The following is a 72,089-nucleotide window of genomic DNA, read 5'->3' on the forward strand; positions in this document are numbered from 1 at the left end:
AAAATGAGACTAGAGCTGCCATGGCAACAAATAGCAAAGAAAACACCCAAACACCAATTTTTACTCAAGAGCAATATCAAAAACTCCTAGCTATGTTGTCCTCTTCAGGTAGTTTACATACTATGAATCTTGCAAGTATAGCACTTAATTCCTCTTTATCACATACTTGGATCATAGATACAGGTGCTATTAATCATATGTGTAGTTCGCTAGATTTTTTTCACACCTATGAACCATGTCATGTTCCTCTTCACGTTCAATTACCAGATGGTACAGTAGCACAAGTTACCCACATAGGGAAAGTCTCTTTTTCGCCAGATTTTTTATTAGACAAAGTGTTTTACATTCCTAGTTTTAAGTTTAATTTACTGTCTGTTAGTCAGTTAACCAAATCAAATAGATATCGGGTAATTTTTTCTTCTAATTTTTGTGAGTTTTAAGACCTGTACACGAAGAAGCAAATTGGCAAGGGTAGACTTCATGAAGGCCTTTTCTACATTCAACTTCTAGCTGCATTTTCTTTCACCTCCCAAATCACCTCTACACATGAGATTGATCTTTGGCATTGGAGACTTGGTCATCCTTCTCTTGGATGTTTAGAGCATTTTTCAAAAACTTGTCCTATGGTTAGTTTTAATAAAGAATATGTTTGTGATGTTTGTCCTAAAGCAAAAAAAACTAGAATGTCGTTTTCCATTAGTAGCATTAAAAGTAAAGTACCTTTTGAATTAATCCATTGTGATGTTTGGGGTCCTTTTTTAACTTCAAGTTTTTCAGGGGCTTATTATTTTTTTAACCATTGTTGATGATTATACTCGATGAACTTGGTTATATTTAATGAAAACCAAATCTGAAACCCAATTGCATTTGTACTCTTTTCATGCATTGGTAAAAACTCAATTTAATGCTAACATTAAAATTGTGCGTTCTGACAATGGGACTGAATTTCTTGTTAAAGATTTACATAATTTTTTTTTAGACAAAGGGATTATCCATCAAAGAAGTTGCATTGGAACACTACAACAGAATGGTATGGTTGAGCGTAAACATCGCCATCTTCTCGAAGTTGCGCGAGGTTTACGTTTTCAAGCCAATTTGCCAATTAAATTCTGGGGGGAGTGTGTTCTTACTGCAGCATATTTGCTTAACAAATTGCCTGGTGATGCTCTTAATGGAAAAACCCCACATGAAATGCTTTTTGGTATAGCACCAGATTTATCACGACTAAAAGTTTTTGGTTGCTTGTGTTTTGCCAAAAATTTACAAATTAAAAATAAATTTGATTAGCGGGCAAAAATGGAAATTTTTATTGGTTATCCCTTTAGTAAAAAAGGATATCGAATTTATGATGTTGAATTTAAGACAATACATGTGTCACGTGATGTTCTCTTTTATGAACATATTTTTCCTTTTAAGGATGCTAAATCACCGGTCTTTTCTACACCTTTTACACATGTCACTGATGAGTTTTTATTAGATGAAATTTTTTTTAAGTCAAATACTCTTTTATCACCTTCTCCTAATGAAAACATAAGTTCATCACATGCTCTCCAGGAACGTGACCCACTTTTGAAAGACACGGATTAATCCATGAACAATTTTCACTCTCCTGACACCACTCATGTTCAAATTGAACACACCATAACTGAAAAATCACCTACCCAACAGCCTATTTCACCATCAGATGCAACCTTAGATTCATCACTTCCTTTAGAAAGCCCAAATATACAACCTCCTGTACGACCTCAACGTGATAGACGCCCACCAACCTACCTTCAAGATTATTGTACCTTGGCTTCTCACAATTCTACACCTGCTGATCTTGTCTCTTCGTTGCCAGGTAAGAGATATCCTCTTCAAAATTTTATTTCTTACTATCGTTTTTCTCCAGCACATAAGTCTTTTTTGTCTGCCATTACCTCTACAATCAAACCAAATTCTTTTCATGAGGCAGTCAAGTTACTTGAGTGGTGCAATGCCATGGAGGATGAGATAAAAGCTCTTGAGAAAAATAATACGTGGACTTTGACTTATTTGCCGAATGGTAAAAAGGCTATTGGTAGCAGATGGGTTTACAAAATTAAATATCAATCTGATGGCACCATTGACCGTTACAAGGTTCGTTTAGTTGCTAAGGGATATACTCAAACAGAAGGCATTGATTATCATGCTACTTTTTCACCTGTTGCTAAACTTGTGACTGTAAGAGCACTACTCATATGGATGCTGCCATTCGAGTGCTTCGGTATTTAAAGGGCTCACCAGGAAAGGGTATCTTATTATCTTCAACAAGTGACTTGCATATCCGCGGTTATTGTGATGCGGATTGGGGTAGTTGTCCTACTACACATCGGTCTGTTACTGGTTATTGTACTTTCCTTGGTACCAACCCTATATCTTGGAAGACAAAGAAGCAAAATGTGGTCTCTCGATCTACAGCAAAAGCTGAGTATCGCTGCTCGGTTGATCTTTCATGTGAATTACAGTGGCTTAAAGCACTTTTTGCTGATTTGGGGCACCTTCAACATGCTCCTATGACTGTTTATTGTGATAATCAATCAGCTTTGTACATCGCCGAGAATCCTGTCTATCATGAGCAAACTAAGCACATTGAGTTGGATTGTCATTTTGTGCAAGAGTGTGTGCAATCTAATTTGTTATTACTGCTGCATATTCCTACTTCTATGCAAGTAGCTGATGTGTTTACTAAGCCTCTCGGACATGCTCTCTTTCATCATCATATACGCAAGTTGGGCGTTGTTGATCTCTACGCTCCACATTGAGGGGGAGTATTAACGTATAGAAGTCGGTTTTATATTTTAGGAAATTAGATTTGTATATATATTGTGAATATGTAATTTTAGACAACTTAGGATTCTATCCTTATTAAGGCTTTAGGATTGTACATCTATATATATGCAGCAACGTTAATGCAAAGTAGAATAGCAGTTCTATTCATCAACTCGGTTCTTTATTTTACACAAACGTAAATATTTAAAAATCATATATAAATTATAAAATTAATAAAATTTTAGATTGTACACGTTTAACAATTAAGTGTTAAGTGAGAGATTATGTCCCTGCCGTAAAAACATGAGAATAACCTAATCAGATGAAAATTAAAACCTTTTGCTGGAGCTCTATTGGTGGGCCAATGAATTTAAAGATATATGCATGTGTCGTAAACATGCATCAAAATAAGTCACCGTCTGCCTCAAATGAAATTGATGATGCATGCATCATGATGACCTGCGGGAGTGTTCTACCAAATGGATATTCCAATTAATTTGGTAACGACGTTGATGTTTTTAGAAAATGAGTGGAATCTGACTAGTGGAAGCAGACTTCTGATTGATAAAGATTATATTTGAGAACAGAAAACAACTGGAGACAAGTCTGAAGATGATAAGCAATCGTTTTTACATAAAAGTGAATGTGACTTTTGAGCGGTGAAAATGGTGGACTTAATTAGTGCATGAATGTGCCACAAAATCCATTTAGATAGAATTCATATCACTGTTGATAAGCAAGTGCATGGACACACTTAATACGAGCATTTGCGTTTCAATCATCTTCACTAATCACATCTAATCACTTTGTCAGACAGAAGTAGTAAGACTTGCTCCCAAATTAGACAAAAAAAAATCTAAATAAAATATAAATACGATTAATGCATGTATAAGAGAACTAAAAAATAAAAAATAAAAAATTCTAAAAATCAAAAAAGAAAGAAAGAAGATATAATGCGCAAGTTCGGATGTTCAGATTTTATAAAATCTGGATTCAAACTATAATTGAAGATGCACAGTGCTGCGAAAAACTTTATAGCATTGTACAACTCTTATCGTAGTTCAAATCTTAATAAACGTCGTTTACGACCTTGTAAAATACATTTTGCACGAATTTAAAAGACTATTTGTAACATTGTACATATGATCCCAGACTTTATAGGGTTAAATTTTTCATGCATATCAGTGTATAATAATAATAATAATAATAATAAATTTGTAGTGAGGACATCCTCATTTTAGCAAAGTGACCACGTCACTACAAACAAATAAATATAGATTTCCATACAATAATAAATAAATAAATAATGGTTTCAAATGTATTAAAATTTGTGTTTTTTTTTTTTACATTTTAATAAAATCACCACTTTAACAAAATGAGAATGTCCTCGTTAGAAAAGAATTAAATATATTTTTGAAAATTATTTAATCAAAGATTACTGATTATATTAAAATTAAGAATGAGATCAAAGACAAAAAAATACTGACTTTAATATAATGTATTTTGTCTTTAGAAACTTACTATATATATATATAGAGAGAGAGAGAGAGAGTTATTCTCTCATGTGAATAATCTATCAATTCGTGTAGTTTAAGGATCAGACTACGGTGCCACTGTTACGCCTAAGGGGAATCCGTAGTTTAATAGAATTATTGTGAACTGGCAAATAAAAAAAATAAAATTTATTATATTAAAATTTATATTTTTTATATATTCTATAAAAAATTTTATTTTAATAAAATAAAGATGTATACACACAAAAAATATATATAAAGATTTTACATCGAACAAGCCTCATTTGAAGAGGTCTTATATTATTTAACCTTTGCCATAAAGACAGCCTAACAACCAAGACCAGAAGCTGCCAGAAGAAGTGACATGATGGGAAGCCATATTGAAATTTTGAGGAGAGGCGGATGGAGAATTCAATGGAGAAATAGAATGGTGAAAAGGAAAACTTGAGACACCAACTTTGAAAAGATTTTGATGGGTTCAAAGCGGTGCTAGCTGTGTCCCACATTTGAATAAAATTTGTCTTTAGCTCTTTATTTTTATCCTTTGCAAATATTATTATTATTTTTTTTTTTGGAAAAAATTGTGGGGTGATGTGTTAGGTGATGCTTAACAGTTGTATTCCTTGTAATAACAAGATAAATTAACTTTAATATCTATTTTTATATATCAATACAACCTTGCACATGAAAGGTATCTGAAAATGGGGGGAAATTCTTGGAATTTAATGCACTGAGGGAAAACATGATAAAAATGGAATATGAATAAATAAACAACAGATAAAACTGTGGTGCAACTGTGGTACCGTGCCACAGTTGCACCCAACCGTTGGATTTTCACTTATTCAAGTGGACCCCATTCATTTGAGTGGATCCAATGACTGGTGTAACTGTGGCACGGCACCACAGTTACACTGTAGCCTGACCCATAAACAACTCAATCAATATTCTCTAATTATGAGTCGTGTAGATTTCACAACAATTAACATTGATCGATTACAGATGTAATTTATCATCAAAATGACTAAGACAAAAAGAGCATCATGTATATGCGTGGTTCAAATCCAGTTGATGTAGACAAAATCAAAATCAACATCAATGGTGCATATTTGATATATGCTTTATGTTTTGTAAGTTAACTGGGGCACTATATTGGGTGTGTTAGTTAGGAAGTTTTGCAATAAATTAAATGAAAGATATGCACCTGTAACCCACATGAAAGGATTCCATACCTAAGAATTATTACTGTAATGTTAGGATCTCAACTTGAGTAATTTGAATCCCAACTGATGTGTTAGGGTAATGAATGATATACATGCGTAACCCTCGTGAAATCACTTCATAATCTGAGTATTAACTATCACATTAATTATTACAATTTATCATGGAGGGATGGAATTATGGGAGATTGTCAGTTTTCCTTTACTAAAATCAATATATAACCCTTAGCCTCTATTGTTTTTATAATAACAATAATCTCCTAGCACCATATTAATAATTTTATTACAATATTCTTATTTTTAAATACATTTTTATTCATATTTGTTACAAATTAAATTAATCATATATTGAAACTAAAATTAAAAAAAATAAAAAATAAGAAATATAAGTTTTGGTGTGAATAAAAAAATAATAATAAGATATTTTCTAATACTTCTTGTTATTTTCAAACAAAATTAATAAAAATTAATGACAAATATGATATGATACTTAAAAATAAATTGTCATATCAGTTTTGGGCTCAATCATTTGAATAATAGTTAGGATCGCTAGCATTATTAAAGAAATTAATAAGCCCTTAGTTTAACCATCATTTTATTCACTGTAACTTTCTGATGAGCAATTTAGGAATTCAAGTAATGTTTCTCTTACAACAAAGTCATTAGTAAAAACAATAATAACCTCTCTGAATTCTGAGTATAATTTGGCAAGTAACGTGTTTCATGTGGAAGTAGTTGGTAACTTTTTCTTTCTAGCTAGAAAATGACAAAGACAATAATTAAAAGAACAAATTTCTGGAATCAGCATAACTCATAAAGGAATTTATGCAAGAATACACATTGAGGCTAATGGAAATTGATCTATGCATGGCAGAGATAACTAGAGTTTTATATTATTTTCGTTTAATTATTTCGGAAAAGAAAAAAAAATCGAGTCTAGAAGGAGTTTGATGTTGGATAAAGAATTAATCAAAATTAAATGTTATTTTACGGTCACTTGCTTTGATCTTTTGAACAGTCAATATACTTATATATATGCCTTATATATTCTGATGGAAAGAAAAAAGGTTTATGAAAAAATAAATAAATTAATTAAAAATCAAAAGAAGATTATAATTAATTAAAATTACATAGGAAAAAAACAAAAAATTAGTATAACGGTGGCCAGAAAAGTAAATGATCAAACACCTGAAATGGTATAGAAACTTCTTCAGTAATGCTCATGTTTTTTTTTTTTTTTTTTTGATGAGATGCTCATGCTTTGTTTAGTTGTATTGATGTGTGACTGAAATTAAATTAAATTTCTATAATGGCATTATTTAGAGGAAGGATGTGATACTTTTATCTGGGTTCGAGTTTTTCCTTACCACTTATTGGATTCTTGCTAAATTTTTAATATTTCGTTTCTTCAAGTTAAAATAATAATATAGAAAACACATTGGTCAAGGATAAATGTGACATTTTTTTATTACAAAATTATTATACAAGACCTCAATAAATTAAAATTAGTTAAAATTTATTCATTAAAATGTGAAATTTAGCCCCAAAAAAATGTAAATTTAATATCACAATGAAATAGGTGGGGATATCTTCACCTCATTAATTATGTAAATCACCTCACTATTAGAAAATAATTAGAATAAATTCACATTGTTTTAAAAATATATAAATCAACCAAAAGTTTAGATAACTAATCAACTAAATCATTCTTATTCTCTTTTATACTTAGGTATCTTTGACTATTGATGTTAAGTTAAGATCAATTTTATTTGACTATTTTTTCTTTTTAATATAAAATAACTAAATTACCTCAAAAAACATAAGTTTTTGCACTTAATAGTTTAGGTATTTAATTTTATTTGATTAAATTTTCAAACTTCTTGTTTATTTATTTTTTTAAAAATAATGTCAACGTATTGTAATTATATCTTGGAAGTGGGATGAATTTACAAAAATTCTTTGGAAAAAAATATTACAATCCCAGTGAAATAGATATTATAAATTGACTAATAAAAATAATTTCTAAAAAGGATTAAAGTGTTATTCTTCATGTGATGATCATTCTCCTATTCGTAAGAAAAAATTATAGCACATTTCCCTTTTTTAATAAGTTTATTTATACATATGTTTGTGTGTAACTGAAATAATGTAGCCAAGGCAGATGGATTTTTAAATTCGTCATAAATAGTATGCATGTTTTAAAAAAATTAAAAAAAATTAGGTTCACGTCATCAAAATGACTATTCACAACTGTTGCATACTGTAAAAGAAATATAGACGTTTTTCCTGTAAAAGAAATATGACGTTTCAGTCATGCACTCCTGGGTGTGATACATCAAATCGTAGGGAAGAAAGCAAAAGTAATTATCAATAGCCAACCCTAGCTATTGGGGATCCTTATTCTTTATAAGCCAATTGTCTTTATCCACCAATAATAATTGCAATATATTCTACTAATTATTAGATTCCATCCCAGTTGTAGGAGAAAATCTTTCCTTCTATTAAAGGATTGCTCGTTATATATTCACTACTTATTATCTGTTCCAACCCAAGTATTATTTTCTCTCATGAAAATTTCCGAAGTAATTTGAAATTAATGATTACCAACGAATGGAAACAAATTAGTTAAGCTCTTTCCTTAATTTGTAACTTGATTAATTAATAACCAAAAGCCAGTTCCCACCTTGAAATTTTTGAGATGGTCACAATTAATAAGCTCACTTAAGTATGTATCTATTATGGTTCAGATTAATGAATTGCTGCCAGCATTCATGGAAAATAATCTCAAAGTGAAAAAGTAAAAAAATAAATTTAAGACATTTATGGTTTCTATAAGAGCTTGCCTGTACTATTTGTACTCTCTGTATAAGAGTTTTTTTTTTTTCTTTTAAGTTGGCTATTTGTTTGTTTTTTTTCTTTCAAAAAAATTGTGAAAATAATTAAATGGACATTGGACGTACCAAATCTATGGTGGGGTTTTTTTTTAATTTGTAATGGAATAATCACAGAGAAAATGCTTTGGTGATGCGTAGTGGGAAAAGAAAAAAGGAGGTTATAATAGAGCAAATAATTAAGATGTTGCAAGAATGTCTTAGCAACTTGAGTAATAAGACGTTAAAGAAGTATATTATTTGCTCATAATTCAACATGCGGTATCGCTTTAATAGCTAGAGATAACATCAATCAGTATGCCATTGTTGCCAAAAGGGGAGAAAGTAGATATTATATTATGTAAATTAATCCTTGTTTCATCACCACAACAAAATCAATCGACATTCTTAATTATGGAATCGTGTCCTTGTGTAATAATGGAGGAGCAAAGCAAAGATGTTAGATGCAAAAAAAAAAAAAAAAAAAAAACATGTGACTAATCATTCATATCTTTATTCCAAATGTAAGAGAAAGACCAGTTGTTACTAGAATCATCCTTTTATTCATTTGTGATGCTATATGTGTATAACTTCGGAATTTTTTCCACGTAGACTAGTCGAATAGTATCAGATGAGGTATCTCACATTATTTGATAATAACTCCTGGACTAAGAATACACTTTAGATAATTTTCAACCCTTGAGTTAACTATTGAGTATTCGTTATGCCAGCAGAATTTTATAGCATTTTGATGTGCCTTTAATACTAATAAACATATTACAATTGTCAATGGTCGGCATCTATTTATTTTCAGTTGCAGATTTCACTCATTAATTTGCATTTCATCTATGTAGAACAATATATTTTTCTCATTCACGTTTTAAATCGTATAGAACAACGAACTTTCTAACTCACAACACAAACAAAATATATAAAAAGGTGTAGAAAAAACGAAATTGTTTAACTTTTTTGAGTTATAGATTTTATATATTCGCATTATAAAAGGTGTAGAAAAAACGAAATTGTTTAACTTGCAAGACGAAAAAATAATAATAAAAAGTTTTGTGACGGCTGAATGAAATCGAACAAATGTTATGCTGTTGCAAATGTAGCAACTGTTCATTTTTACACAAAGAGCAGTGCTGGCTACAGTTGCTCGAAAACAGTTTAAGATAAGAGAGAGACCCCTAAGCACTAAAGTAAGTTTTAAGCCTGGCACAAAGCCAGATTAATTAATTACTTAATTAAAACAAAAATATTGAGCATAAATATGTTTATTTAATTTGGAAGATTTGGCAAATTAAGGTGGGGCCTCCCCATTTCTATCATGCATGTAATCAATCTCCACCGTCCGTATCACCCTGCCATCCTCTATATATTCACCCTGTGCCCCTTCTGTTTCTTGTCATCACCAGCTTCTTGAAACCTTCTTGCTCTTTACCTGTTTAATAATCACCACCTTCCTCTTCTGCATATCACTCCAAAAAATTTCTCCCAAATGGACTGTCTAGAGATTTGTAAGGAGGTTAGTTTCTTTGTTCTCTCATATGCCCTTTTGTCTCCCCAATTTAATTTTCTTTTACATATGTAAAGCTAAAAAGAAGAGTAACAAAATGAGTGTTAAACAGATGATATTTTTTCTCTTTTGTCTCCTGCTTCATGCAAAGAGTACATGATAGATTGTGCAGTGCTATAATCTTTTAGTATTTGATCATCGTGCTAGAATCAATTCACTTGTTTCATTTATTTTTCTCTCTTTCTTTTGGCCAAAAAATGTGTATATTTAGGAAAAGTTCAAGGACGATGGAGAAGAACATACTCTAGATGGATCTGTTGATTACTATGGCCGCCCAGCAATCAGAGCAAAATCTGGAGGATGGGTTGCTGGAATTATCATACTTTGTAAGCTCCATGTCACAACTAAATATTCATATATAACAAAAATTCAAAATCGACAAGTTCTATTAATTAAACTTTAGCTTGTTTCTCTTTAAGGTTATTTCTCTTTCAATTTTTAGAAAAATTAACTGCGAGAATATATATATATATATATATAGAGTAACGATTTAGTTGGCAATGGTACTTACCTTATAGCGGTGACATTATCATATACCTGCTTCAATATTATTTATAAAAAACTATAAAATTATATAACGTTTCTAAATATTCTTCATTTGATGAATATTGGTGATAATTAGATCATTTTATTTATATATGCTTTATCTTGTAAATTCTTACTGCTTGGTCCCAACGCATTACCGAATATACGTGTTTGTATATACATATACACACACACACACATACACGTGTGTTTAAGTTTTTACATAAAATAGCAAGAAAATTTGTGTACCTACTTTTTTCATTTTTGTCTGGTGTTTTGAGATAAGCTATCAGTTTGATGTTGAGTTTGAGTTGCACATATAGAGGAAAAGGACAATTCTTTTTTTTAATACATATAGAAACGTGTAACACTTGCAACTCAAAACAAAACCAAGTGTTAAGCTCGAGTTGCATGCATGTTCATGTTGGTTCTTTAACCAGCTAACAGAAGGCCACCCACCAGTCACTTACTAACGTTTAATTAATAATTTTAGTGAGAGATTTATTGAAACACAAGTCATACTAACCGACATAACAACAAAAAGAAAAGAGGGTTACTTCATTTTCATTGTATAAGACGAGTCTAATACGTAATTACTGTCTTGGCAAAGTTGAAAAATGTTAAATACCCAGAATGTTGATTGATTTGAAGATTTGTTTACTGCACATAATTTTTTTCTATTTAATTAAAACCTTTTTGACCTAACCCATGTTTCTTTGTCAATAACATTGTGTTTTGTATGTGATAAGTTAGTTGGCTTGCGTGCGTTGTGTCATGGTGGACACAAATGCATGCGTGCAAACACTAACTTCTTCTTTAATTGGGTTAGTTTCTTCTTCGTAAGATAAATTGTGTGGTTATCATTTCATAAAAAAGTCAATTTGTATACCCCACCAAGTTTATTAAAGTAAAAGGCAAATGAGTGATAAGTGACACCTTTTTATTTTCAATTTTTGTTAATTACAAGTTTTTTGGCCAATGAAAAGAAAGGTTAATTAAAGTTAATTGCTCTCACAGGAAGAAGCAACAAAAAACAGCTTGGTAGGATCATAATAATATCAAATGCACGGCTAAGTTAAGAGTGAGAATATATAGGTTAAATTTCTGCTACCTATGGCTTTGGTGTCTTTCCTAATTATAAACTTTTTGAGTAGACATCTTGTGTGTATATACTCTAGTTGAAGAATGGGCACATGCAAAGAAGGTTTGATCTTGATATTTAGATAGATTCTTACCGTGGAATCTGCTGATTTTATGCTTGATTTTACAGAGAAAATGACATATTTCTAATTTTCAAAAATTTTCATAACAGTTTAGAACATTGAATGTTTACAGCCTGATTTGAAAGCAACTTTGAAATATAATCTCTACCATTGCCAATTATATGACTTCTTATCCTAAAGTTGGCTAATGTGAAGCTATCTTTCCAATTTCTTGATCTTTTGAAGATGTCATATTATTTTTTCCCCTGATTGATTGTCCTCGTGCCCTTGTTATTAATTTTGGACTCTACTTGTTGATTGAATTGACCAGTGAACCAAGGTCTTGCCACCTTAGCATTCTTTGGAGTTGGAGTGAACTTGGTGCTTTTCTTGACAAGGGTTTTGCAACAAAACAATGCTGAAGCTGCTAATAATGTAAGCAAATGGACTGGTACTGTCTACATCTTTTCGCTTGTTGGTGCTTTTCTCAGTGACTCCTACTGGGGACGATTCAAAACTTGTGCCATCTTTCAGGGAATATTTGTCATCGTAAGTCACCTTGCTACTACTATGTAGAATATAAAATGCTAATTATTTATATATATAAAATCTTGGCACTTGATGCCAATTGTTTGTTTGTATTTGTGTGCATCAAAATAACAGGGGCTGGTTTTGCTATCTCTATCATCATACCTTTTCTTGATCAGACCAAGAGGTTGCGGCAATGAACTAACTCCATGTGGAACACATTCAAGCTTGGAGATTTGTCTATTTTACCTCTCTATCTACTTTGTTGCTCTGGGAAATGGAGGATATCAGCCTAACATAGCTACATTTGGAGCTGATCAGTACGATGAAGAGGACGCAAAAGAAGGACACTCCAAAGTGGCCTTCTTTAGCTACTTTTACTTGGCTTTGAACCTCGGTTCTCTCTTCTCCAACACCATTTTGGGATACTTCGAAGATGAAGGCATGTGGGCACTGGGATTCTGGGTGTCTACAGGCTCCGCCTTTGCGGCACTGGTCCTGTTTCTTGCAGGAACCACAAGGTACAGGCACTTCAAACCAAGCGGCAACCCACTCGCCAGGTTTTGTCAAGTAATTGTTGCTGCAACTAAGAAATGGAGGGTTCACTTATCCGCAGAAGGAGAGGACTTGTATGTTATAGATGCAAATGATAGCTCCACAAATGGTAATAGAAACATGCTCCACACCCACGGATTCAAGTAAGTAATCAAGCATGATTGTTGACTCCTAGCTTATAATCTATCTGTTGTCTATATTGCTCATAAAAAATTGAGCCGTTTGTCAGGTTTTTGGATAGAGCAGCTTATATATCATCAAGAGATTTAGATGAGCAGAAGCAGGGTTGTTCCAATCCCTGGCGCCTCTGCCCTGTCACGCAAGTGGAAGAAGTTAAATGCATACTGAGATTGCTTCCCATTTGGCTCTGCACCATCCTCTATTCAGTGGTCTTTACACAAATGGCTTCTCTTTTTGTTGAGCAAGGTGCTGCAATGAAGACTACAGTCTCCAACTTCCGAATCCCACCTGCAAGCATGTCTAGCTTTGACATTCTAAGTGTGGCAGCTTTCATTTTCCTTTACCGAAGAGTTATCGAACCGCTTGCCGGAGGAATAAGAAAAAAGAATTCCAAAGGCCTGACTGAGCTTCAAAGAATGGGAATTGGCCTTGTTATAGCAATAGTAGCTATGCTTGCTGCTGGTATTGTGGAATGCTATAGACTAAAGTATGCCAAGACGGAATGCAAACATTGTGAAGGCGCAAGCTCCTTGAGCATCTTCTGGCAAGTGCCTCAATATGCCTTGATAGGAGCATCTGAAGTTTTCATGTATGTAGCTCAGTTGGAGTTCTTCAATGCACAAGCACCAGATGGCTTAAAGAGCTTCGGAAGTGCACTCTGCATGACATCAATCTCACTGGGGAACTATGTAAGTAGCTTGCTTCTTACAATGGTGATGAAGATCTCAACAGAAGATCACATGCCTGGATGGGTACCAGGAAATCTCAACAAGGGTCATCTAGATAGGTTCTACTTCCTCTTAGCCGGCTTAACAACTGTCGATTTCGTTGTTTATATAGCCTGTGCCAAGTGGTATAAATGTATAGAACTGGAAGCAAAATGTGCAGAAAGTAATCAAGACAACTTTAAGGTCTGATGTACATAAACATCAGCCTAAAACGTTTTAAGCCCTACAGCCCTACTTACATAATAAGAGGAGGGATGGGGAAACCACAAAACTTGGCAGAGAGCTTCAGTTCAAAAGAAAAATGAGCTTCTTAAAACCATTTTTATCTAAAAACCTCTTCATTAAAGGCCGCCACTCTAAATGAATCTAATTTTTGTGTGAAAGCTGTATTCAGTGCTAGGCTGTGCAAGACTGAAAACTGAAGATTAGGGTAGCTTCTGGTTTAAAGGCCTTTTAGGTCTTTTCACTTTCTATTGTCATTGTTTGCTTCTATCCCTTGCCAAAGTATTAACACGCCCTTTTTGGCGGTTCTAATGTGATATGGACTGAGTTTGAATGTAATGTAATTTCAACTCCTGTCTGTAAGAGTTGCTCTCTGAAATGTTAATTAAAACACCCCTTGCTTCTCATTAAGTTTCTCCTAACACTCCTTCCTTATCTATTGAAAACAGAGTTCTAACAGGAGTGCTGAGTCATGCTATGTAAATCAGTTAAACTTCAAAGAATTCCAATTGAGTCGAGAGTTTTAAAAATATCTTGTTTTTTGAAGTTACAGCCTAATGACAACCTAATTTCCTCCCTGCCCATTTAAGAGCTTAATGACAACCTAAATTCTCCCCATCCATATAAGAGTGGTTCGAATTCCCAATTAAACGAGCCAATACCCACCTAAGATATAGCTTTTGTTTAGCTATTAACAAATTAAAACAATAAAAAGAAAAGTCAAAAGCTGATGCAGAGAAACTTTTGACACCAAAATCTCGATTACAGGATGTAAACAATGGACAAATAAATCAATTAGTTGATTTGGCCAGCCATAAGTACTCTTTGCTCTAAGTCATAGGCAACAAGTTGGAGAGAATTGCAAACAGAAAAACTTAACCATAACCCACTCTGAAAACACAACATGAACTGACATAAAAATTCAAGAAGCATCCCAATGGCGAGCTTTCTGAGTTAAAAAAATATCAAGAATTCAAGTGTAGAACAAAAAACTGCAATTTCAATCCTATACACAAGAATTTCTTATATACAAATTTACAATGGCAAATAAATCACTTAGTTGATTTGGCCAGCCATAGTCCTCTTTGCTCTAAGTCATAGGCAGCAAGTTGGAGAGAATTGAAAACAGAAAAACTAAACTGTAACTCACTCTGAAAACACTACATGAAATGTCATAAAAAATTCAAGAAGTATCCCAATGGTGAACTTTCTGAGTTAAAAAATATCAAGAATTCAAGCGTACACCAAAAAACTGGAATTTCAATCTCATATATAAGAATTTCTTAATATATCAAAAAGATATGACTGAAATGTTTATGCCAAGCCTTGGCAATATCGAATGAAGCTTTATCAGTTCACCAATCCTTTACATAAAAGAATTCAAAAAATAATAATAATTAGAGTCTTGGGCTCTCAAATTATTTTGGAAAAATATACAGTTGCTAGACAGCTGACAATTAAATGGATATAAGCGTCAGCTAATCACCAGTACTAAATGTTATCAAAAATGAGTTTTCACAAGTAAGATATCAGCCTTGGACCTTACGAACTTGAATGTGGTGAGTAGATTCTTGACGCCAGATTGGCTGCGCTCCACTCTGGACAAGAGTGACGAATTCTCCCTTTGTAACCAGATTCTTATCCTAAAGCATGAGAAAATACAAAAGGTCAAACTATGTGAAGAGAGAATACAACCAAAGTAAAAAAGATAAGTTACTGAGAAGTGGCCAAACCATTAATAACTTGATAGCTCGAGAGAATGTCTCCTCCACGTCATCTGAAAACTGCATATATATGGGCATGACACCTTGATAAAGCACCAGTCTCTGCTTAATTCTCTCTCTGCCAAAGAAACAAATATTTCATGCCAAAGCTAGAAAAGAGTAAGATGGCCATCAATGAATTCACTTACATAAGCCCAAACCAAGATAGCATGTGGAAGTGTTTTCCTGGACAAAACATGAGTCAATGATGACATCCTAACTTCACATAAGATAGGACTTGTAAACATGATCATTCTTAATTCATTTTTTCCCTTTTGAAGCAAACATTTGCCTCTAGTGTCTCTAGACACAGTCTGCAGAGTCATTGATTTAAAATACCGCCCTCAGCTATCCCAAAACAAACACTACCAACCATTCAAAAACTTCCTTGATAGGAAAATTTTGTAGCAGAAAATAGGTAGGAAAGTAGGCCTCACAAACCATATTGTATAAGAAATTAAAAGAAATTAAATTCAAGTAATTTGAATAGTGTACTTCACACAATACTGTTCTAGGGACTCACTGATTTGTGAAGGCAAAGATTGTTGATGAAGGCCGATAATGACTTAAAATTACAGCCATGGATCCTGTTCTTGTGAATACAATTATGGGGGTATTGAGAGTGTTAGCCATAGTCGTTGAATGGAAAGCAAACATATCACCCATGTGGCTCTGCAAAAGGAAGCCCTCAGATTCAAAAGATTATGGAAGGGAAATGTAGATGGAATTTCTGAGTGTTCAGAAATTGCAGTTTGAAAAAAGTTCCTCTTTAAAATACTCACCAGTGTAGCATAATAATGCACATCTGATACGAAGTAAAAATGTGAAAAATGAAACCAACTTAGAATGATATAATGAAAATAGGCATTTTAAAATTCAAGGAATCTCACCTTATGAGCACTAAACTGGGTTGGGGGAGTAATGCTAACTGGCAGACTTGACTCAGTCCTCAATGCCACAGTATGCATAACTTTAACAGCTTTCAGGGGAAACCTACAGCCGTTTTTATAATAGAATTATTCAAACAATTTCTTTTTAAGTGAAAAGTTAACTAAAAGAAATTGCATGGAAAGATGAAAGTCATTTCAGGAAAAAGGATAAACATTTAAGATTAGTGCACTCCACAAACTCCATGTTGCATAATTACTAATTAGCAATTATAAATTAGGGTAAATTAGAGGATTACAACAACATTAACAATAATGATATCAACTACAAATCTACCCACGAGGCACCACCCTCATGGGCTGCCCCAATACATCTCAGTTGGTGCAAATGCATTTTGCTCTGTAGTTTATGGAAGAGTCGAACTAACCTATCTTTCCTAGCATCAAAAGCACAAAATATTCCATATATTTAAGAATAGCTACTAGAACTATCAGACCAAGAGAACTATTGAATTTAAACCAGTTTCTTTAATATTATTAATGTAGTTCTAAACCATAAAAGTTCAGGTTTTTAGACAAGCTTATATTTCAACTGCATCTCCACCGGAGATATTAGATGTGAACAAATTATTGGAGTTCAATATTATTATGAAAAAGCCAGAAAAAGGGGGGTGCAACCCCAATAGTAAATATACAAAAGATCATCCAGAAAAAGAGATTAGTGATATTATTATTTTACCCAATACCGGAATAAATATGCAAAGGTCAACCCCCAAACAAAGTCGCAAAAACAAATAACCGCGCTATAAGCAAATGAAAATTAGATATGTGTGTTTATTCTACCATATTACAGATGGAAAAATTTGCAAATATCAAATTTTCCCAGAAGTAAAAACTCGCATTTTGCTAATATAAAGTTCCATCAAACTAATATGATCATCCATGAATATAAATGGGTTAATCAAAATCAAATTGAATGGGTTAATCAAAATCAAATTGAATGGGTTGATCATAAATATGTAAAGCATCAAAGATTTTTTCAAATGTCCTATGACTAGGCCTACAAACGCTGGGAGAAAATAAAGTTTAAAAAATTATAAAAAAATAAATAAAGCTCCCCTAAAACTTTTTAATCCTGGATCTAGGATAACACTTTCCCCCAATTAACAAATATAAATAAATTGAAATATAATTTTGCCTTTTAAAAGCCATTTGGTTATTCTTGTTGGTAGAACTAAAGAGTTGAAAGGCTATCTGAAACTGTATAGGAAATAAAAGTTTTCAAGGTCACTAAACATAAGCCAATCACTTACTTTCCATGGGCAGTTTCTCCAGAAAGCATGACTGCATCAGCGCCTTCCCGTACTGCAATTGCGATGTCCGAAACTTCTGCCCTTGTTGGTGTAGGATGATCAATCATACTCTCCAGCATGTTTGTTGCCACAATTACGGGTTTTTGCATACTACGACACCTTCTAATGATATCTTCCTGTATGAATGAAGATAAGGCATTTAGTTTCCAAGATAAGTGGAAAAGAACTCTAGTACTAGATTATAGACATCATTGATTCCAGTAGTAAGAAAACCATACATAAACGGCGGTCACAATTTCACTGACAGACATGCTAGTAAGAAACATATGCAGGCAATAAAACTAAACTGGAGAGACATAAAAAAGAAAGGCCTAACAACTGATTATTTTGTTACCACTATTTGGGTTCATATTTTACTGGTTTATCATGTTGGCACCTTGTCGCCAATAAGGTCTAGTAATCAAGTTTCTTTACCACATCTTTGATCTTTTTCTTTCATAGTTCAGAAGTTACAACTAACACCATATTTAGTAATTTCATTGTTTCCTTAACTGGAAAAAAAGAAAAAAAAAATGGGAAACAACTTCTTCAGATTGACCAGGTTAACTAAAAAGGATCTGATTTAGTCTTGCTGACACATAAATTCTATCTACATCATGATTTAAGGTCAGATTCAAAGGCAAACACAGAATGCCACAAACATTTAGATGTAAGTTACCTGCAATAGTGGGACATCCTCAATTGGAAGTTCAGCTCCAAGGTCTCCACGGGCAACCATTGCCTATAATGTTCCAGAAACTAGTTAGGTACTAGTGGATATGGATATAACGTATCTACAGAATCCATTTATAGGTCTACGCATACCCACGTACACTCGTTAATATACTGTTACCATAATACTTCAATAGAGATTAAAAAGAAATTACAAGGACCACAGAGAATATTGAAACTAACCCCATCGGATGCTGAAATTATTGAATGAAGATTGGGTATAGAGTCAGCACTTTCTATTTTTACAATCACGTGAATATCCGCATTGCAACCTAAATAAGAGGTTTGCAACAGTTTAATAATAGAGGGAACAAAACAAATAAAATAAAAATAATTGAAATTTTGTAACCTACATAGAAAAAAATTTAAAAGAAAATTACTAAAAAAATTTAAAAGAAAATTACTTTTGAGATAGTCTTCCAATTCATGAACCACTTTAGCATCCTTCACAAAAGAGACAGCATAGAAATCAACTTGGTTGTCCACTCCAAATTTGATATCTTCCCAATCTTTGTCTATAGATATGAACAAGAAACTCATGAGTGCTTCCTAGTTTTTCTACCCAAAAAAAAAAAAAGAGAACAGAAATTCATGAGACATAATAACATTAGAACCAAATATTAACCTGTTATTGATGGCAGATTGGCACTTTTTCCACGGACATTTAAATGACGTCTTGATTTTAGCTCACCGCCATCAACTACTATGCATTTAACCAGATCCTTTGTCTTTGACTTCACAGCTAATGACATCATTCCACCTTGTATTGACAAAAGGAAGCAACTTGTCAAGTCTCTTGAACAAAAAAGCAAGTTAAACTTGCTTGAAAACTTATGTTTGTGATGGAGAACAATTAGAAACATAGTGTGATCTGCAACCAGTAAGAACCATAAAGAAAGGCAATGTTTAATCTCAACAGGAGATTAGAATTCTATTATACAACAAGCAGTTTTAGCAGTCTTTTAATTCTGTTCTGAAAAAAATAGGTTTTTGACAGCTAGTACACCAGATACATCCTTCTTTTTCAAAGTTCATATATGTTTGGATAGCTGAATGGTAAATCTTTTAGAACAAAAATTAGGGATATTTAACAACACGCTTAAAAGAACCAGAAAACAGATTATTTATTATGATCACTCATAAGAGTTTCAGAAAACTACGTAGGAGGCCAGGAAATTTCACACACAGTAAACAACTTATTGCATCAAATACAAGGATTATGGTAGAACTATGAATGAGTTCAAACCAGCTAAATTTTACCAAGCCATACTGAACAATGCAAAAGGCAGTCAGCTGTTAGACTGAGCAGACCAATTTACTGACATTGTTACTTCGCATAAAAGCAAACCCAAAATCAGTAAACTGGAAAGCCAGAAAAACTCATAGACAGACATTCAGAAGTTGATTTGAATCAATTACTTCAATCAGTAATTAGTCAGCAGTTCGTTCATCCAAAAACACTTAGGAACTTTCTTATCTCGTTTGAATGATCCATGCGAATCCTTTTCATTCTAGAACTCAATTGCTTCTGAATTTATTAATTTCCATTATAAACATGACAATAAACTATTAGATAGCACAAAGTCCAGACACAATTTAACTCATGCACAATCCAGCGGCAGTAGAAGGCATCTTACTTAATGCTTACCATCTACCAGTAGTATGTCTCCAACCTCTACGTCATTCACAAAGTCATCATAGTTCACACTAACAGTATCTTCTGTGCTAACCCCTCTTTTGATAGTAAAATTAAATTCCTGACCCTCCTTCAGGATGATTGGTTGAGGTACATCTCCACTCCTAACCTCAGGACCCTGCATTCAAAAATAAAAATAATCATATCCTAACTATCAGTAAGTAAGAATAAAAGTAGTTGTACATAAACAAACAAACTACTAATGACTGGATTGAAAAACAAATAAACACAATCTAATATTACATGCAGTCTCCCCTTGACCAATGCATTCTTAATACATTTTTCAATTACTGGTTTAATAGGAGTAAGCCAACGTGAATTATATACATGAGAAATATAAAAGTCAATCCTAAAAGTAGAAGTGTTTCAACTACGACCAGAAGCATCGAATGAAGACCTTGTTAATGATAAAAGGATTTCAATCAACACAAAATTAGACAACATATGGACTAAGATGTTGAATTCATGAAATTTTGGCTCAATTTTGAAACCAGTTCAAAAATTTTGAGAAATTTGCAGATGCTAATGCAGTGGTGGTTGACCCAGAATAAATACCTTGGTGTCCAGCATTATGGCTACAGCCTTGTCTTCAAATTGAGAATTGTATTCTTTGACGAGATCAATAGTTTTCTGGTGTGATGCATGGTCTCCATGCGACATATTTAAACGTGCCACATTCATTCCCTCTTCTGCCAGTTTCCATATCATTTCCCGTGAGCTTGTGGAAGGACCAATTGTACACACTATCTTCGTTTTTCTTCTAGCATTTGGACCTACAACTCCCTTTCCAGGTGTGCACTGACCATTTGGAAGCTCAAAAATAGAGCTCAAGCTTTCCTCAAATAACTGAATACAGCAAGATTGAAAACCATAGGAGAAAAACATAGACACAATTAATCATGGAATAAAGAGAACATTCTAACAGTATGTAAATGAAATGCGAAACAGATACAATTAGAACCACACTGACAAGAAGTGCATATCGCAAAACGAGAACATGCTATGTTCAGGCAGACTGATCCTGTTTTTATTATTTCAATATGCACAGGACAGTTTTCTTTGTTTCTGGAAGCAGATAGTTTCATAGCTGAAGAGACTCAACTAGGACTAAATGAAACAAAAGGCACAGGGACAAATCTACCAAACTGACAATCCTTTTTTTTTTTTTAGTTGGTTGGGTTTTACAGGTAGAATTTCAACTAGAAAGCATGAAAAAAAAAAGCACTAATAAAGTTCGATATGCATTATAATGTTGGTTTTTCTAATTATAAGAATGAATTGAATGGCTTCCCAAATTTTACATACAAAATTAAAGGACACCTATCTTCCATTACAAGCATCATAGTTACAGCCTAAAATCAGCACACTGGTCATTAAATTAACCAAACAGGATTCATCCAATACATTTATAACTCGAAACACTTGCAGTACACGTGGCACTTGCTTGAAGCATAAAAATGGAAACAATTGGCATCACACGCACACACCAGAATAAGAAGAAGAAAAAGGAAATACGATAAAAGCTTACAGAAATTTTGGGGGCGTGATTGTCGTGAGAGATCCTCATGGATCTAATTGAAAATCTTTGTTTTTGATGAGAAACAGAACATCCTCTTCTCGTTGTTCTTGACCGTGTTGTTGTTATTGCTTTGGAATGAAACGACAACGCATCGCTCAAGTTCCGTGACGACGACAACACGCAATCCGTACACATGTTATTAACCGCTGCCGCCATTTGACGTACCAAACTCAAACAATCAGAGATTGACTCAGAGCTTTTTTGTGCGTGTAATTAAGGCCGCGAGAGCAGAGAGCAGAGAGCAGAGAGCAGGGAGAGGGCGATAGAGAGATTTTGAATTCGAATAAACGGGGACCTAAACTGAAACTTCTCCTGAGAAACAGCAAGAGAGATATTTTTTATTATTTCTGAGAATTGAAGGCGACAACAAGTGAATGGAAGGAGAATGGCGTCTGGACTGGACGGTTGGACTTCCGCTGGACCGCTGCTACTTTGTGCTTCAATTTTTGTGTGTGGGCACGCGCGTTCTCATTCGCTTTCACTCGCACAAACCTAAACCCTATTACCAGTTTACCACTAATTGCTTAGTTTTTCTACTTTTCAACAATTATTTTCACATTATTTCAAAATTCCCCAATATCTTCTTCATGTGAAGCAATTGCACAACCCAATCTTTTTGTATTTGGGGGTCATAATTTTTTTTTATATCAAATTTGAGGAATAATTTTTTTTATCTTAAATTTATTGGGTTTTAAATAGTAAATCTAATGCTTAGTTATTTTGGTAATGGTGTGTTTACTCATACATAATTAGGAAATTAGAATTTAAAATGAGAATGATAATTAAAATTTGAAATGAGAGTGATTGATAATATTTACTAGATGTGAAATGGAAATGAAATATTCGAAACCTACATATTTTTAAATTAAGGAATGAGAATTTAGTTATCATTAAATTAAGAATTAAGTTCTCATTCTTTAAATTCATTATTTTACTCCCTAAATTTCGTAATTTTACTTTTATCCTCAATTAAAATATTATTATATTATTGTCATTATTATTACTTTTATCCATATAATTTTTGTTAATGATAATAATAATAATTAATATAGGAGTGTGATTAGTTAACGTACCACCCAATACCTCTATTAACTACCGCATTTTAATTATAATATCATTTAATTAATCTTAATAATTATGTATTTAGGTAAGTTTATATTTCTTTGTGCAATTATCATAATTTTTTGGTTATTTACAACAAATATTTCGTTATCAAGTGTTTTGTTATTAATTAAGAGAATATATAATTATACATATACTGAAAAGAATTACCGATAACTAAAAAAAAAAATCACAGCCACACTATTTCTAAATCTATAAAATTAATATTTCCTAAAATCTTGTGCTAGCCAATTACAACCCCCAATCTTTTTGTCTCCAAGTTAGGGTATTATTGAGGTTTATTATTATTATTATTTTAAGACTACATTTTAGAAATAGGAATTATATAATATATTTTACCTGGACAAATACGTTGAGGTAAGAAGTGCATTTCAAGCGCCAAAGAGGCAAGTAGCACTCGATCTTTGTTAGGAGCTTCACAACTGGGACCATCAAATCAATCATAAAACATATCGTTAATTTCGTTTCTCCACAGACACATCAGATCACTGCCACGTACGCGGTGAACTTCATCGAACGGCCGACATCTGCTTTCGCTCATTTATACCCTGAACCTGATGATTTTTTCGCCACAATGAGGCTGGCGCTAGCTCTGGCCACGTAAGAAGCAAAGCAGTTCAACCATAGAAGAATATAGAAGGACAAAAGTGTGCTGACACTTGGCTGTTGTCTTTTCTGAGAAGTCAGTCAACAAACGACAACGTTTCCCAGATCTTTTTGCCATTTACGCGGGCGGTACCACGAGTAATCGAGTACATTCGATTCATCGATGATATCGAAACGGAACCAAAGCACGTGCTCCGTGCTCGCATGGCCTGCTTTACACCACGAATATCCATTTTCAGATGTACGGTAGTTTTTGCCCAACGTAACACAGACTGACCCCGTAACTTGAACACAATTGGTTAAATCTTATTGTGTTTATTCACGTGTAGTACGGTACTACCGCAACCTACGGTTGCACACCCAATCTGACATTAGTCGTTAGAAGAATCTGAAAATGGATGGCCAACGCTACAATACCCGCATGTATCACATGCATGCGGGTAATTAAAAAATTAAAAAAATATGGCTATTGTTTCATTAAAAAAAATGGAGCAACCGGTTGCTCCTTACATTAATATTATATTATGAAATAATATAATAAATAAAATAATAATTATTTTAATAATAAAGGCCACATAATAATAAAATATTAATTTTATAATAATTAAAAATTAGTTTCAAGTTTAATGGTAGTTGTTTCATATTTATTAGTCCATTAATTGTATGATTTTTAGGATTGCAAATTAATGATCCTAAGTTTCATGTTAATTGCCCTCAGTTTCAAGTTTCTTTGGTTTCAAATTTAATGGTCTTAATTTTAAGTTAATAGTAGGTGTTTCATGTTTATTGGTCCATTAATTGCATGATTTTTGGGATTGCAAGTTAATGATCTCAAGTTCTATGTTCATTGCTCTAAGTTTCAAGTTCTTTTGGTTTCAAGTTTAATGATCTTAATTTCAAGTTAATGGTATGTGTTTCATGTTTATTTGTCCATTAATTAGGGTTTACAAGTTAATGTTCTTAAGTTTCATATTCATTGCCCTCAGTTTCAAGTTCATTTGGTTTTAGTTTATTGGTCCAAATTTCAAGTTAATGGTAAGTGTTTCATATTTATTGGTCCATTAATCGGGGTTGCAAGTTAATGATCCTAAGTTTCATGTTAATCGCCCTCAGTTTCAATTTCATTTGGTTCAAGTTTAATGGTCTCAGTTTCAAGTTAATGGTAAGTGTTTCATATTTATTGATCCATTAATTGGGATTGCAAGTTAATGATCCTAGGTTTCAAGTTCATTGCCCTTAGTTTCAAGTTAATTTGGTTTCAAATTTAATGGTCCCAGTTTCAAGTTAATGGTAGGTGTTTCATGTTTATTGGTCCATTAATCAGGGTTGCAAGTTAATGATCCTAAGTTTCATGTTCATTACCCTCAATTTCAAATTCATTGGTTTCAGGTTTAATGATCTCAGTTTCAAGTTAATGGTAGGTGTTTCATATTTATTGGTCCATTAATTGCATGGTTTTCGAGGTTGCGAGTTAATGATCCCAAGTTCCATGTTCATTGCCGTCAGTTTCAAGTTCATTTGATTTTAAGTTTACTGGTCCCAGTTTTGAGTTAATGGTAGGTGTTTCGTGTTTATTGGTCCATTAATTGCATGATTTTCGGGGTTGCAAGTTAATGATCCCAAGTTCTATGTTCATTGCTCTAAGTTTCAAGTTTCTTTGGTTTCAAGTTTAATAATCCTAGTTTCAAGTTAATAGTAGGTGTTTCATGTTTATTGGTCCATTAATCAGGGTTGCAAGTTAATGATTCTAAGTTTCAAGTTCATTACCATCAGTTTCAAGTTTATTTGGTTTCAAGTTTAATGATTCAGTATCAAGTTAATGGTAGGTGTTTCATGTTTACCGATTTTTCAGGTTTCCATTTCTTTCATATTTAATAATAATAATAAATTTCAATCATTCGATCTACTCCAGTTTAATCCAATGGCTATTTTTTATGCATGTATGAGATACATGCATGTGTTAACTATTGATTTTGATGATAACAAACTTGATTAAGATTGTTTTAAAGGCTCAAATTATTTTTAATATTACAAAGGTTTTATATCCAATGAAAAGTGATTTTATGATATAAGTTATTTTCATGTTAATGTTTTACATTAAAAATTTTTTAGAATTTTCAAAATAGAAAATATTGCTTAAAATTCTGGAAATAGACTTATTTGATAAGTTTTACAAAATTTTAGGATATAGTGTAATTTTATAAAGTTTTGGGGCCAAACTATAATTTTATAAAATAGTTCACTGTAGCATTCACTGTAGCAGTCACTGCAGCAAACGGCTAACCGACATCTTGATAATGGCTAGCCAACATCGAATAGAATTGAAGAGTAGCTTCTGGACACTAACGGCGACCCGATATCTTAAAATCGGCGATCCGACATTTTGAAAATTCAGCCCAACGGTCATATTGACCAGTCAAAACGACGATCCGATATCTAGTTAACGGTAATTTGACAGTGAGCAGAAAGTCAATAACGGCTATATTTCAGCTCCAATTATAAATAAACTCAATCAAATTCAAACAATAACGATTCCAACAATTATTATTGAGCAAATTATTGAGCATACAACATTCATTAAGCCTTAAAGTCCTGTATTCATCTCTTTTCCTCACACTTGGGATGTTCATTTGTAATCAAACTCATTGTGTGAGAGAGATTTATTTTGTAATATTCTTTAAAATCAAATTGAGAGATTGTAAGTGTTGGGATACACTTGGGTTAAGAGATTGGGGATAATCTCTTATTGTAAAGGTTTATTGACATATTGAAAGTCAATTGTAAGAGCGGTTGAAGCCTTGGAAGCTTGTTTAGTGGAATCCTCAAGCCCGGTGAGCTTGGAAGCGTGGACGTAGGCACGGTTAGCCGAACCATGTAAAAATCATGTGTTTGATTTCTCTTCCCTTACTCTTTTTATTATCTCACTTAATTAAATTTATAAGTTTTGTTCTTATTAAGGCATTAGATTTAAATTGTTGTGAGGTTTGTTTTGCATAAATTTTGATTACCCAATTCACCCCCCCCTCTCTTGGGTTACTTAGATAGTATTTCATCATGTACTGTAGCCACACCCAAAATGGATATTTGTGGTTGTACCATGCTCCTCTTATGTCTTTTATGATTGGACCCCTTACTTTTATTTTTATTTACAATTTATTTATAACTATTATGATAATTTCATCTTACTATTACACTTCCCCTCTCCTCCGTATACGACCCAATTCTCTATGTAATCATTAATCAATAGTTAGTCATAAAAGCCCATCCGGAAAAAAAAATCATTATCCATAAAAATATTTATCACACATCTAGTTAATTTCTATGTTGACACATCTATCATTTTAGAAAATATCCTCGATAGTTACGAAAACCAGCAATGATATTCTGAAAACAATAATCACAACACTAAGAATAGAACGTTGTGTTTTGGACTCACTATAAAATACTAAAATTATAATGCCTAAATCAACACTCTCAAGCAAACTAACTCGACTCTCTATCTCATCTCGCTTCCTCACTCTCTCTTCTCCCACATCCAATCATCCTTGTCTCTCTCATCCCGTCTCCTACAACTATCGTGGTTTCATTTCTCTCTCTCATCCCGTCTTCGACAGCTACCGTGGTCTCATCTCTAACACATGGAAGAAATATGACAACAAAATATTCATGGAGTCGATCATTACAAATTGAAATGAGAGGATGATATGATGATTGGCTCCAAGAACATGGAAGGGCATGCGAAATAACACCACCATGGGGACTTTCAGGATTGCCAGAATGGGAAGAAAGATGGTTGAAAAATGGCAACCAAGGGGAAGAATGGCTTCATGAAGAATCTCAGCCACTACAAAATGATACCTCCACCAGAACTCATAGATAAAGATCAAATATTTGCACAAAATTACAAGATTGGGAAGAAGAACAAGCTCACAACAAAAATCCCACATGGGATGATGAAGAAAGCAACAGAAACTAACGGAAGCAATAGTGGACCAAAATCGGAAGCAATGGTGAATAAACAATAATGAATAAGTGACAAGTGTGAAAGGTCACATGTAATGTTTGTTGAGTCTTTTATATCAACTGTAAACCAAATTTCATAATGTAACATAAAGTAGTAATTAGTTGTAAAGTAAAATTCCTTATATATAAGGTATGATTATGTGTCTTGTAAACCATTGGCTATTCATAATTGAGAAAAATATGGATGATTATTTTATTAAGAAAAGTGGTGCATTTAAAAAAAGTACAATTGAAAAGAAATTAAATGCAAAAAAAAATGAAAAATGAAAAATGAAAGAAGATGCAAAACACCTTGTAATCTCCAAAAAATCAACATGCTTCTCAAGCATATATTTTATTTTTCCTATTGTCCTTTCTTCGTTAGTCATATTTCTAGCCTATGCTACATCCTAGTAAAAGTCTTTCTTGATTTTAAGGATCTAGAGTTTGAAGTATAAACTAATAATATGGAATAAAATATGTGGTGATGCATAATAATGAATACCAATAATATTATTGGTCTAACTGGTAATCTGTTTGACTCGAGATCATATTTTTTCTAAGCTATTGATGTCATTCCTTTATCATGGTGATGGTGTGTGATATTGTTTTTCTATTATTTTCTCTCAATCTACCATTCCTTGCAGTGACTGTTTTTATTGGGTTTGTTGACTGTTTTTATTGGGTTTATTTTCCTTTAAGAGTGTCATTCTTACCCGAGAGATTTTGAGTTTTGACATGTTATTCTTGAAAATAGCTTAATTAATGTAGCTTTGATAATTGATCATTTTTCATTAGCTTACTTGATTGATTTGTGAAAATAGATGATCTGGGAGTGATTTCTTTGTGCTGGGATAATACTTATACTTTTATTTGATTATTGTTATTAATCTAATTAAAGACGTAAACATGATTACTCATGAAAAAAAGAAAATTGCAATTTGGGTTTGAAATTTGTTAGATATTATCACTTAGCTTACTAGGGACTAGCAATAAGTTGGTTAGAGGTTGTGATTAACATTGGAAAGTGTATATCCTACAAGGGTTTAAATTATCATTTGATCAGTTATCATGTTAATTAACTTATTTTGTGTTTGTAGGTATATTTTGGGAATAAAAAAAATCATTGGAGCTTATGGAATAATGGGCACAATATTAATTGATAATTTCGATGAAACACAATAGAAGTCAAACTGTGAACATAAATTTTAAAAAGAACAAAGAAGAACGGGTAATGACTTTCCAAATCATTCACGTGAAGAGGACTTTTGGGTAAATCTTTGTTGGCTTATCAATTATGAAAGGGGGAGGCTCATTATTCTATGAAGAAGCTGAAAGTGCTTTAGATTATCATTAAAAAAATTGAAGAAGGTAGAGGCAGCAATTTGGCTATATAACGACGAGAAGCCGAGGCACCTAAGGGGAGGAAAAAAAGCCCAACTATCTATTTAAATTTTCTCCTCTTTTTTTATCCCAATTTTTCTTGCAATATATCTTAGAAGTTTGTTAAATAAAATGAGTATTTTGTTTATCAACATGAGTAGTAAATTTCTAAGCTAAAGTGAAAGATGAAGCTCAAAGAATTTAATTATGGAATTAATATTCTCTCAAGTAAATTAAATCATTTAAATTTTAATTACATGCTTATAATATATATTTTTCCATCAATTATTTTCATTTCATATTAATATGTAGATTAGGTCTACTTTGGATCCATATGTATTTAGGCAAAATGTTGACATGCCATTGATCTAGCTCATTATGTACTTTATCTCCTTATTTATCCATAAGTGGTTAATTAATAATTAAGTCATATAATAATTATATTAGCAAAAATATAATTATGAGGGATATTATAATCATAATTTGAATACAAAGAGTGGATCTCATAACCTTAGCACTTTTTAAACAAATAATATTTTTCTGCAATTAATTTTATTTAATCATTGACAACTAGATTCTCATATTCCTTGTGGCTTGACCCTGAACTCATCCGATTATATTATAATTAGATACTCTTATACTTGGGAGTAATCAACACTTTTGAGTCATGTCAAGTACTTCTCAAAGATAACCATTAATGGTGAATTAAAGGCGAAATGTAACTATTGTATCAAGGTAAGCTTGTATCCTCCAGTGATAACGAAACCTTTCATTTGACTAAATATTTGAAAAGATGTAAGGTAAAGCATGTTCCCAAAATTGATGACAGTTTACAAACCCTTAATATGATGAAGAAAGATGACGGAACAAATTGTGTTAAGATGAGAGAATTTGATCTAATTGTTGCTTGACAAAAGATTGCAATATTGGTTGTAAAGCATAAACTATCACTTAATTTTGTAAAGTATGATGCATTTAGAGATTTGATGTGTTATAGCAACCAATTGGTGAAGATGATGAGTAGGAACACTTTAACAAGTGAGATTCTTAAATTGTTACAAACTAAAAAGGCAAAAGCAATGACTTTGTTGGAGATCAATAATAGTAGAAAGCCAATTACAACAGACATGTGGACTACTACTAATCAAAGGTAAGGGTATATGGTTGTTACAATACATTTGTGAATAAGTCTTAGTAGTTGCAAAGTGGAATTTTATGGTACTTTTCTTATTATTTCATGTTATGTTTATTTAAGTTATTTCAATATAATTTATTCTAAAATTTAACTTTTGGGTAATGACTATGTTCATATATTTATTGGCCCCATATACTACTGAATTTCTTTCTCAAAGCATTTTTTAAGTGTATGTTACATTGGAATATGGATAGAAGGGTATCGATGTTACTTTACATAATTGTGCCACCAATGATGTTATGGTTGATAGGTTGATGGGATTTATTCTAGTTGATTCTATGTTAGTAAGTGGGAATTATTTTCATATGAAGTGTGTGGCTCATATTTTAAACCTAGTTGTGAAGAATGGGATAAAAATGATTAAAGAGTGGATTAAAAGGATTAGGGATAGTGTGGCTTATTGGATGGGCACATCAAAGAGGGTAGAAACTTTTGAGATGGCTACACGTCAATTGCAAGTCAAGTGCGAGAAAAAGTTGGCGTTTGATTGTGTAGCTGGATGGAATTCTACGTATTTAATGCTTGATGTTGCTATGAAATATAAAAAATGTCTTTTCTAGATTGCAGTTGTGCGACAAACATTACCTTCTTTGCCAACGGAACGAGAGATGGCTGAAACGATGTTGGAAAATGTGCAACTGTGTTACTCAATGACGGAGCTATTTCAGATATAAAATTTCCCACATCTAATCATTTTTTCTCAAAGATATGTGAAATGAGGATTAAGCAAGATTGATATGAACTTTCTGATATACTTGTAGTTAGACAAATGACTGTGAAATACTGGCTATATTACTCAAGAGAAGGGTGAATTGGGTTTCTAAAACTTCAATAATTAAAAATTACACAACAATTTAAAATAATGTCTTAATAAAATTAATAACAATAATTTTAACAAAAAAAAATTAAGGGAAGAGAGAACAAACACAATATTTTTACGTAATTCAGCAAATTCTGCATACATCAACACCTCCAAGCTCACCAGATTTGAGGATTTCACTAATTGAGCCTCATATTTTAAGGCTTCAAAATCTTTACAATTGACTTCTAAGGTGTCAATCAGCCTTTACAATATAAGGTTATCTCAAATCTCTTATCCCAAGTGTTTCCCACACTCTCAATCATTCAATTTAATATTTAAGAATGAAAATTACAGAAATTTCTTTCACACACTATATGTGTTTACAAATGTGTGTTTTGATGATAGAATCAACAAGTTCTAAGTACAAAAGAGATTAAATGCACAATAACAAGCTCAATGAAATTTGTTGAATCACATTAAATTTGAATATGATTGAGCTTTTTATAGTTAGGGAAGAAATATAGTCATTGTTGACTTTCTGGAAACAATTGGATCACCGTTAACTATTGTTGGATCACCGTTTTGACTCGAGCAAATGACTGTTATGCCGCAATTTTGAATAGTAGGATCTCTATTATCATTCCAGAAACCTGCACAAAATTATCAGCTAGACGTTTTGACTAAATGATTTGTCGTTTGTAACCTGGATGCTCTCTAGAATTTTTCGGTTAATTGTTTAGTATAAACGGTCTGTCGTTAGCAACCTGGATGCTTTCTGGAATTTATCGATAAACCGTTTTCTAATAAACGGTTCACTGTTTTCTTCTATAATCATATTTTCATTTTATCCTATGTATAATAGGTTTGTCATTTAATCATTAATAGTTATCCATTTGTTTCCATATTCTTATACAATCCCAAAAATAACATTCAACCTAAGAACTTAACAAATTTCAAGGCTCCAACATTCTTAGTAAAAACATATATGATTTGTTATTATCAAAATCAATATTATAAGACCATTTATGCCAACATGCTAGTCAAATGATTTAGAAATTTGATAAATATTAGGACCAGATACATGAGATTTTAGTGATGGTTGTTTTTCTTGACCTGAGGTTCAAGATGTAATTAGATCATTATTATTTTCCACAACTTTATGGTGAGGTTGCTGCAATAAGATTCAAAAAGTGCACAATCTATATCACAATTTGGTTAAATTTTATTAAGGTACTCATGGGAATGTGAGTGACGAGATTATTAATGAGTCTTCTTCAGTCAATGTTAGCTCTGATATAGGCACTGTGGCAATTTTTTTGATATACGTAAGTTTGAGGCATTTGCATGCCAAAAGAATGAACCAACGGTACCGAAGTTTGACCTTGAGAGGTATTTAGAAGTGGCTTTAGTCAAATCGACTTTGAACTTTGATATTTTGAATTCGTGAAAGGAGAACTAAGGCAAATATCCTATCTTGCCTTAGATGGCAAAAGATATCTTAGCCGCTCTCGTGACAACTATTGCCTCTGACTCTGCATTTAGCACTGGAGAAGAGTCTTGGCTTCCCATCGAAGCAGACTTCATCTATGATATTAGAAGCACTTATATCCACTCAACATTGATTATGGACAAGCTCCAATAGAAAAAAAAAAACAAGTAACGTAGAAAATATTTAAATAATTAGTTTTGTAATAATTTTATACACCTAAATTGTTTTCACACTTTCTTTTTCCTTTTTTTTGTTTTTCCTTATAGGTAGAATTCTTGAAAGTGAAATTTTTACTAGAGAAGAATTTATGGCTCACAAATATTAGAGTAGTTTTTTTTTTCAATGGTGGGTTGTGAATTGTCGTTTGTTAAACTGATGACCTCCTTGTTCAGATTGTGGAATTGAATTATATGTTTTTATTTGTTTGTTAAACTGATGAACTCTTTATTTAGATTATGGAATTAAATTGTGTGTTTTTATTTGTATAAGACATAGGTTATGTTTATGTTTATTTATATAATTATATGGTTAAGACATTGAATTGAGTAATTTTTATGTTTGTATTACTTTAAACAAGCTCTGAAGCTTTTAAATTTAAATATATTAGTGGAGGTTATGTCCATTTTTTACTTAAATTATTTAAATATCAAAATAAAAAATCTTAAAAAAATTATGATTGGACTCAAACAAAGGCCAAGCAGATCCTGACCGATTCAGATCGGGACAGACCTGATCTGAAGTTCAAAGAACCGGACTTTTTTGAGGTTCGGTCCTTTCATTTTAGTTATAGGGTTCACCTTGCACAACTAAGTGCTACAAACATTTTCAAACTCAGTTCCAAGATCAAACAAATATCGTCGCTGGCCATTATTCACAGGAAAAAACTTTTCAAAACCCAAAAACAAACCCATTTTTTCCAATACAAATAATTTTCATTCAACAGCAACAATAGCTCAAGTCAATTTTTCACAAGTTTTAATTAATTTTAGGTTTCACAACTTTACTCTCTACAACGAATAACCATGAATGAACAAATATCAACCAAACCCACTTGACATTTTCGAGTCACAGCAATGTTGAGGAAAAATCAGGTTTTTAAAATTTTTATAAAACCTTTTGAAGATCGCTCTCATATAATATATAAGCATTCGTATTCTAGGAATCGTACCTTGAAAATCCGAGTTGGCTTTTTCCGTTGAAGTGATTTAGGCTCCTAGATCACGATCTGCCACCACCACTCCTGTTAGATCACGACCCGTCACCACCACGCTTGCTAGATCACGAACTGTCACCAATGATCTTCCAGGTTATGACTCAGGTTCGATCTGCACTTGACATGTGGGCGCCTTTATCACTACCAAAGCAACTAGCACAAGAAAATTTTTCTCTCAATAATGGAGAGAAAAATCTTATTCTCTAATCTATATAAAGTGGCTTTTTTTTTCTTTAGAGAAAATAAGCCTTATATATCTCCCTTTAGTGAAAACCCTAGGCTCCAAATAATGCCCTAAATAAAACTCACGTTATTTTCTTTTTCAATAGGGGACCCACCTTGTAAAATAACATAAGGCCCCTTATACAAAAGCTAATTAAATGGAGCCTCCCACTAAATGATATATTTAGGCTTTTGACCCAAATAGCTAGTTATCTTACTTATTAGTCCAGTAGTGGTGCAGTCAATTAAATGAGCTAACCCGGGGATCATTTGAGAACATACAATAATGGCTACAATAATTAGGCCTGTAATTAAACTAGCCCAATTATTTAATTCCAAATCTACTCTACTAAAAGATTGGAACTGACTTCCATAATTGTATGCTCGAATAATAATTCGTCCCAAGCCACATTGATTTCTTTACTGCACAATCATTTGTACCACATCGTTAATTAAATTGATATTTCAACTGTCCAATCAATTTAATAACATCTTATTCTTTGATCCTTACTGGTTTTCTCTAATGATCATTTTCAACATACTAAATATGTTGATACACTCTGGCCAGAGAATTCTATGATCAAGTGCCGAAAACCTATCAAGAGATGTGTTGTACAAATTCTATATTGTTAATCCATAACTCCAATACTCATAATTGCTCCCACCAAGATACCGGGTAATCTTGACCACAAGGATGTGTCATGCCCATTGGTAACTCAAATGGAATAACAATTACAATCATGAAATCATAATTAACTCAAGATTAAGATTATAGTAAAATCAATGCCTATGAGATTTAATAAGTCTGATAGTTATTACAAAGTTAATTAAATCTCACATGTGATCCTGTTCAATGTAGTTGTACTACATCAATAAATTCATACATGATTAAGACAAATCATTCAATGAATTTATTACAGTCTATACCTAAATAAAGTGCCCAACTTTATTTATCAACTGCGAACTAAATTTATTTAATCATAAGATAACTTGTATTTATGTCTTCTGTGAATCCACATGGTGATCACATAAATACATATAATATGATTAAATGGACTTTAATACAAATATTAATGCAATTAAGATATTTGAATAAGATACCTCATTTATTTTATTAATCAGAAAAATTGTTTATTACAATTAAATAAACACATATGCTTTTAAAGAGCATATTTTTCCAACAATCTCCCACTAGCTCTCAAAGCATATTTGGCATCTCACGCATGCCCATGGATTCCAAGTGCAAGTTAAAAGGTTTCCCAAGTATGGCCTTAGTAAAAGGATCTGCCAAGTTTTGCTGTGACGCAATCTGAGTAACCTCCACATCACCTCTCTGCACTATATCCCTTATAAGATGATACTTCCTCTCAATATGTTTTTGTTTCTTGTGGTTCCTTGGCTCCTTAGATTGAGCTACCGCACCACTATTATCGCAAAATAGTTTAAGGGGTGCAGTTACAGCAGGTACCACCTCAAGATCTTGTAGGAACTTGCGGAGCCATACAGCTTCTTTTGCAGCTTCGGATGCAGTTGTTGAGTGTTAGAAAATGCATATTTATAAAGGAGAAAACCGTCATTTTACATTTTAAGTCTTACTAACAACCCTTACTTTTATATATTTAACCTTCTTGTGATTTAATTACATGTGTTTTATTTTAATTAAGTATTTTATGTATTTTAGGGGCATTATAGTCATTTCACAATAAAGGAGAGATCAGACGGCAAAACGGACATCACTTTTGAACTCAGGACGGTCGAAAACCTTAGGAGGAGCATAAAAGGAAAAATGGCACTATTCACATGTACGGTACTATTCACGTGTACGGTACTGTATACGTTACTGTTCACGACACTGTTCACATAGACGGATGATGACGTGGCATTGACCGATGATGTGGCATTGACTGATGAGGTGTCACAATCTTGTTGGACTAAAATTCTTATGTACTGTTGATGGTGACGTGGCAGCATATCAGTGGACGAAAAATCTCGCGTACGGTGCATGCATCACACAGGATTATTTTCAACCAAACCGCGTTACTGTTCATCCGGGTCAAACCGCGTTACTGTTCAAAGTCGGGTCAAACCGTGTTACTGTTCATCCGCGTGGTCAAACCGTGGACTGTTGACTGATGACGTGGCGCAATCCTGAGCGTCCAAACTGTTTTTAATCCGATGGCCATGATTTACTCCATGTATCTATAAAAAGGGGGCCTCCCCCCCTAATCTGATATCTCTGAATCCATTTTTGGGATCCATTTTCTGTAATTCCCTCTCCATCTTGTATTTTCTTCGTATTTTAATAAATTCCCATTTTGCCCCTAGTTCAACTATGAGTGGCTAATTTTCTTTCAAGCTTGGGTTGAAGGTGAAGTCTCAACATGTGTCATGGGCTTAATTTGGTAAATTTATTTTCTCTTCCCCTCTAATTTTTGTGGATGTTTTAACTTCTCGTCGACAAATAATAATAGTCTTGTCTAGATACCGCTTTGGTTATACCGGCTCTCTAGTATAAGGTTATTATTATTTGGCACGATAAGCCCTTAGCACCATATTGATTAGAGCGTGGTTCATGAGGTGTGGATTCCCCCCTCATGATTTAATTGGCATTAATACGGATTATTTAGCCCATGATGCATGTTGATACGGATCCAGATACCCAAGTACGTCAATTTAATAGATTTTCTCTTCAATTTATTCTCTCCATTGCAATTCCAATTTTAGAATTTATTCTCGCCATTTTAATTTAAGTATTAGCATATTCCAAATCATTTCCACCATAAATCCAACTACCCATTTACAAAATTAATTCTATATATAATTAAAATCCACCTCCTCGTGGGATCGACACTCGTCACCATTAGTCTATACTACAATAGATTCGTGCGCTTGCGAGTACATTAAAATTTGCACAACAAGTTTTTGGCGCCGTTGCCGGGGAGGTAAGTAATTTTAATTCATAGAATTAATTTTTGTGAATAATTTCTTTTATTTGTTTTCTTGTATTTTTTTTATTATTAAAAAAAAAAAGAAAAAAAAAGTGAATCTACATTTAAAGGTTAGTATTTCTTTTCTTTTTCTCTTCTTTAAAATTTTGTAATTTAATTTTCCATTTATTTTTCTTTGTAATTTTTTTTTGTTTATCTTATTAATTTAATTTTTAGTTAATTTCTTTCACGTATTTATTTTTGTGTATTTTTATAGAAAGGTTGTAATAGCGCAATAAGGTTAGTATCGTAATTTCTCCCTCTTCTTTATTTTTATTTGTTTTGTTCCCATCTTTATTTTTTGTTTTGTTTGCATCTTTATTTTTATTTTATTTATTTTGCATGCATGGTCGTAGGTCATTATTACCTAATCTTGAACCTATAGACCTTGAATTAGAAAAAACACTTCGCACACACAAACACGTTAAAAATAAAATGGATTTACAAGCACCACAGGAGAGGCCATTTAAGGACTATTTTAGTCCCTTAGCTAATTTGAGCACGTCATGCATAAGATACCCAAATGTAGCTGCTAGGAGTTTTGAATTAAAACCTAGTGTGTTAAATTGTCTCCCTACATTTTATGGCCTAGAAAATGAGGATCCATATAATCATTTGAATGATTTTCATGCCATTTGTCAAACATTCAAATATGAGAATTTTTCAGATGATGATGTTAAACTTAGACTATTCCCATTTTCTTTAAAGGATAGAGCTCGTTCATGGTTAAATACGTTGCCTGCTAATAGCATTTCATCATGGGAACAAATGGTTACAAAATTTTTAAATAAATATTTCCCAGTGCATAAAACCAATGCTATTCGCAGGGAAATCTCGGAGTTTACCCAGAAAGATGACGAGCAATTTTTCGAAACATGGGAGCGATTCAATTGGCTACTCTTGAAGTGTCCACATCATGGGTACGAGAAATGGCACCAATGCCAATACTTTTTGGAGGGATTACTACCAAATGTGCAAGAATGGCTAATGGCAACAAGTGGAGGAGAGCTAATGTCAAAAAGTGCGTCAGAAATTTGGGAATTCTTCCAACGACAAGCAGATAATTCCCAACAACGGAGTCGATCACTCAGGACTACTAGAAGAATTAAAGGAGTGAATGAGGTTCAAATTGGCGAATCAAGTTCAGAAATTAAAGAAGTCAAAGCGATAATTGAAGGTCTCTCTCGACAAATAGCATCACTATCGACTGCTAAATCAACAGAGCCACATGACCATGACTCATACTCAGATCAAGCCAATGCCATAGGTGTAATGAGAAAGCCATCAAATTACAACCCATACTCCAACACATATAACCCTGGATGGAGAGACCACCCCAATTTTTCATGGTCTCAAGGATTCCAACAGAATGGACCAATAGCTCCAGCTCCACCAATTCCACAAAATCCTCAAGCCTCTCAGCCACCATTTAGACCATACATCAGAACCAGAACCACTCTCAACCTAGACCATGGAGGATGCATTCCAGATTTTAGGAATGTACTCACTCACGATGACTCACTCTACGATGAAGCAACAGAACCGCACCATTGATGGACTACGAAATGAGTTGAGAGCAGGCTTCAATTCACAAGCCCAATCAGTTTCAAGCCTCGAGAAGATGGTGGGACAACTTGCTTCTTCAGTTCAGACCTTGGCAATGACCGTTGAGAAAGGTAAGTTTCCAAGTCAACCAGTGCCTAACCCTAAAGGAGTACATGAAGCAAGTACCAATTCACCACAGCAGCATGGAGAGGTCAAAGCAGTAATGACCTTGCGAAAAGGAAAGGAAGTCGACAACAAAGTGGAGATGCCGGTGACAAAAGAAAATCAAATTGTACCTGTGAATGTTGAGGACTCATCACCGGAGGAGAAAGAAGAAACTAACCCACGAGAATATGTTCCGAAAGCTCCATTTCCTCAGAGGTTAGCTAAAGGAAAAAAGGGAAAATCCACAGGTGAGATTCTTGAAATCTTCAAACAAGTAAGTGTTAACATCCCTTTGCTTGATGCTATTAAACAAGTTCCATCTTATGCCAAGTTTCTTAAAGACCTTTGTACTAAAAAGAGAAATATGCATGTTCAAAAGAAGGCATTTTTAACAGAAAACGTTAGTTCTATACTCCAACATAAAATTCCTTTAAAATGCAAAGACCCAGGCTCCCCCACTATCTCATGTAGTATAGGGAACCACACAATTGAGAATGCTTTGTTGGATTTAGGAGCTAGTGTAAATCTGTTGCCTTATTCAGTATTTGTGAAACTTGGATTGGGAGAATTACACCCAACTCCAGTGGTGTTACAGCTTGCAGATCGGTCCACGAAAATACCTCGTGGTATTGTGGAGGACGTGCTTATCCAGGTAGACAAGTTTTATTTTCCTGTTGATTTCATTGTAATTGACACTCAACCAATACAGGATTCAAGGAAGCACATCCCCATTATTCTAGGCCGACCTTTCTTGGCAACTGCGGATGCTCACATTCAATGTAGGACCGGAAATATGCAATTGTCCTTCGGCAACATGACTATGGAGTTGAACATCTTCAACATTGCCAAACAACCTCACAATGCAGATGATGAAATTGTTGATGTGGATTTAATAGAAGCATTAGTTGATGACACTTTTGTTTCAAACCTTAGTGATGATCCTTTACAGACATGCTTAACTCACTTTGGTTTTGATTTTGATTTTGATATTGACAGATCGGTCGAAGAGGTCAATGCCCTACTTGACTCAGCACCATCTATGGACACTAATAAATGGAAGTCAAGAGTTGAACAACTAGCACCATCAGAGAAGAAACTCATCCCATCATCAGAATCACCACCGAAACTCGAGCTCAAACCATTACCCAACACTTTGGAATATGCATTTTTGGGAGAAGAAAGTTCTCTGCCGGTAATCATCTCATCATCCCTCAATGATGAACAAAAAGGTAAGTTGTTGGATGTTTTAAAAGAGCACAAAGGAGCATTAGGATGGACCATAGCAGACATCAAAGGTATAAATCCAGTAGACTGCATGCATTACATTCACCTTGATGAAAATGCTAAATCTACTAGGGAAATGCAACGTCGGTTAAATCCTAATATGAAAGAAGTGGTTAGAACTGAAGTCCTTAAGCTATTAGATGCAGGTATCATTTACCCCATTTCTGATAGTTCATGGGTCAGTCCTGTACAAGTTGTCCCCAAAAAGTCAGGAGTCACAGTAGTTACGAATGCCGATAATGAATTGATACCCACTAGAGTAACTACAGGATGGCGTGTATGTATTGATTATAGGAAGTTGAATTCTGTCACACGTAAAGACCATTTTCCTTTACCATTTATTGATCAAATGCTTGATAGATTAGCAGGCCATGAATTTTATTGCTTTCTAGATGGCTACTCAGGATATAATCAGATTCCCATAGCACCAAAAGATCAGGAGAAAACTACTTTCACTTGCCCTTTTGGCACATTTGCATATAGGAGAATGCCATTTGGATTATGTAATGCACCTGCTACATTTCAACGATGCATGTTGAGCATTTTTTCTGATATGGTTGAACGATTCCTTGAAGTCTTTATGGATGACTTTTCTGTCTTTGGTGACTCGTTTGATCAATGTTTACATCATCTAACACTAGTTCTGCAGAGATGTATCGAGAAGAACTTGGTCTTAAATTGGGAGAAATGCCATTTTATGGTAAAACAAGGTATTGTTCTCGGTCACATCATTTCGAGAAAAGGTATTGAGGTTGACAAAGCCAAGGTGGATCTCATTTCTAATCTTCCTCCACCCAAAACAGTCAGAGAAGTAAGATCTTTCCTTGGGCATGCTGGTTTCTATAGACGTTTCATTAAAGATTTTAGCAAAGTTTCTAGACCCTTATGCAATTTACTTGCTAAGGATGTACCTTTTATCTTTAATGATTCATGTCTTATGGCGTTTGAAAAATTAAAACAATTGTTGACAACATCACCCATCATTCAGGCCCCAAACTGGAGCTTACCATTTGAGCTCATGTGTGATGCATCTGATTATGCAGTAGGAGCAGTTTTAGGACAAAGAGTTGATCGAATTCCTCATGTTATTTACTATGCTAGTATGACATTGAATGATGCACAGTTGAATTATTCAACTACTGAAAAAGAAATGCTAGCAGTAGTGTTTGCATTGGAAAAATTTCGATCTTATCTCATTGGTTGTAAAATAATTGTGTTCACAGATCATGCTGCTCTTAAATATCTTCTCACAAAGAAAGATGCAAAAGCTAGACTAATTCGTTGGGTGTTACTTTTGCAGGAATTTGACTTGGAATTCAAAGATAAGAAAGGGTCAGAAAATGTTGTGGCGGACCATCTCTCTCGTCTTCACTTTGACACAATTACAGAGCCATTAATATTAAATGAGTCATTTCCAGATGAACAATTAATGAGTGTGGAAGTATTACCTTGGTATGCTGATATAGTTAATTATCTTGTTACAGGTAAACTTCCAGAGCATTGGACCAAGCAAGACAAGATCAAATTCTTTGCGGAAATAAAGAATTTCTTTTGGGATGACCCGTATTTGTTCAAGTATTGTGCAGACCAAATTGTTAGACGATGTGTCCCAGAAAATGAAATTCAGAATATCCTTTCATTCTGCCATGAACAAGCTTGTGGAGGCCATTTCAGTGCTAAGAAAACAGCGACTAAAGTTTTACAATGTGGTTTCTATTGGCCAACACTATTTCGAGACGCTTACACTTTTTGTTCTTCATGTGATAGGTGTCAACGAATGGGGAGCATTACACGAAGGAACATGATGCCACTAAATCCAATTTTAGTGGTTGAGATTTTTGACGTATGGGGTATCGACTTCATGGGACCCTTTCCCCCTTCTTTTGGCCATCAATACATATTGGTTGGTGTTGACTATGTATCAAAATGGGTAGAAGCAATTCCATGTAGGACCAATAATCACAAGGTGGTGATAGCATTTTTGAAAAGCAATATTGTTTCACGCTTTGGATTCCCTCGAGCGATAATCAGTGATGGTGGTGCCCACTTTTGTAACAAAGCATTCAAAGCTCTTTTGACAAAGTATTCAATCAAACACAAAGTGGCAACTCCGTATCATCCGCAAACCAGTGGCCAAGTTGAGATATCCAATCGAGAAATAAAGCACATATTAGAAAAAACGGTGAGGCCGGACAGAAAAGATTGGTCATTAAGACTTGATGATGCCTTATGGGCATATAGAACGGCTTTCAAGACCCCGATTGGGATGTCACCCTACAGGCTAGTGTATGGAAAAGCTTGCCACCTACCTGTGGAGCTCGAGCATCGTGCATATTGGGCCATCAAGAAATTCAATTTTGACATGCAGCAAGCCAGCTCAGAAAGAAGATTACAGCTGGCAGAACTTGAAGAAATTCGCAATGACGCGTACGAAAATGCCAAGATTTACAAGCAACGAATGAAAGTCTTCCATGATAAGCAAATTATGAGAAAATCGTTCACTCCAGGTCAGAAAGTGCTTTTATTCAATTCTCGCTTGCACCTATTCCCAGGTAAGTTACGCTCTCGTTGGTCTGGCCCATTTATTGTTCATACTGTTTTTCCACATGGGGCAATTGAAATTAAAGACCCAAAGAATGGTGTCACGTTTAAAGTTAATGGTCAAAGATTAAAGCCATATCTAGAGTACCAACCACATGAAGAAGACACCGAAATAAATTTGAGTGACCCACCAAATTTGAATTGATTTTTTTTTCTTTTCGTTGATTTGATTTTTCTTTCTTTCTTTTTATTATTATTCTTTTGCTAATTGAAATTGTTTTTGCATAAGTGTGTTTATTTTACCATTAAGTTTTCTCTTATCATTTTTAATCATGAGTCTCATACTTAGACCGTTCCTCCTGAACATTCTTAAACCACTTCAACGTGTCAAAACTCATCTCAAAAGACATATTCAATTTTGTAAAACACATCGCATTTGGTCTCTACAACCACCAGAGTTAGTAGCCTATGTTGAGGGTTTAGAACACCAACTCAGAGACATTGAGAGAAGTGTTTACGACATCCAGTTGGAGCTTGAGGTAAATTCAATAAGAGGACGATTTTAATTTTCTTTGTGTGTTTTAATTTGTTTTTCTATTTGTGTGCTTTAGTTTGTTACCCCGGTGAAGTGGCGGATAACGGTACTCCGTGACAATCAAGTCGGTTACTTCAGTTTCCCATAATAACTGATATTCTGAGGCGAAGGTATGGACAAAAACGAGATTCTAGCGAAACTTCACAAGCGATTCCCTTCACTTCCTCAGAATGCCCTCCTTACGATCTATAAAGCTCGGTCCGAACGCATGCGATTACTCATGAGGAATAACATACCTGCTGACATCCGTTGGTTAATCGAGGCTAAAGTACGATCGACAGGTGAGTTACCTCCAAAATTTATTGCATACATGCCTGGTTGTGGTAAAGGAAATTATGCAAGAAAACGACGAGCTCGAAGAATTTCTGTTGCTTGTCATAAGTGTGCCAGAATGAGTTGCAATAAAAACCCATGTTCTTTAGGAATGGTGTCTGATAACAGGGAAGATAAGATTCAATTCATTAGGGATGGCTTGAATAAGGAGTCATTGGATGATATCCTTTTGTCTCTTGAAACGCATCCCAGTGGATATGTGCAAGGAGCGATTCTCCAGTTATGGCCATTATTCCAGAAAGAGCATGCACGATATAGTCTCGGGAATCTGACTATAAACGACCCTGTTTGCCAGTTTATAAGAAAACTGGATAGGAAGCCTATCCTCGACCCATAGAGGGCGTTCAAGCCGTTTCTGGACGTAAAACCAGAGGAAGATGTGAGCCACAGTCGCAACTACCTGTAAATATCCTTTTACTTTATTGTTATTTTATTTCACTATTGTCTTATTGTTTGCATTATTGTCTTTAATAATTTTATTACTGTTTGCTTTTTCCTTTTTACTGTTTTCTTTTTGACTTGCGAGCCACTTGCTTTACGCGTTATTTGACACTAACATATTACCTCATACACAACCATGACCCACTATCACCGAGACTCTTAAATGTGATTTCTTTTGTCAAACACTCACAAATTGTTTTTGAGAAATATTCCAATGGCAGCTACTCCCAATAGACAATTCAAGAACATTTGTGTGCTTTCTGGATTTACCTATGGCAAACATAAAGAGTTCGTTGAGGCAGCCATAGATCTTGGTCGAAGCATAGCAGCGAGAAATTTACATTTGGTGTATGGAGGAGGTAACCGAGGGTTATCAAAAATGGTCTCCGAAGCAGCTTTTATCAAAGGAAGTCAAGTGTTAGGCATCATCCCAAGAGTCCTAAAACCATTGGGCAGTTCGTCTGACTCATCAACTGGAGAAGAGTTAGTCGTCTCAGGTATGCAAGAAAGAATAACTGAAATGCTTAATTATGCTGATGCTTTTATTTTCCTTCCAGGAGATCTTGCAACACTAGAGGCACTTATGACACTAGCATCTTGGGCCCATCTACACATTCACCAGAAACCCATCGGTTTGTTAAATGTCAATAACTTTTATGATGGCTTTATCGCATTTCTTAACCATGCAATAAAAAACTATTTCATTCCCTCTAATGCGAAAAAACTTTTTATTTGTGCTCACACTGCTAACGAGCTACTTGATCTGTTACAAGCTTATAGACCGGAGCCAGACCCCTGGACCTTCGTGTTGGAGCGTCCAAATAATGATGGTAACAGTAGCAGCAGTAAGAAGTACAAATTAGATTTAACTCTCCGCCTATAAATATTTTCTTCTGTGTTGCACCACCCAGGTGATGTCTTCTAAACTCTACTTCTTTCCTTTCAAACATTGAGGACAATGTTTCGTTCTGGTTGGGGGGAGGGAATAGTCGACAATTGTAGAATTTTGGTTAAGTTTTTACTAATTTTTGTTGTAGAAACTAACTGTTGCTAACTTTTTGTGTTGAAGATGGCTGAATATGGAGTGTAGTGACTCTAGAAACGCATCTTCATCGTTTATAAAAAAAAAAAAAAAAAATTCAGACATTTTCTTTTTCTTTATTATGTGTTTATGTTTATTTTTCTTCTTTTTAATTTCTCCTCTATAAATATACATTTTCCAACTTTTGAGTCGAAGATGGCTGAATATGGAGTGTAGTTCCTCTAGAAACGCATCTTCTTTAAAAAAAAAAAAATCATTTTCGTTTTCTATCATTTTACGTGTAACTTTTCTAATTAGTTTTTATGCATCATTTTCACATTTCTGCATGCATATTTTCCTTTCATGTTTAGAATAGGTTGGGGGGTAGAATGATGTTTAAAAAAAAAAAATGTGTGATTTGTTTTAACATTGGATGACATGATTAATTTCAAATTTTAGTATTTGTATTATCTTTGGTCTTAAGTGATGTTACGCTATGTTTGCTACTTTACATGTTGATGTCGGAGACAAATGTGAGTTGCTTGAAGGAATGAACATGTCATAATAAGTACCAAGTGAGTTTTTGAGCCTATTATTTTTCTTGGAGAATAACCCTTTTGCCCACTCTTTATACAGCTTAGCAGTTTATTATTTTATACACGATCTCTAAATTACTTTTGAGTTAACCCTTAAAAAAAAAAATTGTAAAATAAAAAAAAGAAAAAGAAAAAAGAGTGTGTTGCTACATTTGGAGGCCCATCTAACTAGTAGATATGGAAGATTATTTAGAGCCCTAAAAGACGATGGAGAGGCCATCTTTGATCCGTTTGAGCCTTTCAAGCCATCCCTTTTATTTAATATCCATAATTAACCCTTTTGAGCCTTTAAAAAAAAAAAAAAAACCTTTTCTTTGTCAACTTATCATCTTGACCCACTCCGATTTGGAGTATTACCCGATATCTTATAAGTTCCATCACCTATTTATGTTTGAGAAAATGTAAATAATTATTTTGTTCAGTGAAGTTATGCCAAATAAAAGCAAAAAAAAAAAACAAAAAAAAAAACAAAAACAAAAACAAAAACAAAAGTTGTTGTTTCAAAAGAATAAAAATAGGTGAAATCCACCTTGCAACTTCCAAAAAAAAAAAAAAAAAAATTCTCTGCATTTTTCTCAAACATACACTTTGTTTTCCTTATTTTCCTTCTTTGTTAGCCATGTCCCTAGCCTACGTTTCATCCTAATAAAAGTCCTTCTTGATTTTAGGGAACTATAGTTTGAAGTAGAAGCTAGTTATATGGGCTAAAAAGATGTAGTGATGCATAATTAAAAAAAAAAAAAAAAAGATAAATAAAGTGGGTTGACTAACATTTTATTTGACTTGAGATCGTATTATTTCTAAGCTGAGGGCATATTTATTTCATCTTGGTGAGAGCATGTGATATCACTTCTTTATTATTTTCTCTCTCAATTACCATTCATTGGAGTGACTATTTTTATTGGGATTAATTTATTTGTGAGAGTGTCACTACTTCCAGTGATATTTTGGGGTTTGACATGTCATTCTTGAGAGTAGCTAAAACAAAGTCTACTGGGCTAATTCATGTGGATGGTTGATGTGGGTGTGATGTTGCTTTAGACTGGAGATAATGCCTGGAGATAATGCTTATACTTTTATTTGATTGCTATCATTAATCTGATGGAATAAATACGAGTGTTTCTATTAAAACAAAAAAAAAAATATTTTGAATTTGAATTTTATTTTCGCTTTATTTGCTAGGGACTAGCAATAAGCTGGTTGGGGGGTGTGTTGAGTGTTAGAAAATGCATATTTATAAAGGAGAAAACCGTCATTTTACATTTTAAGTCTTACTAACAACCCTTACTTTTATATATTTAACCTTCTTGTGATTTAATTACATGTGTTTTATTTTAATTAAGTATTTTATGTATTTTAGGGGCATTATAGTCATTTCACAATAAAGGAGAGATCAGACGGCAAAACGGACATCACTTTTGAACTCAGGACGGTCGAAAACCTTAGGAGGAGCATAAAAGGAAAAATGGCACTATTCACATGTACGGTACTATTCACGTGTACGGTACTGTATACGTTACTGTTCACGACACTGTTCACATAGACGGATGATGACGTGGCATTGACCGATGATGTGGCATTGACTGATGAGGTGTCACGATCTTGTTGGACTAAAATTCTTATGTACTGTTGATGGTGACGTGGCAGCATATCAGTGGACGAAAAATCTCGCGTACGGTGCATGCATCACACAGGATTATTTTCAACCAAACCGCGTTACTGTTCATCCGGGTCAAACCGCGTTACTGTTCAAAGTCGGGTCAAACCGTGTTACTGTTCATCCGCGTGGTCAAACCGTGGACTGTTGACTGATGACGTGGCGCAATCCTGAGCGTCCAAACTATTTTTAATCCGATGGCCATGATTTACTCCATGTATCTATAAAAAGGGGGCCTCCCCCCCCTAATTTGATATCTCTGAATCCATTTTTGGGATCCATTTTCTGTAATTCCCTCTCCATCTTGTATTTTCCTTGTATTTTAATAAATTCCCATTTTGCCCCTAGTTCAACTATGAGTGGCTAATTTTCTTTCAAGCTTGGGTTGAAGGTGAAGTCTCAACATGTGTCATGGGCTTAATTTGGTAAATTTATTTTCTCTTCCCCTCTAATTTTTGTGGATGTTTTGACTTCTCGTCGACAAATAATAATAGTCTTGTCTAGATACCGCTTTGGTTATACCGGCTCTCTAGTATAAGGTTATTATTATTTGGCACGATAAGCCCTTAGCACCATATTGATTAGAGCGTGGTTCATGAGGTGTGGATTCCCCCCTCATGATTTAATTGGCATTAATACGGATTATTTAGCCCATGATGCATGTTGATACGGATCCAGATACCCAAGTACGTCAATTTAATAGATTTTCTCTTCAATTTATTCTCTCCATTGCAATTCCAATTTTAGAATTTATTCTCGCCATTTTAATTTAAGTATTAGCATATTCCAAATCATTTCCACCATAAATCCAACTACCCATTTACAAAATTAATTCTATATATAATTAAAATCCACCTCCTCGTAGGATCGACACTCGTCACCATTAGTCTATACTACAATAGATTCGTGCGCTTGCGAGTACATTAAAATTTGCACAACAGCAGTCACATATTCAGCTTCAGTTGTGGAGTCTGCGATACAAGATTGTTTCACACTCCTCCAACTACTAGCTCGACTTCCCAATGTAAATACATAGCCGGAAGTTGATTTTCTGGAATCCTTATCTGACATAAAGTTAGAATCAGTATAACCCACTAGAATGAGTTCATCACCAGAATACACAAGCATATAATTTTTAGTTCTTTTCAGATACTTCATTATATGCTTGACCGCAGTCCAGTGTTCAGGTCCAGGATTAGATTGATATCTACTAACCATCCCTACCGCAAAACAGATGTCTGGCCTAGTGCAAAGCATGGCATACATAAGACTTCCCACAGCTTCTGCATAGGGAACTCGTCTCATTCTCTCTATCTCTTCAGATGTTTTAGGTGATTGATCCTTAGAGAATGTAATTCCATGTCTGAATGGTAATAAACAAGTCTTGGAATTTTCCATGCTAAATCTAGCCAATATCTTATCGATATAGACCGCTTGAGACAAGGCTAAAGTTTTATTCTTCCGGTCTCGTAGTAATTTGATACCAGGAATATAACTTGCCTCTCCCAGGTCTTTCATATCAAATTGTTTTGCTAACCAACTCTTTATTGTAGTCAATACTCATATATCGTTTCCAATTAGGAGAATATCGTCTACATAAAGAATTAAGAAGGCTACAGATTTTTCTTAAATTTTCTTATACACACATGGTTCATTAATGTTCTGAATGAATCCAAACGATTTAATCGCTTGATCAAATCTGATGTTCCATGACCGGGATGCTTGTTTCAATCCATAAATAGATTTCTGCAACTTACATACCATGTGTTCTTGGCCTTTTTGTATAAATCCATCTGGTTGCTGCATGTAGATGTTTTCTTCAAGATGCCCGTTAAGAAAGGCAGTCTTGACATCCATTTGCCAAATTTCATAATCTAGCATTGCAGCAATGGAGAGCAGAATCCTGATGGATTTAAGCATAGCAACCGGAGAAAAAGTTTCCTCATAATCGATTCCCTCTTTCTGAGTAAACCCTTTGGCTACTAATCTTGCTTTAAATGTTTCCACCCTTTCGTCTACTCCTCTTTTTCTCCTGTAGATCCACTTGCACCCTATAGATTTTATCCCATTTGGTGTCTCTACAAGTTCCCAGACTTTATTGGAATACATAGAATCCATTTCTTGATTCATGGCCTTTTTCCAAAATTCAACATCTCTATCTATTCGAGCTTCGTTGTAACTAGTGGGATCTTGTACATGTTCATCTGAGATAGTCGTATAGGTTTCTCCCAAAAGCATGTATCTCGCAGGTAACCTAGTTACCCTCCCACTACGACGAGGTTCTAAAAGTGATGGTTGTTCAGGGTTAATCCTGTGTTGATCATCTGGTTGTTGCTGTTCTTCCTGTTCTGTAACAGGCGTTGAAAGCTGAGCATCAACCTGATCACCTGACAGCTCTTCAAGTATTACCTTACTCTTAGGTTTGAAGTTATTCATATAGTCTTCCTCAAGGGAAGTGAAATGTGTGCTCACGATCACTTTCCTATCTTGAGGACTATAAAATAAACCTCCCCTTGTTCCTTTGGGATACCCCACAAACATACAAACCTCAGAACGTGAATCCATTTTGTCTGCCTTTGGTTTCAGCACATGTGCTGGTGATCCCCAAATACGGACATGTCGTAAACTTAGTTTGCGACCTGACCATAATTCTATTGGGGTTTTAGGCACTGACTTAGATGGAACTAAGTTCAAAAGGTAAACTGCAGTTTCCAGTGCTAGTCCCCAAAAAGAGATTGGTAATGAAGAATAACTAAACATAGATCTCACCATATCCAAAAGAGTTCTATTTCTTCTTTCAGCTACCCCATTTTGTTGTGGTGTTCCCGGGGCAGTCGATTGAGATATAATCCCATTTTCAACCAGATACTCTTTGAAATCTCCTGAGAGAAATTCACCACCTCGATCAGATCGAAGTTTCTTTATGTTCTTATCTAATTGCTTTTCTGTCTCAGCCCTATACTCTTTGAATTTCTCAAGAGCTTCAGACTTATGACGCATCAGATAAACATAACCGTATCTTGAGTAATCATCAGTAAAAGTGATAAAATACTCATAACCTCCTCGAGCTTGTACATTGATTGGTCCACATATATCTATATGTACCAATTCAAGTGGTACTGTTGCACGTACTGCTGTGGCCGAGAATGGCCTTTTGGTCATTTTCCCTTCTAAACAGGATTCACAGAGTGGCAATGATTCATTTTCTAATGGACCCAAGAGCTCATCTTTGATCATTCTCTGTATCCTATTTTGGCTTATATGACCCAAGTGTAAATGCCAGAGGTAACATTGGTTGGAAGAAATATTTCTTTTCTTAGATAAATGTGTATGCTCATCATTATTTATCACTGTGTCATGCATAGAATGGATCATTGGACTTAAATGATATAAATTATCTTCCAATGTACCAGAACAAATAAGTCTCTTATTATGAAAAATAGAAACAGAGGATCCAAAATTTACAGTGTACCCTTGTTTTGACAAACAAGCTACTGAAATTAAATTCCTCTTAATGTCTGGAACATAAAGACAATTATTCAAAACTAAAGTCTCATTATTAAAAGATAATAAAACAGATCTAGTCTTTACTGCTGACACGAACTGTCCTGTCCCTAACTGCAGCTTGACGCTTCCTTCACTTATTTTCCTGGTTTCCTGAAACCAATAAAGTGAATTACAAATATGATTAGTTGCTCCTGAATCCAACACCCAAGTGTCAATAGGATTCTGAACTAAACAGGCCTCAATTACAAAAAGATTTTCCATACCTGATTTCACAATCTTAGGGCAATCCTTTTTCCAGTGACCTTTCTGTCCACACTTGAAGCATTTGCCTTTCGGCTTGCCATCTTGCTTGGTAGACGGTCTCTTTTTCCCAGCTTTCTTCTTACCTTTGCCTTTCGGTTTAGGCCCAGAAGATGAACTTTTTTCAATAATATTTATGCTTCCCAGAAATTTCTCAGCACGATAGATCTCTTCAGCAGAATGGAGTTCGTTCATCAATTCAATTAAGGTCATATTTCTTTTGTTCATGTTATAATTGACCTTAAACTCCTTGAATGTTTCTGGCAGAGATTCTAGCACCATGTCAATCTTTGAGTTATCATCGATTTGTGCTCCCTAAATCTCAGCCTCATTCAAATAGTCCATCATTTTGAGGACATGATCACGAACTCTTGTGCCCTTCCCCATTTTACTGTTCATAATTCCTTTCAGCGCTGCTTGTCTCGCAGAGCGAGTACTCTACCCGAACATCTGTTGGAGACTATCCATATTTCAGTGGCAGTCTCCAAGTTCTGATGTTTGGTCTGCAGAATATTAGAAATCGAGGCTAAAACGTAGCACTTTGCCATTTCATTGGCCTTTTGTCATTTCTCATAAAGCCTCCTCTGATTTCTATGAGCATCATCCGCTGGAACTGGGGGGCATGGCTGGGTTAAGACTTATTTATAATTTTCAGCAGTCAGGACAATGAATAGATTTCTTTTCCAATCTATATAGTTCTCTCCAGTGAGTTTGTTTTGACTCAGAATAATAGTAAGTGGGCTCAGGGAAGACATTTTCTGAAAAATAAAAACATCCATGCATAAATAATTTGAAACAATATTCACAATAAATGACAAAAATGCAAAAAAACCATAAATGCATTTTAATTTATTGTAACGATAATCTAGTACTGCTTTGACAAGCTATCCGGTGGGGAAGTCATGTCTATACTTACTAGACCCAATTACCCATTGGATTATTTACTTTCATGTAAAGACATGATAAATAATTATCGTTATCTTTTTGGGCCTAAATTTGTTAACAGAGCTTCGTTGGGAAGATTAATAACAAACTTTAGTTGAGTGTATAACCATTGTTTCAATCTACGTATTTTTCATATCAATAGTCACCGTTGGGGTGAACAGTCGATTGAAAAATATTTCAATTTTATCTTTGAAGAAGTTCATCAAATAAAATATCTAATATATATACCCTCCGTAGGGAGCATCACCGTATCATGAAGTCGAGGTATATATATAATTTTATTATTGAACTAACAATGGAGCCCGTGGGAAAATTATCTTGAATTTTCCCTCTCCCACTCAATATTTTAAAATTGGTTTTTCCTTTTTAAAACATACATATTGTTAATTGCATGCTTCCTATAATATTATCTAGATGATATCAAATATTATTAAGCATGCGCAAATTTCAAACAATATAATGAAATTCATAATTAATGAATGACATGTATCATTATGCATAGAGTGGCACTACCTATTCTATATGACATGTTATCATCCAAAACATAACATATAGAAAAACAATTAAATAATCTTAATTCATGACTTTCCTAATAATGAAAAATACATTAACCCTATGCCTAATCTTCATTGGGCTTCTTGTCAATGTCCATCTTCCATAAGCTTGTTTTTGTTAATGGACTAGGGAAAATTGGGCTTTTAAATTTATAATTGGTCCAATTTTAATTTTGAAAGGAAATAAATAAATAATTAATTTTTTTTATTAAAATAAAACTTTTGGACCAAAAATAAATTTAATGTATTTAATTTTGTCTATGCATTTTTTAATCCATTAAGCCCAATTGAAATTGGGCTTAAAACTAGGATTCTTTAAACCCAAAACGATTTTTGGACTTAAATGCAAAAAATTAAAAAATGTTTCTGCCCAACTGAAAAATATGAAGCTATAGGGACCTCCACGATAAAAATCATGAAACCCTAAAATCACATTTTTCTTTTCCTCTTCTTCCCCAGCCGCCACCAGCACAAAAACCCAGCCGTTGTTTACTGTTTCCACACCGGACAGCCGTAATCGACGCCGGAAAGACACCAACCAGAACGCTCTGCGCCTCCGGCCCACGTTCACGCTGCTGCTTGGGCACTGCAGCTGCTGCTCGCGCGCTGCAGTTGCTGCGTGTGCAGCGCGCGCTGCAGTTGCTGCGTGTGCAGCGCGCGCTGCAGTTGCTGCGTGTGCAGCGCGCGCTGCAGCTGCTGCGTGTGCAGCTTGCGCTGCTAGCAGCGTGGCTGCTGGCCGCTGCGCGCGCTGCTGGCAGCATGTGCTACTGGTCGCGCCCTGCTCGCGCAGCAGCGTATGCTGCTGGTCGCTCGCTGCTGCGTGCGCTGGTTCGTTGCTGCAGTTTCCAGCAAGTTTCCGCAATTTTCCAGTGATGATTCTTCATTGATTTACAAATTCTCAACGCAAATTTTGACTTACAAAATTTTAATTACATTAAAATAAATCAAGAGGGAAACATGGTGATAATAAACCAACCCTCTTGTTACAGATCCAAACGAAAAATACAGTAGAACATCTAACCATGAATTAAGACAAACCAAAACATGCTTTATTCATATATTAAACAAATAATATATATTTGAATAAATTGTGCCACTATAATACATAAATTTCAAGAATGATTTCATACGAAATTCTTATATATTAATATGAGATGGCTCTGATACCAATTGTTGAGGAAAAATCAGGTTTTTAAAATTTTTATAAAACCTTTTGAAGATCGCTCTCATATAATATATAAGAATTCGTATTCTAGAAATCGTACCTTGAAAATCCGAGTTGGCTTTTTCCGCTGAAGTAATTTAGGCTCCTAGATCACGATCTGCCACCACCACTCCTGTTAGATCACGACCCGTCACCACCACGCTTGCTAGATCACGAACTGTCACCAATGATCTTCCAGGTTATGACTCAGGTTCGATCTGCACTTGACGTGTGGGCGCCTTTATCACTACCAAAGCAACTAGCACGAGAAAATTTTTCTCTCAATAATGGAAAGAAAAATCTTATTCTCTGATCTATATAAAGTGGCTTTTTTTTTCTTTAGAGAAAATAAGCCTTATATATCTCCCTTTAGTGAAAACCCTAGGCTCCAAATAATGCCCTAAATAAAACTCACGTTATTTTCTTTTTCAATAGGGGACCCACCTTGTAAAATAACATAAGGCCCCTTATACAAAAGCTAATTAAATGGAGCCTCCCACTAAATGATATATTTAGACTTTTGACCCAAATAGCTAGTTATCTTACTTATTAGTCCAATAGTGGTGCAGTCAATTAAATGAGCTAACCCGGGGATCATTTGGGAACATACAATAGTGGCTACAATAATTAGGCCTGTAATTAAACTAGCCCAATTATTTAATTCCAAATCTACTCCACTAAAAGATTGGAACTGACTTCCATAATTGTATGCTCGAATAATAATTCGTCCCAAGCCACATTTATTTTTTTTTTATTGCACAATCCTTTGTACCACATCGTTAATTAAATTGATATCTCAACTGTCCAATCAATTTAATAACATCTTATTCCTTGATCCTTACTGGTTTTCTCTAATGATCATTTTCAACATACTAAATATGTTGATACACTCTGGCCAGAGAATTCTATGATCAAGTGCCGAAAACCTATCAAGAGATGTGTTGTACAAATTCTATATTGTTAATCCATAACTCCAATACTCATAATTGCTCCCACCAAGATACCGGATAATCTTGACCACAAGGATGTGTCGTGCCCATTGGTAACTCAAATGGAATAACAATTACAATCATGAAATCATAATTAACTCAAGATTAAGATTATAGTAAAATCAATGCCTATGAGATTTAATAAGTCTGACAGTTATTACAAAGTTAATTAAATCTCACATGTGATCCTGTTCAATGTAGTCATACTACATCAATAAATTCATACATGATTAAGACAAATCATTCAATGAATTTATTACAGTCTATACCTAAATAAAGTGCCCAACTTTATTTATCAACTGCGAACTAAATTTATTTAATCATAAGATAACTTGTATTTATGTCTTCTGTGAATCCACATGGTGATCACATAAATACATATAATATGATTAAATGGACTTTAATACAAATATTAATGCAATTAAGATATTTGAATAAAATACCTCATTTATTTTATTAATCAGAAAAATTGTTTATTACTATTAAATAAACACATATGTTTTTAAAGAGCATATTTTACCAACAAGCAACATATTACATTGAAAACGAAGCTGACAAACCTGAGCTGCATTAGAAACTGACCTGTTTTGTTATTGGCTTTAACAAAAAGATATGGTCTTTAGGTCGTCGATGGAACTCAGATCGATACATGGTTCTCATTCAAAATTTCTTAGATATTAGTTGCTAGTTAAGAGGATTTGTGTTTGTGACCTGGAGAGAGCAAGTAAATGAAATGCATGAAATGAAAGAGAAATGCAAGATGAAAGAGGAAAATATAATGCCTGGCATGCATTTACAGATTTTGAATTTTATATCCGACATGCTACAATAATGTAGTTGACAAACAACTCAAGTAGTATGTTCAAAACTTTTTCTTATCTTAGGAGATTATGATTTTCACCTTAGGGTGTATTTGGGATTGAGGTGCTGTAGCTTTTAAGCTACAGCTGCTGTGAAAAAAAAGCTATAATTATGAAACAAAAATTAATAATATATAGTAAATATAAAATTTAAATAATAATTTTGATAAAATTATTAAAGATATAATAAATTTTATATTATACAAGTGAAAAATCATAACAATATAGCTTAAAAGCTACAACAGTTAGTGTTTACCAAACACTTTAGTGCTGTAGCTTTTAAGCTACAACTGCCCAACCTCAATCCCAAACGCACCCTTAGCTTACTAACAGAAGCTTAATGCGCATACAACAGTAGGGGATGTCACGAATTTATTCGTCTTGACCATCTATCTGTAAAATATATCAAACTTCAGGGGAGATTTTCAAAAATTACCCATATTAATATATCCATTTCTTAGCCAATTTCTTTTTGTAGCATTATTGATAAAATTGATAGTATGAACTATGAAGAGTTTAAAAGCTTTGGCATCACAGGAATACCAGCACAATGTCATCAATTTAATATTCAATTTCAAAACACTGGCTTATGATTATTCTCTTTATAATTTTGTTTTAAGAAAGTTTATCTAAATTTATGCATGCTTAGCTATGTGAGCACAAAAACTACTATGTTTTACATTCACCAAAATTCTTAAATCTTTTATTACATTTTTTTCTTAATGAAAAACATGGCTTTAGAAAACGCTAAAAGAAAATGAATTTTTATTTCTTTTTATCCATGGTATTTACTCTTAAGCATATAGACTTATCTAAAAGCCCTCTAAACTAAAATACGATGAAATATTTGTTCGTTTTTCTAAATATTTCTAGAATAATAAAAATAAGATTTAAAATTCTGAGCCGAAGTTATGATCGTGCAAAATTGTTAGGCTAAAGCAGAATTTTCAGAAATTTCCGGTTGCCTCGTTATTTCAACTTTGAACAAGTCTGACGAACCAATTTTGAGGCAAAAAAAGTAACCAATTAACCAATTATACCTAAATGACTGACCAAGTATATGATAATTCTAATGTCTTTTGTGAGTTAGCTAACGGGTCAACTTGTCAGCGAAATGGACTAGCCAATTTCGCATGTATTTTGAATTTCCATGTATTTACAAAAACTCGTTTTATAACCGTTAAAACCATTTTTCTAAAGAAAAAATATTTATTTAAATTAAGAAAAAATTATTTATTTAAATTAAATTAAAGTATTTTTGAGCTATTACTTGCATTTATAAAGATTCACAAACCTGAGGTAAAGCTCGTTACTTTCTCTTAGAAAGAATTGTATTTATGAGATTGTTTTTTTAAAAAATATATTTAAGTTGATTAATATTGAGAGTCTATAGTATTCATAAAATACAAGTTGGGGAAGAGAACAAAATATTTTTTAATTCCCTAATTTAGTGAGAGATAAGAAGAATATCCACTGACTTGATGGGAAAGACTTTGTCAATCTAAAAGTAGCGGAATTAGTTTTAGAGACTTTGCCTGTTTTAATCTAAGCCTTGATTGCTAAACAAGGCTAGAGGATTTTTCAATTCCCAAACTCATTAATGGCAAGGATCCTACAAGCAAAGTATTTCAAGCACACTAATTTTTTTAGAGGCAAATCTGGGGTCAAAGCCTTCATTTATCTAGCTAACCATCTTGTGAAAATTAAATTTTATTTTAAAAATTGACTTGGTAATCATGCTTTCTATGAAGTTTTGGCCCTGAATAATATAGTATTTTCTGTTTTTCTCAAATATTTATAACTATATAAACAAGTATAAGAAATATTAATAAAAAAAAATTAACCCACAATCCTCATCACTGAAAGCTAATCACTATCTTCCACAATCCTCAGTCACACACAGTGACAGAGAGAGATGAAGCTGTCTCTGAAACTCCCAGATGATTCCCAAAACCCACCAATCCTAAAGGCCAAAATACCCATCACCATTTTCAATCAACCTTTCATTTCTTCTCTCACCACCACTACTACAACCACCAAAACCGTCGCCGCCGGCAGTCAACACCTTTCCTTTTCTCTCGGCACCAACTTTCCATCAGGCCCTTCCTTCAAACTCAACTATACACCTCTCTCTACAACGAGCACAAGCACAGCCCCTTTCTCTTTCTCTTTGAAATCAGGCCTTGGTTTGTTTGGTTCACCCCAGGACTCTCCTCTTATCTTCTCTGCCCACTTCTCTCTTTCCTACACAAACCCAACCAATTTCACTCCTGCGTTTTTGCTCCATTTCAAGCCTCAATTTGGCAACTTTTCTCTTCACAAAACTACGTCGTCTTCAAACCCTAATCCTGCAAATTCTGGGCCCCACTTCAATTCTGGATCCCATTTGCAATCTGGGTCACCTTCAAATACTGAGTTTGTAAATAGGTCGATGTCGATTTCGGATGAGTCGTCCGGGTGGCAAGATCTGAAATTGGAGCCGCGTAGTGGCAATGGGAATGGTAGTTTCTTTAATGGGGTTGATTCAATTCGCAGTGATGGAATTGGGTTTTTTAGAGATAGAACGTTGTTGTTGAAAGATGATGATAAAAAAGGTGGCTTTTTAGGTGGTATTGCTGTAAAAGCAAGAACAGTGTTGCCGGTGACTAAAAGGGTAATGATGAATTTGAGGTGGGGAGTGAATTTGCCTGCGGATTCTGAGGTTAAAATGCCATATTTAACCGTGAACAAGATTGGGATTGAGAGGGTTGAGAAAGTGGAGGAAGTGAAAAGGGAGAAGAATATCGAGAGTGATGTGGGTGATTTAGAGTTGTTGAAAGGAATGTGTTTCTGGATGAGAAGAGATTTGGATCTATTGGAGAAGGAAAATAAAGATATGAAGCATTGTTTGGAGAAGATGGCAATGGGGGTTTCCCCAGGGAATTTTCATGGAATAAGTGATAGTATAGGGAAGAAGGTATTTCCATATTCAAATGAGAGTTTTGGTGAGGCAAAAAGCTATGGTGGTGCAAGTGATACTACTGGTAATAAGCTTTATCCAGCATCAAGTGAAAGTTTTGGCGAGTTTGAGAGGCGGAGGAACAAGAAAAATGGTGAAGGGAATGGTCATACCGAATATAAGAAGTCTGTTAATCAGGCTAGTGATTTGGAGTCTCAGTTGCAGAATGCTATTAAGGCTGCTTCCTCTTAGCAAGGTTTGAAATGTTTGCAAATGTGTAATTTCAGCTTTTCCTTTGCCATATGTATAGTAATCAAGTTTTTGTTTTATCTAAAATTCTGCCACTTTCTTAGTTATGTTATTGTAAAGCATTGGACATCCATTGCACTGGTTATGACAATAAATTTTTGTGTATCTTGGCTGTAATTGCTAATATCTTAGGAAAGGCGAATGACTAACTTTTTTCGGCATTGGTTTATTTTGCAAGACTTCTTTGGTTATAGTGTTAGGGCATTTATTATGCATAGCAGATTAGTCTGTAAATTGAGAGTTTTGCTGCTCTACCCTCATATACCAATCGCAAATTTTTGCATTCAAAATGTGAATACATTGAAATTGGTTTTGTGATCTTGTATGCTGAGTGAGCCAGAAGAATGCATTTGGAATACTGGTGGATTTGAAGACTCTTCTGCCTGATGAATGGCTTTTCTTCACTCAGTTAATTAGAAATGTAAATTAGAAATAAAAGAATACCCTAATTGTGCTACAAATTTGGCCTCACCTACTTAACTCTCTTGACTTCAAGCATTCAAGTTTTATTATTACATACATATTCACTGCAGCTAAGTTTTCTTATAATATTCCAGGAACCTGAGATATTTAGTTAGAACGGAACATTATGCTTTATGCAAGCATGAAGTTTTGATTGATATGAAATAGGATGGAAATGACTCGGCATTAAGTCTTAACTTGTCATTGTTCACTTGGACTACCACGGAAACTGACTATGACTTCCCACTTACAAGAAGCGAAGCATTATTTTTGCAGAGTGCAGAAAGTATGGCGTTTGTTCCATGACCACGCTCATGATCTGTGGGACTCTCTGGTCCATACTTCTTGCTTGCTTTGGGTTTTGCCCGGACAAATAATGTTTGAAGTAGCTGTCATAAGTGTGCGGGGTTGCTCCTTGGCTGCAACCATATGCTAAAGAAATGTTCTCATATTAGATTTATACATTCAAGTAAATGCAGTCTTCCAAGATATGTAATAACTGTATGAATTTACTCTCACAATGGTTCTATTGTTGTAATATCAATTGACTGTAATATAGCTTCCTTGATTCGGAAGTGGATTAACTATTAACTAGCAAAAGTCGTGGTAAATCATTGATAATTAATTAAATTGAAGACTATCAATTTATTGTGAGTCAGTCACTACGCGCTAGCAATTCCTAATGCAATTGAAAGATCTGGATTATTCAGAATCATCTTAAAAAATTGTTTTCTATCTTACAATTTTTAAACACGACAAAAATTTTCAACTATTTTATGCCCTATCAATGCCTATAACTAGAGTTAGCAAAATTTCCCAAATCTCAATCAAGATTCAGGATCTTAACCCATTCAAGAAGGAATTTGGTAGAAAATTTGTCCTTATTTACTATTCAGACTAGATTCGGGGCTTAAATTTATATTGATATACTGTTTGGACGGGGTTTGTAACATTTAAAAATTTCGATCAGCATTTTAAATGGGCCAAAATTTGAGTTTTAAAAAATGTATGACAAGCCGGTTTGATAAATCATATATATTTGACATGTCAATCATTTGTGTATGACAGATCATTTTTATAATAATATTTATGACATGTCGATAATATTCATAGACATGCCCTTAATGACAAAATTTGCAACATAAATTCATCTCATTCAAGACAATTCGAATCCAGTTCAAGATGGAAACGGGACATATTTTTGTCCCGATTTATTGTTTGAGACGAGATTCGAGACATTTTTTGTCCTAATTATCAATCAAGATCAACAAATCCTAATCCGTCCCATTCCGTTGCCAAAGCTACCTATAACTTGTAAGGCTTCATTTGATCTTGAAGAATCCAGTTTATGTGATTCTGACAGATTCTATTTTTCATTCATATTGCATTTTGGAAATCCACGATCGATAAAAACAAAATACATATACACTATACATTAGTATTGCAAGATTCTTGCACAAATTGTTGAGGATCTATCTATTTTCCTATTCTAAGAAAATCGAAGGATTCGAAACAACAGATGCTTCAATTGAGCTGGATCTAGGTGGATTTAAAAATTAAAACTAAAAATAGCTGGGCCGGGCCGAGCAGAGCTGGGCCGGATAATAAAAATAACAAAAAAAATTAGAGCTCTATTTAAGGAAGCTGAGTGCAGGTGCAGTGGGTGATAGTGAGATTCGTAAGTGTTAAACCAAGAAAAGAATGGCAAGCCCGACAGCAGCGGCCAGCGGAAGCAGTAGTAGTAGAGAAGGAACGGCAAAAGCAATGGTGTTTGATCAAATTTCTCAGACAATTCAGTCCACTTCCAATCTTCTTCACCTCATGCAACAGTCCTCACCTTCTCAGGTTTCTTTCTTTCTTTCTTTACTGATTGCTTCATAGCCCAATATTTTTCTTATTTGATGATTATTGGAACATGGAAATTCATTCATTCACGGATTGTCTTATTTGATCAATTTTCGCTAATAACCTTTAATTCATGTGGGTTCTTTCTATTCTATGAATATGGAACGTTTAGGCTTAGGTATTGTGTTCAATCATAGCCATGGGGCTGAAATGGTCTTATAAGTTCGAGGATTAACTAATTTTAGTTTGAGCGTTTTGATTGGAGTCACTGTTGGGTAGGCATATTACCTTTGTTGTGTTGGGCACGGTCGTATGGAGTGTGCACGTGTGTGCGCAGTAGCGGTCCCAAGAATTCAATCCAGCAGGGATAAGTTCAAACAATAATATAGTTTTAAAAATTATCAACAAATAACAAATGCCAAAATAAAAATTCGTTAACATATTCAATTCGTTTGCAACTGACCTCGGTATGTTTTCATATATTGAAAATGTTGAAGAATAACCTCATCGTCAATACTACAAAATATATGTTTTTTATTAATAAATACAACGATACTATCATTCGATTATTGATCTCTCAACTGATTTCACAAACATTTTTTTCACAAAATTCATAGCTAAAAATATCTTTTCTATTGTAGTTGTGGCAACTGGTAAAATCAATGCTAATGTCATCAACAGATTTAATTAATGAATAAAATTTATCCTTCTTAGTATCAACTATTTTCTCTTGCTAACTCACCAATCCCTTTCTATCCTGAAAATTTGTTAACAGAACCCACTTCCATAATGTAAACGTCAAGTTGGATTTCAAGTACCACAAGATCTATTGAAGAAAAATCATTTGGATAAAACTCAGCAAGATGAAACAATTTCTCTTTTTTTTGTGCGAGGAGAGTTAGGGCCCTAGGGATTTCAAAACAACAATGTTTCTTTGTGAGTTGGAAGTGTGAAAACAAATATCTGATAATTTATTTACTTTTAAATTTTTGCAGGGGCTTTATGGTAAATCAAATAAAAAATGGGACAAATATCCAAATAAACTTGCAAATTTGGAAAAGCCAAGAATCAGCCCCTGCTAGCCCCAACATGGCACCGCAACTCTCTGTGTGTGAGTGAGAGAAAGATATTATGAAATTCATGATATAAATTAGTGAGTCTCATTAAGAATTAAAATCTGAGAATTTCCAGGTCTTCAGAATTTAAGGAAGCTTCTGCGGTAGAATTGTACATACATAGTATTTCTAGACTATTTGGTGGTTCTAACTCGACTTTCATTAGTGCAATATGTGCTGATTTTTCTATAGATATATGCAGTCGTGATATGTTTAACAATGAACAAGCAAGGGAAATTACGTTTCCGCATTTTGGCTGGCACAGCTTTTTGGTTTAACTAAAATTTTCGATAAGTCACAGAATCTTCTGAATACTAGTGCAATGGATGAACTCTTTGCTGTCCAAACAATGAACTATGTTCTGTCTTAATAGGCTGAATTGCTATCACTAAGGTTTATCGCCCTTGCATTCTCACCAATGTTGGGTGTCTGTGTATATTACATGTCCAACAACTCATTCTTTTACCAATGTTTTGTTTGCACAATAGTTGACTTTGCCGTTCTGTTCGGTTGGGCATGATCACTCATATGCTTATCCTTTTTCTGATTTGCAGGTTCAACTAACAAAGCTCCCAAAGAACCTTCTGGCAAAAACCACCATGATTAAGAATACAGGGCAAGTATGTAAGACCCTCTGAAAATGTAGTCTTGTTTGCAAGATATTCCTTACAAGCCTTTTCATGTCATCCCTTTCTGACACAGGTATTAGAGCAGATGCCTCAGGTTATTTCCTCCCTAGATGCACATGTGGAGAATGGATTACAAAGGTTATATTTCCTAAATCCTTTGTTGTTTAGATCACTGCTGGTATTCAACTGGACCTGCTGCTTTTCATATATCAAAAACTTGCTTTAGTGACTTATGCCTTGTTTGGTATTGAGGTGTTGCAGCTTAAAAATCACAGGTGCTATAGAAAAAAAGCTGTAGCTATAAAATAAAATTTATTTTTTTTTTAAATATGACTTTTAAAAATAATAATTTTGACAAAAATAATAAAGAAATTATAGGGATTTCATCATATAGGTTTTGGGATAAAATCGACTTAGCTTTGAAACCACAGCAGCAGGTGCTTACAAAACAATTTACTGTTGTTGCTTGAAACCTACAGTTGCCCAATCACAATACCAAATAGGGCCTTAGTTTACAGAATCATGTTAAATTAGGTTTTACTTTAACAGATTGCAAGTCATTAGCATGTTATTGAATGAATGGATGTTTCCTACTTTCCTTAAGTTGCCAGTTTGATGTTTCCTGTGTTTGAATGATTTGGGAGTTCATCAAGTTGTAAAAGATCTGCGGAGATGATACAAGTACATGATAAGATAGCCAAACAATATTATGTGACAAATTTGAATTCAACTTAAGGAAATTCATGCCAACCTTCTTGGTGCTGGCTACATGAATCATCTCTGCCATTTAGCAGTTGCACTCAACTCCCAAATGAGAAATTGATATACAATGGCTAAGTCTTTAGATTATACCATCCAAAACCAAACCGATTGTGAGCTGTTGGAATGACCATTTGCAACTAGCACCGAATTTGTTGCACGTGTAATAGTTAAAAGGATACCTTTATATGCATTTATGTATGATTTACAACTAGTTTTTTGGTAACTGTTAATGAACTCAATAGCACCCTGTTTCTGACACCTTTTCCTTATTTGAATTACAAATTTTTCAGTGTTCCTCATCTCAGAACTGTTTCCCAGCTGCTTGCAAATATGGAGAGCTGCCAACTTAGTTCTCTCTCTCAAGCACATTTGCCTGAAAAGGTATAAACCCCATCTCTTCTTAACCGATCTTTTTCTCGGTTAGAGCTTTTTCCATCAATGATCCACTGTTGATTCCCTATGTAATTATATCACTTTAATACTTAGTATTCGAACTGATATTTGAAGGAATCTCAGACAGCAAAACAACCTCCTGAAGTGAAATTGACTGAGAAAGAGTGGAGTGAATTCTACAGAGTTCTTTACTAGCATGCAAATCCTAGTGCTCCGGAGTGATATTTCTTTTTCTTTTTTTAATTCAATTTTATTGCAGGAACCTGAGATGGGAAAACAACCTCCAGCAAAGCATTGACTGACCAAACTTTGGAACCATTCTAGGGAGTTCTTTAGCAGCACGTTAAGACTAAGGCTTTTAATTTGTGCCTAATTAAATCTCAGAGGAATTGGTGCCCAATTCTTTTTTGAAGGAAGTCGATTGATTTGAAGTAAGTTACATCCTATTTAAGGGAGTTCGATTGATTTGAAGTAGGTCCATCTCGAACCCTTGCCGCGTATAGAATGTGGTCCATTTATTCTTTGAATGCAATTTGGAGAACATGTGTATCATGATCTTTTTTGTTCTCCTAACTTTTGAAACTCGTTTTTTCTAGTCTCACTTTTGATTTATATTTAGATGTCATTTTCCTTTTTTAAATCACAGACATGACAAATAAATGTTGACCTTGTACGGACTTCTTATGTGAAACACGCAATTGATAAACAAAACGTGTGTGCTTGTTCTCCTAACTTTTAGTTCCGCCTCGAGAGCATAGGTCTTGTTTGATAGTGAGGTATTATAGTTATTAAATTACAGTTATTATAAAAAAAAATAAAAAATGTAATAATAAAATAAAAGTTAATAATGTGTTGTAAATATGAATTTGAAATAATAATTTTGACAAAAAATAATAAAGATATTATAAGTTTTTTATATACAAGTGGTGGATCAAATTAACTTGACTTTTAAACCATAGCAGTTAGTATTTAGTAAATATTTTTGATTCAATAGGTTGAAAACACTATAAGTGGTTTTTTTATGAGTTTTGATAAAAATAGTGATAGGTAAATTTTTCAAAAATTGTTTATTTTATAAATTTTCTCCATTTTAACAGTAGTTTTAAAAAATAGGTAGGGGATTATTTATTGTAAGCAGTATATTAAATAAGTCATCACAAATCTTTAAAGTTTCTATTGTAATCTTTATATTTTTTTTTTAAAAAAAAAAAGCAATTTAAACCTTTATTTCTATTTTTATAATAAAATTTACCTAATGTGTGTACTCTGCTCTCCAAACTCACAACAACCAAGTAACTCAGTTTACCAAACGTTAAGTTGGTTTCAATTAGTATTTCATTTCTTTCACACAGTAAAAACAATTTATTTTATCAACTACCTCAATGCTAAATTGGCCCGTGCTATAATTTTTAAGATATAATTGTCCAATCTCAAGATTAAGTAGGGTCTTAGTCAAGTGATTTTTAAGTAATTTTTATTTTATTGATCATCCAAGTTTGAAATAAAAAATTTTATATCCATTTCTTATTTTATAAGGTAAAAACTTCTTGAAAATTTTAATTAGGACAATAAAGTTGCTTCTCAAGGCAGCTCATGTGCATGCAACAAAATGTTAAAAATGATCAGTTGTAAAGGAAATTAGGATGAGGCCAAACCATTAGTGACTTCCTAATTCCTATTAGTATAATTGGCTTAAAATGCCACCGTATCTCATACAAATGTTGATTGATTAGCTTACCATTTCTTCCATTTGCTTAGGAGTTGAACTTGTCAAGAATCAGTCATCCCCTAGTTGGTGGAGGACTATCAATATATGTCGGTTCGTGCATAATAAATTCCTTGTCTTTTGTGATTGAAACAAAATCTCACGTTTTTATTTATTTATTTATGTATTTGTTCCTAAACATTACTAAAAGTACTTAATATATACAAGTCAACAACATCAATGTTTAATCTTTATCATGTCATTCTAGATTCGGTCATTCATTACGTCAATTCCATGACTATAAACAATTCATGAATATCATCAAAAAGATATTATTTATCTACTATACTTGAGGAGATTGAGCTTTTAATTATAGCAATGGGGTAAATGATGCATATTGATTTTAGTATGATTATAATAATGTTACATTATTATAAGAGGTAAACGTTTGTTTAATTCTTATATTTTGATTTAAGTGCTTGTTTAGGAGTTATATTTAAAAAAAATGATGCATATTTAGGTGCTTGTTTATTTGTTTATTTCTTTACAACAATCTTGCTAGTAATTATTTATAAATAAATTAATATCAACAAACTTAAAATAATGTCTAATATCCTTACAACAATCTTACTAATAATTGTATACAAAAAAATTAATTTACTAAGTTAATCCTAAAGGTAAAATAATAACAAAAGAATTTACATTACTTTTTATTTTATTTTTAAGGTTAATTTGATGAATCAATATTTTTTCATTAACATCCTCAAGAATATTATTGTAAAGATATTAATAATAATAAAGATAAGAATGTATTGTATTTAATAGTAGGATGTCTTCAAATATTTTAAAAAAATATAATAATTAAACGAGTACTTAAATTAAAGTATAAAAATTAAGTGAGCATTTATCCATATTATACGACTATCATACCTAATAATCTAAAGTATCGTCAAATTGTCAAATTTTATTATCTTTTATTAATTTTTAAAAATTATTTAATGGTATTCAGATCGTGGGGTGCATGTTGTATTTCTATTCTCACAAAAATGCTCTTGTAAAGATGAAGAATTGGCCCTTTTTTTTTTTTACTCTCTTCATTTTCCGCAAGAGTTAAAACTTAAAACATTACAAAAATTTCATCTTTATGGTCCAAAGAATCATGTGCCATTGACTGGCTGACCAAATTGCAGCCAGCCATCACTGACTTTTTGATCCTCCAATAGCAAGAAAACGTTTGTGGTGAAGAAGAATCCACAATCCGTCGCCCAATGGGATTGGATTCTCAACGTGGACCAAAAAATACTAGGAATTGTTCGGTGACGTCCATCATTAATCGCTTTTTAAAAAAGTCCAGCAACTTACTCGCCGCCGTATGTTCATTTATTCTTTCTTGCTTAAATTTTGGCACATGATTTGGGTTGATTGGTACTGTGTTGTTTTGAAAATATATATATATATATATATTATAAATAATATTTTTAAATAATAATTTTAATAAAAAATGACTTTTAAATTATGAGAAATTTTAAGTCCGCCTACTGTATTATACCCACATAATGCATAGATGATGTGCATTTATTTATTTAAAAAAATTATCATGTAATTAGCAGTTATGTTTAATTTATACACACATATCATATATGTATTAAGTAGATGTAGTACAACATAAGTATTCTAAAATATCTCGCAAACCACAATATGTGTTTATTAAACATTTTAGAAATATAGCTTAAGAACTACTACTATCTAATTATAACACCAAATAAGGTCTTTTAATTTCAATATGTTTTGAGTTAATAATTAAAAAAATTTTGTGTTTTTATTTATTTTTCACTCTTATTCAATTATGTAAAATTACCTCCCAACCGCTCCTTCATTGAGTAGTGGACTCCTCTTTACCCTAAAGAATTTGAACATACTGTGTGTATGAAGCATATTTATTTATTTTTTATTCAGTGTAGATTTTCAAACTAGACTTCAAAAACATATTTAGCATTATTTATTATTGGACAGATCAAGCTCAAATATAATACTTGAGATTGAACTTAATACTGTAGATTACAACATCATCTAACTGCATAAGAACAATAAACAAACAAACTTTGTTCGCTACAAATTCCCTATATTAAAAAAAAATCAGTATAATAACTTCACACAATAAAATCTAATAAGATATTGTGCTATGATATTTGAATACTACATTCCAATCAAAAAAATAAAATTTAGCTTATTGAACTAATAAAAATCATAAAGAAAAAGTTGTGGTTATGGTGGAACTGCTCCATCATAAAATATTGATGATGAGTGTTAAATCATATAATAAGTGTAAATTTAATATTTATTTTTATAATCGTACAGTTATGAGCAGCGCTCCACTATGAAATAATTCTAACATAACTCGGTTATTAAAAAGAGGAGAGAGAAAGCGAGCGAAAAACAAAGATACGCCTGCAAAAACTCACCAATAAAGAAACCAATATTAGTAAATTTTTTATTTCAATTTATAATTTTATATGGTATGAATATAAAATGGAATCGATAGCCTTCGTGGAAAGTGAAAAACGGCGCCGTGTTACCCATGGAGTTTCTATAATAGGCCACCTCCACTTGATTGTATATTATATATATATAAATCGAAGAAGAAAAATATTATGAAAATCCAAAGCGACGAAGCAAAATAGCCAAAGAAGAAGAAAAAGCAACCGAAGCTCTCTCTGCCTCCTCACCGTCACCACAAAAACAAAAGGAAAGAAAGAAAGAGAGTGAGTGAGAGAAAGAGAGATCAAAAGGAGAGAGAGCTGAAACAACACAACAGATAACAATGGCTTCGCTGACGATGCCGCGCCCTTCACAATCCACGTCAGCTTCTTGCTCTTCGCCTATCCCCAGTCGCTGTTCTTTCGGTGACCAAAACCCAACTTTTTCATTCAGTTTCAGGGACTCTCGCTCTCGGGTTCACGTCTGTAATGCCGCCGCCGTTGTAAGCACGCCATAATCTCTCTCTCTCTCTCTCTCTCTATATATATATATTGTTGATTATTAATTTTTTATTCTTTTGTTTTTTTATATTTAATTATTTTTTTAAAAAATATTGTTACAGAGATGTGACATGGCTGAGGCATTGAATTTTCCAAATGGGAAGCCTAATATTCCAGTTCTAAACGAACGGACGCTGCCCAAATTTTTGGAAACGGCGCGTATGGAGAAAACTGTCAACAGAACTACAAATAACAGGATCAAATTGTTCTCTGGCACCGCCAATCCTGCTCTTTCCCAGGTACTTTTGTTTAGTTTTAATTGCATTTAGCTCTCTTTTTAAAGGGTGATCTAAACTTGAAATTTACCTTGTGTGTTATGTTTCATTCGAATGTTGGACTGCGTATCAAGAATGAAAAATATCAAAGTTCCTGTACTAGCTGTTTCTTATAGTGTTGAAACGAACTTCTTGTTGTCCATTTTGATTAATTTTCCTTATAAAGCAGGCTTATCCGGACTTCCAAATGTCTAAAGTCGTTTGAGTAATACTATTGGAAACAGAATTACTGGTTTTCACAATTAAGAGATCGGAACCTCTCTATTCAAGATGGTGTTTCCCAGGTGTCAATTCTTTTTGGAGTTTCTAGTATCCTAAGAAGAGTTTCTGTTCAAAACATGTCGTGGCTTGGTGTTGCTAATCACCCAGATGCTATTTAAATACACAGTTTTATTGGATTTCCATCTATAAGTTGTTAATGGGCAGACCAACCTTACTTATATTATGAAGTGCACAGTGCAGTGTGATAACAACGTTCATACTATACTTTGTAGTTACCTTTGGATGGTAGAATGTCCTATTTTAAACTTTCATTCATCTTTATTACAAGGATTCAGCTCTATTGTTGATGTTTATGGTCAGTTATGATTAGGTGTTCCTATTCTAAGGAATTTTATTAAACATATTGTTAACTAAAATGCTTTCAACTGAAGGGATGGCTGGTCCCTTGCTATTTATGTATGTTACCATCAATATAAGATGATTTGAAAATCCATTCAAATTCTTTGTTATAACTACCGTTATTAATCTAAAGCCATCAGATACCTACTTTGTGAAATTTCATGAGTTGTTTTCCTTCTTCTTTTTTTTTTTTTTCTCCTTTAGTTTTTCTGCATAATCCTTTTCAGGACAATATTAGGGACATCAGCTATGGAGTCAAATTGCAAATACTTACCCTTGTTAAACTGTCATCCTAATGTTAGCTTTTCACAACTTGTACCATTATGGTAATGTTGGCAAATAGAGCTTTCGTAGTTTCCTTATATATTTTTCATTAAAAAATTGCATTTTTCTTATTTTCTGTGGTTTGTAACGTAGTACAATTCTTTCCCAAAAAATATACGTAATAATCTTAGCTATATGAAAGATGCTTGCAATTATTTGTTCCTTCCAAAACTTCGCTTTTCCAAATTTTTTTTCCTTAAGGAGTATAAGTTTCTTCTAATACTTAAAACCTTCATTTTTGACAACTATGTATTATTGTTTCCTAGGAAATTGCTTGCTACATGGGCGTGGAACTGGGAAAGATCAACATAAAGCGATTTGCTGATGGTGAAATTTATGTTCAGCTGCAAGAGAGTGTTAGAGGATGTGATGTTTATTTGGTGCAGCCCACCTGTCCTCCGGCAAATGAAAATCTCATGGAGCTTTTGATAATGATAGATGCGTGTCGGAGAGCGTCAGCCAAGAATATCACAGCTGTGATTCCTTACTTTGGATATGCTAGAGCTGACAGAAAGGTGTGTAATCTGCCAAAAAAATTTTTTTTAAATATCTTGGAGGTAACAGATTCCAAAACTGAAAATGGAAATTTGACATACATTTGAGTGATGGAATAATTTAAAGATCTGATGAGCTCCCTATATCAATAATGCCCTAGACAATTGGATGAGCAGCTGCTCAATATCTTCTCTTTGTCTTTTGAAGTTGCATTGAAAGCAAGACAATGATATTTTGAAAATATTTCTGTTCGTAGATGCTTATGCATTATCTTTCTTGTATGGGTCTATATATATTCTTTCCAGACTCAAGGGCGAGAATCAATTGCTGCCAAACTCGTCGCAAACCTTATAACAGAGGCAGGTGCTGACCGTGTTCTTGCTTGCGATCTTCACTCAGGGCAATCCATGGGTTACTTTGATATTCCAGTGGACCATGTATACTGTCAGGTAATCAGGACAAAATTTTATCCTGGAGTAACTGATTTACTATCACTCAATGATCAGAAAGAGTATTTTTCTCTGACTTTGTTATGATGGTTTATCCTCTGCACTCTAGCCTGTGATTCTTGATTACCTTGCTAGCAAGACGGTTTCTTCTAATGATTTGGTGGTGGTTTCACCTGATGTCGGTGGAGTGGCAAGAGCACGTGCTTTTGCCAAAAAGTTATCTGATGCTCCTTTAGCCATAGTAGATAAAAGGCGTCATGGACACAATGTTGCAGAGGTAATTACTGTACTACAACTCTGCTCACATTATGTTTCCTCTTACAATTTTCATTTTTACACATTTTCTAGAAAATGTTGAAATCAGTTGCAATGATGTTTGCTTCAAATTGCTTTTGTACTGTCCCTTATGAATTCTTTCACCCCTAAAATCTCCAATGTCTATGACATGTTAACAGTTATAAACTGTTGTCTCAATAACTTGTTTGCTAGGATGCAGATAAATGTTGTGGTTTAATTTGTGGACTACTTTGAATATAATTTAGTTTTGTCAAAATGGAAGTATCACTGCTGTATTGTCCATCACAGAGTGACAGTTGTCCTATTGTTTGTGTGCATGTTCATTTCTTCCTTTACTGCTAACTTCTATAGACATATGTTGATGGAAATGAATATTTGCTCTTCTTATGTTATTTATTCTTTGGTAGGTTATTACATCGTTCACATCCTCATTATGCTTAATATTTATACTTCAGGTGATGAACCTTATTGGCGATGTAAAAGGAAAAGTTGCAGTAATGGTGGATGACATGATTGACACTGCTGGTTGGTGAACTAAACTTCATTTCAATCTAGATCATAGACCAGTAACTATGATTGGGAATGCAACTTTAATCTTGGAATATTTCTTGCATTTGTTTCTCATATTTATGTATTTGAATTTCTGGGTTGGATTTTGTAAGCAATGAAATAAAATAGTCGATAATCAATTCTTTTGGTGCTCTGTTAACCTGAAGTGTATGTGGGTGATAGGGACTATTGCAAAAGGTGCAGCTCTTTTACATCAAGAAGGGGCCAGGGAAGTTTATGCATGCTGCACGCATGCAGTTTTCAGGTACCAACTAAATTTATTGGCATTTAATCTTTTATTATGTTACTCTGCAAGCATACTATTTCCCATTCAAGTTTTTTTTTTTTTCCCTTTTCTTTCCAAGAATTTATTAAATTTCTTTCACTTGATCAACTTGGAGTATTTTTG

The 72,089-nt window shown here is 33.8% G+C and overlaps 5 protein-coding genes and 1 non-coding gene across 10 annotated transcripts in view; 4 read left to right on the forward strand and 2 right to left on the reverse strand.

The window, feature by feature from the left end:
• The first annotated feature begins 9,795 nt into the window (after window positions 1–9,795).
• Window positions 9,796–14,324, forward strand: LOC18043313 (protein NRT1/ PTR FAMILY 7.3). Its single transcript, XM_006436705.2, has 5 exons — window positions 9,796–9,916; window positions 10,179–10,293; window positions 12,026–12,243; window positions 12,358–12,920; window positions 13,007–14,324. Exons 1-5 carry the CDS (start codon window positions 9,890–9,892, stop codon window positions 13,872–13,874), a joined length of 1,791 nt encoding a protein of 596 aa, XP_006436768.1. The 5' UTR covers window positions 9,796–9,889; the 3' UTR covers window positions 13,875–14,324.
• An 889-nt stretch (window positions 14,325–15,213) lies between these two features.
• LOC18043314 (pyruvate kinase isozyme G, chloroplastic) lies at window positions 15,214–22,423 on the reverse strand. Its single transcript, XM_006436708.2, has 12 exons — window positions 21,866–22,423; window positions 20,893–21,183; window positions 20,290–20,455; window positions 19,267–19,401; window positions 19,046–19,156; window positions 18,825–18,913; window positions 18,589–18,651; window positions 17,871–18,046; window positions 16,561–16,663; window positions 16,194–16,342; window positions 15,641–15,749; window positions 15,214–15,550 (listed from the first exon to the last, which is right to left on the reverse strand). The coding sequence occupies exons 1-12, from the start codon at window positions 22,070–22,072 to the stop codon at window positions 15,437–15,439; spliced, it is 1,713 nt and encodes a 570-aa protein (XP_006436771.1). The 5' UTR covers window positions 22,073–22,423; the 3' UTR covers window positions 15,214–15,436.
• A 15,333-nt stretch (window positions 22,424–37,756) lies between these two features.
• Window positions 37,757–37,860, reverse strand: LOC112099339. The gene has a single exon (XR_002906143.1). It is a non-coding gene; the product is annotated as a small nucleolar RNA R71 (small nucleolar RNA).
• A 19,529-nt stretch (window positions 37,861–57,389) lies between these two features.
• On the forward strand, window positions 57,390–58,664 carry LOC18043315. The gene has a single exon (XM_006436709.2). The coding sequence runs from the start codon at window positions 57,390–57,392 to the stop codon at window positions 58,662–58,664; it is 1,275 nt and encodes a 424-aa protein (XP_006436772.1).
• A 2,179-nt stretch (window positions 58,665–60,843) lies between these two features.
• Window positions 60,844–64,407, forward strand: LOC18043595 (tobamovirus multiplication protein 2B). Of its 4 annotated transcripts, none has more exons than XM_024186850.1 (6): window positions 60,844–61,028; window positions 62,698–62,763; window positions 62,846–62,910; window positions 63,825–63,915; window positions 64,042–64,091; window positions 64,187–64,407. In XM_024186850.1, exons 1-6 carry the CDS (start codon window positions 60,885–60,887, stop codon window positions 64,227–64,229), a joined length of 459 nt encoding a protein of 152 aa, XP_024042618.1. In that variant the 5' UTR covers window positions 60,844–60,884; the 3' UTR covers window positions 64,230–64,407. The 4 variants fall into 4 exon arrangements, with proteins under 4 accessions (XP_024042618.1, XP_024042619.1, XP_024042620.1 ...); XM_024186851.1 differs by having other exon boundaries at window positions 64,051–64,091; XM_024186852.1 differs by having other exon boundaries at window positions 64,042–64,407.
• Window positions 64,408–68,272: 3,865 nt separating this feature from the next.
• The window catches only part of LOC18043596 (ribose-phosphate pyrophosphokinase 1), a 5,304-nt gene continuing 1,487 nt past the window's right edge, over window positions 68,273–72,089 (forward strand). Inside the window, exons 1-7 of one of the 2 annotated variants that reach the window (XM_006436712.2) lie at window positions 68,273–68,612; window positions 68,733–68,909; window positions 70,157–70,405; window positions 70,691–70,834; window positions 70,944–71,111; window positions 71,587–71,656; window positions 71,864–71,945. In XM_006436712.2, coding sequence (XP_006436775.1) covers window positions 68,454–68,612; window positions 68,733–68,909; window positions 70,157–70,405; window positions 70,691–70,834; window positions 70,944–71,111; window positions 71,587–71,656; window positions 71,864–71,945 — 1,049 coding nt within the window. In that variant the 5' untranslated portion in view covers window positions 68,273–68,453. Of the gene's footprint in view, window positions 68,613–68,732; window positions 68,910–70,156; window positions 70,406–70,690; window positions 70,835–70,943; window positions 71,112–71,586; window positions 71,657–71,847; window positions 71,946–72,089 lie in introns of both variants that reach the window. The other variant, XM_024185681.1, reaches the window with a different exon arrangement.

Source organism: Citrus clementina, unplaced genomic scaffold, assembly GCF_000493195.1.
Source record: "Citrus clementina cultivar Clemenules unplaced genomic scaffold, Citrus_clementina_v1.0 scaffold_4, whole genome shotgun sequence".
NCBI classification, from domain to species: domain Eukaryota; kingdom Viridiplantae; phylum Streptophyta; class Magnoliopsida; order Sapindales; family Rutaceae; genus Citrus; species Citrus x clementina.

Coding starts and splice junctions, on each gene's coding strand:
- LOC18043313 (XM_006436705.2), top strand. CDS start 9,890: ATGGACTGTCTAGAGATTTGTAAGGAG. Junction 10,294..12,025: donor TGCTGGAATTATCATACTTT/GTAAGCTCCATG, acceptor TGAATTGACCAG/TGAACCAAGGTCTTGCCACC. Junction 12,244..12,357: donor TTCAGGGAATATTTGTCATC/GTAAGTCACCTT, acceptor TCAAAATAACAG/GGGCTGGTTTTGCTATCTCT.
- LOC18043314 (XM_006436708.2), bottom strand. CDS start 22,072: ATGGCGGCAGCGGTTAATAACATGTGTACGGATTGCGTGTTGTCGTCG. Junction 21,184..21,865: donor ATCACGCCCCCAAAATTTCT/GTAAGCTTTTAT, acceptor TGCTGTATTCAG/TTATTTGAGGAAAGCTTGAG. Junction 15,750..16,193: donor ATCTTTGCCTTCACAAATCA/GTGAGTCCCTAG, acceptor TTTCTTTGGCAG/AGAGAGAATTAAGCAGAGAC.
- LOC18043315 (XM_006436709.2), top strand. CDS start 57,390: ATGAAGCTGTCTCTGAAACTCCCAGATGATTCCCAAAACCCACCAATC.
- LOC18043595 (XM_024186850.1), top strand. CDS start 60,885: ATGGCAAGCCCGACAGCAGCGGCCAGCGGAAGCAGTAGTAGTAGAGAA. Junction 61,029..62,697: donor AACAGTCCTCACCTTCTCAG/GTTTCTTTCTTT, acceptor TCTGATTTGCAG/GTTCAACTAACAAAGCTCCC. Junction 62,764..62,845: donor TGATTAAGAATACAGGGCAA/GTATGTAAGACC, acceptor TTTCTGACACAG/GTATTAGAGCAGATGCCTCA.